General features: G+C 46.5%; 1 pseudogene; it reads left to right on the forward strand.

Annotated features, from left to right (window-relative positions):
- Positions 1-25,277: 25,277 nt before the first annotated feature.
- Positions 25,278-53,749, forward strand: LOC141191606 (vacuolar protein sorting-associated protein 37A-like; annotated as a pseudogene).
- Positions 53,750-72,089: the final 18,340 nt, after the last annotated feature.

A 72,089-nucleotide genomic window follows, 5' to 3' on the forward strand; every position in this document is an offset into this window, starting at 1 on the left:
CGACCAGAACTGCACGGCCAACTACAGACCTGTTTCCAATCTTCCCTTTATCTCTAAACTCCTGGAACGCCTGGTCCACTCCCGTCTAATCCGCTATCTCTCAGACAACTCTCTTCTTGACCCTTTACAATCTGGTTTCCGCTCTTTACATTCTACTGAAACTGCCCTCACTAAAGTCTCTAATGATCTACTAACAGCTAAATCTAATGGTCACTACTCCCTGCTGATTCTCCTGGATCTCTCTGCAGCATTTGACACTGTGGATCACCAGCTCCTCCTCACTATGCTCCGCACTATTGGCCTCAAGGACACGGTTCTCTCCTGGTTCTCCTCTTATCTCTCTGACCGCTCCTTCTCTGTGTCTTTTGCCGGCTCCTCCTCCTCCCTACTTCCTCTTACTGTCGGGGTTCCTCAAGGATCAGTCCTAGGCCCCCTTCTTTTCTCCTTATACACCGCTCCTATTGGACAAACAATCAGTAGATTCGGTTTTCAGTACCATCTCTATGCTGATGACACCCAATTATACACCTCTGCTCCGGACATCACCCCTGCATTACTACAAAAGACCAGTGATTGTCTTTCTGCTGTGTCTAACATTATGTCCTCCCTCTACCTAAAACTGAATCTGTCAAAAACTGAACTACTCGTCTTTCCTCCCTCCATTAATCTACCTGTGCCCGATATTGCCATCTCCGTTTGTGGCTCAACCATTACTCCCCAGCTACAAGCCCGCTGTCTTGGGGTCATTTTTGATTCAGATCTTTCTTTCACTCCTCACATCAAATCACTCGCTCGTTCATGTCATCTACACCTCAAAAACATCTCAAGAATCAGGACTTTTCTCACCTTTGACTCGGCAAAAACTCTTACTGTCGCTCTTATTCATTCTCGTCTTGACTATTGCAACGCTCTACTAATCGGTCTCCCTCTTACTAAACTCTCCCCTCTCCAATCCGTCCTGAACGCAGCAGCCAGGATCATATTCCTCGCCAACCGCTACTCAGATGCCTCTTCCCTGTGCCAGTCATTGCATTGGTTGCCCATCCAATATAGAGTTCGTTTTAAACTTATCACGCTTACCCACAAAGCGCTCCATGCTTCAGTACCCCCCTACATCTCCTCCCTTGTCTCAGTCTACCACCCTACACGTGCCCTCCGTTCTGCAAATGACTTGAAACTAAAATCCTCCATAATCCGAACTTCCCACTCCCGTCTCCAAGATTTCTCGCGTGCTGCGCCAATTCTCTGGAATGCACTACCCAGGACAGTTCGATTAATTCCCAATACCCACAGTTTCAAGCGAACCCTAAAAACACATTTCTTTAGACTGGCGTATCACCTAAACACACTCTGTCCATCCCAGCTTTCCCCCATATTAAAATCTTCTTCAACTTCGGGTTCAAACCAACCATGCACATAAAAGCCTCTGTCAGGACTGCACACATACTGGCTGGCGACCAGTCCATGTATTATTATTTATCCTATTCAGTATATCAAGGCTGCATTATACAATATATGTACTTTTTACCTTTTGTGTCTCCCCCACTTCCTCATAGACTGTAAGCTCGCGAGCAGGGCCCTCACTCCGTTCGATATGAGATATGCTTATTCTGTATTGTCTGTATAAGTCCCCCCTAAAATTTGTAAAGTGCTGCGGAATATGTTGGCGCTATAAAAATAAACTATTATTATATTATTATTATTGCACCACCCGATAGACTCCCTGTTTCTGGTGTGAGGGAGTGGAGTCAGTACCCAAATGTAGTTGCTGACACCAGTCCTCCATTGTTTTCTGGGAGCCGTTACCTTCCTCCGGGGAAGATGGAGGCAAGGGTTCTACGGACTGTATGGAATCTTGATTGATGGTATACAATTTGGCTAGCGTGGCATACCGGGGCAGGTACACTTCCCTCTTCCCGATATTTATTATGCGAACGGGCACCCTCCCATAGTGTACATTGACCACCCCCCGTGCTGTCAAAATGGTGGGCCTACTGTCTGAGTAAACTGGTTCTACCATTGCCTGGTAATCTCTACCTCTCAGACCAATAGCTGCCCGGCACCAAATCATCATTTCACTTTTCGGGGGCATGGCAATAGGGAAAGGGTCACACATTCGCACGCTACCAATCTCACCACCGGAGAGTTCTAGCTGTTGCCGTCGCATCAGTGCCCGGATCTCTTTCTGGAGCACTCGCTGCTGGCCGGAGCTGGCGTTCTTGGCAACCTGCTGTAAAAGGAAAATCACCTCTGCAAGACAATTTTCAATTACATTAGTTCCTAGAGTTATCTTTGGGTGACTCTCGTGTTTGTCAAAGTCTACAATGATCAGTCCCTGTGCTGCCAGTTCGACTCTACCGATTTTAATGGTCACCTCTTTAAATCCAATCTGTGGCACGGGCTGACCATTGCTGGCGATGATACTCAAGTCGTCGTCAGGGTAGCGGGTGATATCCGAGTCATTCCAGTACTGCTTGAAGAGCACGTACGGGATGGTGGTGACCTGTGACCCGGTGTCCAGTAGGGCACTCATAGGAATGCCATCCAGTACCACGGGTAAGACTGGACGTCCTCCCACATATTTGTCGCGCCAGTTCGATGGGCCTGGTGATCTTTTTCCTGGGGGTTGGCCCTCTACCCCAGGTTGTGCCAGTTTAAAGGACAGTACCTTGCCATATGTCCGGGTTGATTGCAGCGGTGGCAGATGGGTCGTCCGTCCTCGTTGTATCGGTCGCTGGGTCTTCCTCTGGCCGGTGGGGTCCTCCTTGGTCGACGCCACGGGATGTCCTCCGGTCCGGATGCCAGCTGGATCTTCCCTGGAGTGGAAACCTGTAAAGACTGCACAGTTCGGGTTAGCGCAGCAACGCTTTTAGCTAGCTCTTGGACCTGATGGTGCAGGTCTGGAGCCGGGTCATTGTTCAAAGCCTGCGCATCAGCTCCCACAGGCCCTGCCAACAAGGGCGCCGCCTCCTGGTGGTAAGTGGTAGTGGGGCGTCTGGGGGTCACAACGCCACCTGGTGCCGGTTCTCGAAGCACCCGGATGGCTCTGTCCTTGAACTGTGCAAATCCCAGATGAGGGTCCTGTAAGGCCATTGCCCGCAACTGGGTTCGGTGGGCATTGCAATATAAACCCTCTATAAATTGTTCAGTCAACAGCCTGTCCTCGTCTCCCACGCCGTCAGGGTCGGTCTGCTTAATGGCTCTCAGGGCCTCTTGTAGGTTCAGGGCATAGTCCCTTATACTCTCATGTGCCCGCTGTTTGCACCCGTAGAATCTAAGCTTGATCTCGGCTGAGGTGCGGGTATCAAAGGTGTCCCTCAGCCGGGTTAGTATCCCTGCGACAGTCCTCCCCCCAGGTGGCCAGGACTTTACCTCCCTTTGGGCTGCTCCGGTTAATTGGGCCACCAGGATGCTCACTTTTTGCTCCTCTGTGAGGGGGTACACCTGGAAGAGGCTATCCAGCTTTTCTCTAAAGTCATGCAGGGTATGTGACTCCCCTGAGTACTGGGGTAGCCAGGCTGCCCCCGGGATATAGGGCATGGTGAAAGGCATGACCGCAACAGCGGTGGCGCTGGCGGGGGTTGAAGCGGTGAAGCTCTCCTCCGTATCCGACATCCTTCTCCCCCCTAGTGGACCGTGGCCTACCTTGCGATGATCCTCTTCCGTAGGCCGCGGCTCCGCAGTGGATCGTCAGGGTTGAGGACCTTCCGTCGCGCTCCTGTGACGTCGGCGTCTGCTGGGCTCCTTCCAGGACCTTACGCAACGTCCGGACGTGAGGCGGGGCTTCAGTTCTCGCGCGCTTTCGGAGTCCACGCCCCTCTTCTTCCCACGCGGCATCCTCAAGATGGCGTCCAATGGCGGGAAAACTCCACGTATGGCGGGAAGAAGGCCGAAGATGGCGCCGGATGGCGGGAAAACTCCACCGATGGCGGGAAGGAAGCGGAAGATGGCGCCGGATGGCGGGAATCTTCACCACAGGTAAGTTTGAACAGTCTTTTTCAGGCACGCAGTACCCGGTGGTTGCGGGCACGAAATCCTGCCGACTACGCCAAAAATTGACGCGCCTCTGGGCCTGTGTCGCGCTGCGTTGCGCATGCGGGAGCTTACCCGGAGCCGGATCTCTTGAGGGTTGTAGTCTCGTGGCGGTGATCCGGTCCGTGCCCAGGGAGTCAGACTAAGTGGCGCTGTATTAGCGGTAGATGTTGGACGACTACGCCACCCGTTGAGTACAGCTAAGGAGCTGCTGCTGCAGGGCAGACCGCTGAGGCCGGTGGTAGGATTGTGCAGCGTGATAGTATAACCCCCAACGGGAGGAGTATGGCCTCAGGGCAGCCGACGTGGATGATGGGGGTAGCAGGAACCACTCAGAGACGGTACGGTGTAGTTCAGGGTCTTTACTGGTGACAACGATAGACCCTCCCGGAGTACTGGCTAGCGATTGGGGCCTGGTCAGTCCTTGAGCAGATGGGATCTCCCCTGGCCAGGCGGAGTTGTAGGCCTCCCAAACTAACGATACTCTTCTGGCTACCTTGCTAGAAGCGGGTATAAGTAGCCCACGTCCCTGAGTGTACCGTGTGGTGCTCACCCGTATGGCCGGTGACTCGGGGCCTTCTAGTAGCTTCCGCTCCACGACGGCGGTGCTGGTCCCACGCGTGTGACCGTGCCTTCGGGTTTCTGGGCCAGAGGACCTGCAATCCCCTGCCGGTCGGTTTCTGCTGCTGGATAGGAGTTAGTCCCCACAGCCTCGGACTCCGGGTCCGGTGATAACTTCTCAGTCAGGGCGAGCTCTGCAGCGGCCAGCCCCTGACTCCTTGTAGCACTGCTCCCACAGAGCTCCTGATGTTCTTTCCTATATCTGCTTCTCTTCTCTGTCTCTACTTCTTCTCTACTCACTAACCCTGCCTCAGCCCTAGGTTTATATAGGGGAAGTTCTTCCCCTCCCAGGACTGGGCAGGAGGTGTGGCATGCACAGGATCCCTGACCAAGAGACCTCCCACCTGCTCTCAGACATAACATTGCCGTTACTGTGGAAACCAGACCCCTGGGGTGCCACATGTGCAGACAGGAAGCGCCTGGAAAGCGCACGCTGGGCAGTCCCCGCCCCCCTCCTGCCTTCCTTCTCTTCGGCTCTGCAAACGGCCATTGCCTCACGGAGCTCAGCGCTGTCCTCTCCCTCCCCCCTGCTCTCCGCTCTCACACACAGGCTCCAGGAAGCTGGTGAGTCATCTGTTTGTCTCATCTCTACAGCACAGAGCGCTGCTGTCTTCTCTGCTGCATGCACACCTTAGTCCTTTTAAGGCAAGGTTCATTGCGTGTTCAGCAGCATTAACCCCTTCTGGCAATCATCAGAAAACCTTTTTTCTGCAGTGCTGGGGTAGCTTTTCTCCCTCTAAGGAGAAGCTTTAACCCTTCAGTGCTTGGTAAATTGTTTTGTGGGAACAGGCTGTGATAGCAGGATCTCACTTCCCCGGTTACTGTGCTCTTGTAAGGGGTTATTACTGCTCTTTCCGCGACGCTCGCTACTGAGTAGGGGGCATGTCGGATCAGGGTCCAGGCGGCGCGGACCTCTCTCCCGGCCCGCTTCAGGATCGGTCACGCGTATCTGATATGCTGGGGTTGACGGCGTCAGGTTCGTCTCTGGTCAGGGGCCTCAGTGATGTTAAAGCGCTCACTCGCTCCATTGACAGTCTATCTGACCTCCTGGGTCACTGGTATCAGCTAAGTCCCTACCGGCGCGGGGCAAGAAGTGTCACAGGCCTGTGGTGGCGCTGTCTCCTCCGCGCAGCGCATCAGAGGCTTCGGATTCACCGACAAGCTCTGCTGGTGAGATCTCCGATTCTGATGAAGAGGATCGGCAGGGTCGCTCGGCTTCGCTTTCAGGCCGCGTGGATGCTCTTATTGGAGCCATGCGGGAAGTGTTACAGCTGTCTGAAGAGGTGACGAGGCCGGGCAAGTCGGCCCGGCTGTATCAGGAGTCGCGTCGGGCTCGTTCGACACTGCCGGCACACGATGAACTTAACGAGGCGGTGGAGAAAGAATGCCTGTGTCCGGATAAACGCTTCCAAGGGATGCGGTTTTTGGATGCCCTGTATCCCTGCTCCACAGAGACGATCGCTAATTGGGTCCCCTCTCCTGAAGTGGACGTGCCATTGTCTCAGCTGAGCAAATCTTCTTTGCTTCCGGTTAAAGGGAAGGCGAGTCTACAGGATCCGCTGGACAGAAGGACGGAGTTAGCGGCGAAGTCCATCTACGAGGCCGCGGGTCATGGATTCCGAGCGGCCTTGGGGGCCATGTGGGGACAGCCTGTACATCTAGTGCACTAGTTAGGCGTTGGGCCAGATGGTGATGCTGAGCAGTGTCTGCCCTGGCTGGACCAGAATGGGAGACCACAGAATCCACAGATGATTCTGACCCAATTTCATGCCCAGCACATGCCTGACACCTAACATTATACTGGTGAGGCTTCCCTGAGATGGTTGGATCAGCTGCGGTCGGCATGGCAAGATGGGACTCCGCTGTCTGACGTGGAAAGGCTCTTCCAGCTGTTGGAAGAGGCGGCCCGATATAGCAGAGACACAGTGCTGTATACTACTTTGGTTCTGTCCAGGGCTCAAGCCTCGGCCGTCACAGTCAGGAGAGCACTGTGGCTCAAACAGTGGACTGGAGACGCAGTATCCAAACAAGGTTTGCTTACTCTGGCATACAAGGGCGGTCAGCTTTTTGGTTCGGACCTCACGGAGCTGATTGCTAAGGCCAAGGATGTGGCTTTGCCACAGCGGAAAGCAGCGGCTTCTACGTCTGACAGGTCAAGTGCCGGTAGTGGTCGTCGGTCCTTTCGACCCAGGGGACGATTCGATCAGCCCTCTTGGAGATCGGGTCGTCCCTCGTCTTCCGGTAAGAAGTCCACCCAGAAATCCCGTACTCCCTGGAAACAGCATTTCCGTCGGGACAAAAGGGAGGTTGACAAAAAGCCCGCTAAGGCGGACTGACACCAGGATCCTTCTCGAGGGCTCTCGGGTGGGAGGTCGGCTGCTACAATTCTGGTCGGTTTAGGCGTCCCACGTATCGGACGCCTGGGTGACGCGGGTTGTGTCAGCGGGCTATTTCATAGAGTTTCACTCTCTACCCCCGGACAGGTTTCGTCAGTCTCGCATCCCGTCCGTGCCCAAGCTGGCTGCCGCTCTGCTGCGGGAGGTCGACTCTCTTCTGCAGCGGGGTGTAGTGGTTCCAGTTCCGCCGGAGGACCGGGGAAGGGGGTTTTTACTCCAACCTTTTTGTGGTCCCCAAAAAAGGAGGACAAGTTTCGTCCCATTCTGGACCTCAAGGATTTGAATCTTCATGTCCGAATCCGGAAATTCCGTATGGAGTCTCTTCGCTCCGTTGTGGCGGCCTTGTCGCAGTACGATTTTTTGGTGTCGATCGACATCCGCGACGCCTATTTGCATGTCCCTGTCGGCAGGGCAGGCCGTAGGGCAGGCCCATTACCAATTTGTGGCCCTACCATTCGGGTTGGTCTCGGCGCCCAGGGTTTTTACAAAGGTTCTTGCGCCGCTCATGGCGCTCCTTCGAAAGCAAGGAGTTACGATTCTCCCCTATCTGGACGACATGTTAATTGTGGCGCCCACAGCGGAGGAGGCAGTGACAGCTCGCGATCTCTCCCTTCAGCACCTGGAGGACTTCGGGTTGCTGGTCAATTGGAAGAAGTCGTCATTGGAGCCGTCGCAGTCAATCCTGTTCTTGGGGATGCATTTCGACACCCTACGGGCAGTGGTGTCCCTCCCTCCGGACAAACAAGTGAACCTTCGTCACCACGTCCAGGCTATGAGGTCGGTGAGGGTGATGGGTCTGATGGTGGCGGCAATGGAAGCAGTGCCGCTTGCACAATTTCATTCCCGGGATCTCCAAGATCTTATTCTGACCCGTTGAGACCGATCGCCGACTTCGCTGGATCGCTGTGTCGTCATCTCCCGCAGGGTGCGAGAGTCTCTTGGATGGTGGTTACGTCTGGAGGCTCTATCCCTGGGGAAATCCCTTCTTCTCCCACGGTGGTCGGTGATGGTCGGTGGGGGGGGGGTTTGGATCGACCTCTGGGTTCAGAGGGTCTGGTCGTCAGAGGAGTCGTCTCTGCCAATCAACATTCTGGAATTGAGAGCAATATTTCTCTGCCTCCGACATTGGACGGTCCCTTTGAGCGGTCTGCCGGTCCGGATTCAGACGGACAATGCGACAGCTGTCGCGTATATCAACCATCAGGGCGGGACGAGGAGTTCCAGACTCATGATGGAGGTCTCTCAGATCCTGGTTTGGGCCGAGTCCAGGGTTCCAGTCATCTCCGCGTTTCACATCCCGGGTGTGCTGAATATCTCGGCGGACTTCCTCAGTCGCGAGAGGGTAGATCCCGGAGAATGGAGTCTTCATCCGGAGGTTTTTGCTCTGCTGTGCTCCCGTTGGGGAACTCCCCAAGTGGACTTGATGGCATCCAGGCTGAACGCCAGGATTCCGACATTCATGTCCAGGTACAGGGACCCGGAGGCTGTGGCGGTAGATGCTCTAGTGGCCCCGTGGGACCAGTTCGAGCTGATCTATGTGTTTCCGCCGGTATCCTTACTTCCTCTGGTGATCAGGCGGATCAATCTCGAACGAGTATCGGCGATTTTGGTGGCGCCGGATTGGCCGTGGAGGGTGTGGTATTCAACACTGGTGTCTCTTCTGGCGGCGCCTCCGTTTCCACTGCCTCTTCGCCCGGACCTGTTAACCCAAGGGCCCATTCGTCATCCGGACCTGAAGTCACTTCGTTTGATGGCGTGGCTCTTGAGACCAAAATCTTGACCCGTCGTGGGTTTTCGGCCGAGGTCATTGCCACCTTGCGGGCGGCCAGAGGTCCAGCTACAACTAGGATTTATCACAGAACTTGGGAGGCCTTCTATTCATGGTGTTCTGGATCATCAAGGAACCCTAGGGTTTTTTCCATTCCCAACTTCTTGGCCTTTCTGCAATGTGGTCTGGTCAAGGGTCTAGCAGTTAGTACCTTGCGGGGTCAGGTCGCTGCACTATCCGGGCTTTTTCGGAAGGCTATTGCCTCACGCAGGGATGTGCGTTCATTTTTTCGCGGGGTTGCACGTCAGTTTCCGCCTCGGAGGGCGGTTGTGGCTCCTTGGCGGCTCAATTTAGTTTTGGAGGCTCTTCAGCATGGGCCGTTTGAGCCTATGGATTCAGCTACGCTTTACTTGCTTTCTTGGAAGGTGGCCTTCCTGGTGGCGGTCACCTCTTTAAGAAGGGTTTCGGAGTTGGCGGCACTGTCTTGCTCGCCCCCTTTTCTGGAATTCCACCCGGATCATGTGGCGCTTCGTACCCGTGGAGATTTTTTACCTAAAGTGGTGTCGCGTTTTCCACCTCAATCAGGACATCATGTTGCCTTCCCTCTGTCCGAAACCAAAGAGTCCGAAGGAGCGGGCCTTGCACTCGTTGGATTTGGTGCGGGCATTGAAGTTCTATCTTTCAATCACGCAAGGGTTTCGGATTCTCTGTTTGTGATTCCTGCTGGTCGTCGACGTGGTCAGTGGGCTTCCAAGGACACTATAGCTCGGTGGATATGTTCGGCTATCCTGGAGGCGTACCGGCTCAAGGGCGAGCCTTGTCCGGTTAAGGTTCAAGCTCATTCCACGAGAGCTGTTCGTTCGTTGTGGGCTTTTCGTCAGGGGGCTTCGGCAGCGCAGCTGTGCCGGGCGGCTACCTGGTGCTCCGTTCACACTTTTACTAAATTTTATAAAGTGGACGTGAGTGCTTCCGCCAATGCGGCCTTGGGACGCAGGGTCCTGCAGGCGGCGGTGGTTTAGGTTATCTCTTTATTTTTTGTTCGGCGCTTGTTGCGCACTTGCCTAAGTTGTTGGGGTGTTGGCGATTCTGCCACTGTTTCCCACCCTTGAGTTCTGGACTGCTTTGGGACGTCCCACTAGTAATGGATCTGTGTCTCCCTTCCTTCCCTTCTGCTGCTGAAAGATGGATTTTGGTAAGACCTTACCTGTAAAATCCTTTTCAGCGAAGGAAGGAAGGGAGACATAGCACCCTCCCATGGCAGAAGTGTATGATGGTTTTTCTAGATGCGGCGCGACTCCCTCCTGATGGCGGTCATCTGGTCTGGGGTTGGCGCACTAGGGCTCTGTTCCAGCATTGCCAGCTCATCGCAGTTGTCAGGTCCAGTAAGTAGTGCCTGGGACTGTGTGTTTTCATGCTGTTATATACATAACCTGTTCTCTCACATTTCTGAATTTTCAGAAGTGGTTGTGTTGTTCCCCTGGTGTTGTCTGCTCTTCCTTAGCTTGTGTACGGACTGGAGAACATGGGAGTAGGAGGAGCCTAAGCTGGAGGGGCCGGTTGTCACTTTTTCTAAATCTGAGGTGAACTATCCTGTGGGGCTCCGCCTACCCCCACTAGTAATGGATCTGTGTCTCCCTTCCTTCCTTCGCTGAAAAGGATTTTACCAAAATCCGTCTTTTTCTCGTTTTACCCTATAGCCTATTTACACTCCACTTCTCAGCAGCTCTCGTTTATAATCTTTCAGTGTAAATGCATATTAAGTCTCAGCATTGGCTTACCCTGCCTGTTCTGTAGAGATTCTCAGCAGCCATCTTATTATCATCACAGACAGGATTAAAATAAAAGGTAACATCTTGTCATATAGATAATACAGGATCCACCATTCACAAAAGGTGATGGTCTCAGCTGACCTTCTCCCCCCTCTCTGCACAATGACCTCTGCACAGGTCAGAGAGCATGCCTAGAACCCAGTGAACATCCACAGTCTAAAGTGGTCCATATATCCACTGTAAGGCTTATCAGCTCAGGTAATATTGCCGCCTGATCATTTACAGAGAATACAATTAGAAAAATTTTGACAATCAGAAATTAAAAACCTATTGATAAAAAAGAATATAAATGTCTGGTTTTAATAATTACAGAAATTTCTAGCTGATATATTCCTTAACATAATCAACACTCGTATAAGACGTAGATAGCACTCGGACCTCACAAGTGACCGCGGTCAGATAGTATTTAATCTAAATCACAATTAGTCAGGAAGCAGGAAACCACTAGAATAAAATTCCGCAAGTACAACAAACGTGATTGTATATTATCATTAGGCTATATTTAGTAGCTTTACCCAGAATTCTATAATAAAGGCTCAGTGGTCAATGTTCTCGTGTATAAAACATTCACATAACATAAAAATAAGTAACAATGCAGAACACTGACGTGGTAAATCTAAAGCTTCCTCCTAAAAGGAAAACCCCACGCGGGGAGAGGACCACATCTGAAGACTCGACAATGACACATTATGATGGAATGATCATCTCGGAGCTTCTCCTGCTGAGCCTTCACCTCTTTCCAGGACATCGAGGAAAAAAAGAAAATACCTGACTATTCAAGGAACCATTCCTGAATAATTCTTAGTATTCTGGGATATTTGGCTGCATCCGTTCTTTATGGAAATAAGGATCTACAAAAGCCAAACTGTTGTAAAATGCAGCAAATGTTCTATTGTGTGGTATACTGGGATCTACGGGGGCTTCAAACTCTGGGGTGACCATTATAAAGCAGCACAGAGCCCATTGTATAAACTCTACTGGTATATTTAGCTGTATTAGAACCAAAATATCTAACTGAAGGCCCAACATACATATTAGACTAATGTTGACCTATCTCACCGATATTGACAGATTCAGCTGAAACTCAAATGTGTATGGGGGCCCAGACAACTGATTGTTGGGGAAGTTAAAGGGGTATTCCTATCTCCAAGATCCTATCCCAATATGTAGTAGGTGTAATAATAATATTAGCAAATACCTCCAATTAGAAATGTAGTATAGTCCTTCTGATTAGCAATGTTGCTTACCCCATGTGCAAGGCATTGCAGTAGCTTAGGCATCCATGGTTACGACCACACATAGTTACGCTTAGTGGTCGTAACAATGAATACCTAAGCTACTGCAATGCCCTGCACATGGGGTAAGTGACATAGCTAATCAGAAGAACTATCCTACATTTATAATTGTAGGTATTTGCTAATATTATTACACCTACTACATATTTGGATAGGATTTTGGAGATGAGAATACCTCTAAAGTGTCCGACATGTCCGATTTTGAACTATTGATACTTCTGTTTCCCTGGAGATAACTTATCACCAAAGATGTAGGACTGCGGTTCTCTTATAGAGAACACAGAGACACTCGGCTGAAGTACTCTTGTGTATGGGACAACGCTTTACTGTTGGAATTGCTGTGGCATATGAGAGGAGACTGACTATGAGCATCACTATCACGGTGAAAATATTTAGGATTTTTAAAGTCCTAATTTTAGGAGGTCCAAGTCCTAAAAAAATATTATTAACCAGGAACAATGTATTATTTAGAAAAAGACTCATCCATCGCCTGATTGGATTGTTTATAGTCATCTCATCTGCCCATGTAAACAGGACGTGCTGCCGACAATAAGCAACCATCTTGGTACACTTTGTATCGGCCCTTTTGAAAAGGCTTTATATGAGCACCGGTGGACTTGTTAGTGGGGCTGTGGCCTGACGCTGATGATTGGCCACACTATCTATCAGTATTCGGTCAGTATTTTTTCTCAGGAGTGGGAGCCAAAACCAGGTGAGGAACAATCAGAGAAACGGCCTAATAGAAACAAGTCACCAATTCTGCATTTATCACCCACTCCTGGTTTTGGCTCCCACTCCTGTGAAAAAATACTGACCGAATACTGATAGTGGGGCCATGGCCTCAGTCCACAAGTCCACAGTGCATGACCGTGCTCATTCATGTGTATTTGTACATGTGAGATCTGAAATGAACGTGAACGACTGTGACCTGTTTGGTGAGATAAAGGTTACTGACGCACTTGATCTAAACTTAGTCCCGCAGTCCGGCTTCACCCATTTTTTTCCTACAGATCATATTACCTGAACTTATCATGTGTCTTCCCAGGCTGTAAACAGAGAGGAGGCAGTACATTGTAAAGACGAGGCCTACAGCGTCCAAAGCCCAAACCCGAGAAGCCAACAACTAATCTGTCCGGTGTACAAATACATTCCAACCCTCTGTTATCCTGATCAGACAAGGAGCTCTCATGGCTCATTACAGGACGGGACGGAAGTTCTCTTAAAGTGATCTACACCTCCGACATTAAATGTGACGATACGTTTCTAATGTCTAGACGGAGTGAGCCGTCTTTCTTTTTGACGAAGAAGAAGCCTGCTCCCGCCGGGGAGGTAGATTTCCGGATAAATCCCCGGGCCAGATTCTCCTCAATATATTCAGACATGGACCGGGTCTCAGCAGCGGACAAAGGGTAAATACGCCCACGGGGAGGAGTAGCGCCGGGTATCAGGTCGATTGGGCAATCGTATGGTCTATGAGGGGGTAATGTCTCTGCTTCTCTTTTATTAAAGACATCCGCATAAGACCAATAGGGAACCTGTAGGCCAGGTAGATTGGCTGGGGTAGGAGAAGGACGGGCAGGAAGAACGGGAACTAAACAAGTCTTATGGCAGTCCTCTCCCCAGCGAAGGACTTCTCCGGTCTGCCAATCAAGCACGGGTGCATGTTTCTGGAGCCAAGGTAGGCCTTGCAAGAGGGCGTGAGAGAGTCCAGGCAGAACATGGAAGAAGATGCTCTCAGAGTGCAGCATTCCCACCTGCAGAGTTATGGATTCGGTGATGAGTTGAATGGGATGCCGTAAGAGACCCCCATCCACGGAGGCAACAGATAAGGGTACAGCCAGGGGTTTGGTGGGAATGTGGTATTTCTCTACAAGGGATAGAGAAATGAGATTTCCGGCAGCTCCAGAGTCAAGTTGAGCTAGTTCACAGAAACTGTTCTCCCCGCAGATGATAGAGACCGACAGCATCAGAGATGGAGAGGGTTTACTCTTGTCTAGGACGACCTCTCTGAGCGATCCTAGACACAGGCGTTTCCCGACCTCTCCGGGCAGGAACGGATCCGGTGCTCCTTACTGCCACAGTAGAAGCAGCTCCCCTCGGCACAGCGTAATTCTTGACGGGTTTTGACGATCTTGGTCTGGTCGACCTGCATAGGCTCGGGTGAGTGCGCCTGAGGAGTAACGGAGGAACGGAGGAAGTGACGGGTTTCTGAAAGGTAGGGGCAAGGCGTGGAAACCTCCTCTCATGGGTGACCTCTTTGGTGCGCTCCTGGAACCGGATGTCAATCCGGGTGGCGAGTGTTATTAAGTCGTCGAGAGTGGTAGGAATGTCCCGACCGGCGAGTTCATCTTTAATACGGCCGGACAGACCCTCCCAGAAGACGGAAACCAGGGAGTCGTTATCCCAGGCAAGCTCCGAAGCAAGGGTACGGAACCGTATGGCATATTGGCCCACGGTGAGACTTCCTTGACGGAGGCGTAGCAGAGATGAGGCGGATGAGGTCTTCCGTCCTGGTTCGTCGTAGACTTTCCGGAAAGCCGTGACAAAAGGCTGGCAGGTTGGACACCAGGGAATCTCCTCTCTCCCATAGAGGATTTAGCCAAGCCAGCGCCTCCCCCGTGAGATGGGACATGATGAAGGCTACTTTGGCTCGGTCGGTGGAAAACTGGTGTGCCAAAAGTTCGAAGTGCAGAGTGCACTGGTTAGTGAAGCCCCGTGCCTGACCGGGATCTCCGCCAAAACGAGGCGGGGCGGAGAGACGGGGACCGGGAAGGGATGCTATGGTATTGATGGGCAGCGGCGGTGCCAGGGTAGTAAGTGTGCGAGTGGAAGCAGCTCCCGATGAGACAGTCAGTGTGTCCAGGCGAGAGTTAACACTACGCAGGTGACTCAGGATGGACTCCTGTTGGGACCTCTGACGGGAAAGTTCATGACATAGGTCCGAGAGCGAGGGAGCTTGGGTGCCACCGGGTTCCATGGCCCGAGCAAAGTGTAACGGGTGTGGGAGGTGGAACCTCTGAGCTACTATACAAAGGGCAGTCCTTGTAAGGAAGCGGGTGGCTCCCAGGGAAGGCGGGTAGGTAGACACTGCAAGTGACAAGGACAGTCTCAGGGTAGAAGGGCAGGGCGGTCACAGCAAGTGACAGGGACAGTCTCTTGACAGGCGGGTGGTCACGGCAAGTGACGGGGACAGTCTCTTGACAGGCAGGGGTTCACGGCAAGTGACGGCAGAGCCTCCAGGTAGGCTAGCAGGCAGGTAGCAGGTGAGCGCTCCCAGGTGAGCGAGTAAGAGTCTCTGGACAGGCAGGTGGCCACAGCAAGTGATGGCTAAGCCTTCAGGTAGGCTAGCAGGCAGGTAGCAGGTGAGCGCTCCCAGGTGAGCGAGTAAGAGTCTCTGGACAGGCAGGTGGTCACAGCAAGTGACTGCTAAGCCTCCAGGTAGGCTAGCAGGCAGGTAGCAGGAGAGCGCTCCCAGGTGAGCGGGTGAGAGTCTCTGGACAGGCAGGTGGTCACAGCAAGTGACGGCTAAGCCTCCAGGTAGGCTAGCAGGCGGGTAGCAGGTAAGCGCTCCCAGGTGAGCGCTCCCAGGTGAGCGCTCCCAGGTGAGAGGGTAAGAGTCTCTGGACAGGCAGGCAGGTATCTGGCAGGTAGTTCCTGGTCCGCAGGCGGACTGATCCATAGACAGACTGGCAGGTGCTGGTAGGCAGACTGTCGGACCACAGGATTGCAAGCAGGTAGACAGAAATCAGGCAGATATCAGGCAGGTATCAGGCAACGGGACCTAAGGGCTGAAGCAGAGTTGAAAGGCTTTGCAACAACAGAGCTCGGGCACCTCCATTTTGGAGGAGGTGCCTTATATATGGTGAGGTCCTCCGGCCATTGGCCGGGGACTCCTTAGGACGGCGCGCGCGGCCCCTTCAAGAGAGAGGGAGCGCGCGCGCGCCCTAAGCACATTGACCGGGAAGCAGCGTGCGCTGCCAGCAGAGCGGGAGGAAGACGCCGGGCACGGAGTGGAGAGGTGAGGGGAACGGCGTCCCTGCCTAGCAGGAGGCAGGGACGCCGATGCTACAGTCGTCACGTGATTGTAGCAGCCGTCACGTGATTGTGGCAGCCGTCATGTGATTGTGGCAGCCGTCACGTGATTGTGGCAGCCGTCACGTGCTGGTATAACACGCTGCAATTAGAAATGGGAATCGGCACAGGAGTCACACTATAAAGTCAGTGCTGGTAGTAACACAAGAATCCAACAAGCCGAGCATCCACACGTCGTCCAACAGCCCAACATGGATGATGAGAAGCTGCGGGACGTCACATAATCCGCGATATTCAGGCAGAGAACACAAACCGCAATGTGCTGCCATCGACATCTTCATCAGCTCAGGAGGAGGCGACTGTGTAAGAACATCACTGTTTTGTTTTCCCCCCTGAATATCGTGGATTATTAGGTGACTGATGTTCTGCTACTTTTTCTTTTTGAAGTTGTCTACGCACATAATGGCTGCAGAGGACTGAGAGAAAGTCCACAGGGAACAAAACAGAAGTCGGGAACAGAAGGGGAGACGAGGGCTGAGCCACTTACACAGACAGAAAGCTGAGGAGGACATGTTATTACTCCAGGATCTGCTCCATTCATTCCCTATGTGGCATCCAAGCGCTGAGCTCGGCTTTTTCCAGAGCCCCATAGAGAATGAATGGAGCTGCAGTTGTTCCCTGACTTTCCGTTCCTTCCCGATCAGACGATGGTTCGCAGTGGTCACACCCCACGATCAGTAAGTGATCACTGACCCTGTGGATAAGTGATAACTAAAGTTGACAAATCCCCAGGCCCGGATGGGATATACCCGCGAGTACTGCAGGAATTAAGTAACGTCATAGATAGACCATTATTTTTAATCTTTAAAGATTCCATAATAACAGGGTCTGTACCACAGGACTGGCGTATAGCAAATGTGGTGCCAATATTCAAAAAGGGGACAAAAACCGAACTTGGAAATTATAGGCCGGTAAGCTTAACCTCTACTGTGGGTAAAATCCTGGAGGGTTTCCTAAGAGATGCTATAATAGAGTATCTGAAGAAGAATAACCTCATGACCCAATATCAACATGGGTTTACAAGGGACCGTTCCTGTCAGACTAATCTGATCAGTTTTTATGAGGAGGCAAGTTCTGGACTGGACCAAGGAAATGCAGTGGATGTTGTGTATATGGACTTTTCAAAAGCTTTTGATACGGTTCCACACAAAAGGTTGATACATAAAATGAGAACAATGGGGATAGGGGAAAATATATGTATGTGGGTTAAGAATTGGCTCAGTGATAGGAAACAAAGGATGGTTATTAATGGAAAACACTCAGACTGGGTCTCATTTAACAGTGGGGTACCACAAGGGTCAGTATTGGGCCCCCTTCTTTTTAACATATTTATTAATGACCTTGTAGGGGGCATACAGAGTAATATTTCAATATTTGCAGATGACACTAAACTCTGCAGGGTAATCAATACAGAGGTTTACAATTTTATATTACAGGAGGATCTATGTAAACTAGAAGCTTGGGCTGATAAATGGCAAATGAGCTTTAATGGGGATAAATGTAAGGTAATGCACTTGGGCAGAGGAAATAAAATGTATAATTATATGCTTAATTGTAAAACACTGGATAAATCTGTCACTGAAAAAGACCTGGGTGTATTGGTGGACGACAAGTTCACGTTTAGTGGCCAGTGTCAGGCAGCTGCTGCAAAGGCAAATAAAATAATGGGATGCGTTAAAAGAGGCATAGATGATCATGAAGAGAAGATAATTTTACCTCTATACAAGTCATTAGTGCGACCACACTTAGAATACTGTGTACAGTTCTGGTCTCCGGTGTATAAGAAAGACATAGCTGAACTAGAGCGGGTGCAGAGAAGAGCGACCAAGGTTATTAGAGGACTGGGGGGTCTGCAATACCAAGACAGGTTATTACACTTGGGGTTATTTACTGTGGAAAAATGAAGGCTTAGGGGTGATCTTATTACTATGTACAAGTATATGAGGGGACAGTACAAAGACCTGTCTACTGATCTTTCTACTCTGAGGCCTGAGACTTGGACAAGGGGGCATCTTCTACGTCTGGAGGAAAGAAGGTTTAATCATAATCACAGACAGGGATTCTTTACTGTAAGAGCAGTGAGACTATGGAGCTCTCTGCCGCATGATGTTGTAATGAGTGATTCACTGTTAAAATTTAAGAAGCGCATGGATGCCTTTCTTGAAAAGTATAATATTACAGGTTACAAAAACTAGATTCCATGATAGGGCGTTGATCCAGGGAACTAGTCTGATTGTCGTATGGAGTCGGGAAGGAATTTTTTTCCCCAATGTGGAGCTTAGTATATGCCACAGGGTTTTTTTTTGCCTTCCTCTGGATCAACATGTTAGGCTATGGGTTGAACTAGATGGACTTAGTCTTCCTTCAACCTTAAAAACTATGTTACTATGTATGTAACTTGTTATCTTCAGACATCCCCTCTAAGCAATGGCGCACGCCAGCAGTGAAGGCGGGAGGAGGCGCTGGGTACAGGGAAGACTTTACCTCTGGGGGCCACATATAGGGCATGTGAGGGGTGGACACTTCCCGTATTCACCATTACTGAGCCCCCTCTCTGTACCGCTCTTATCTGAGTGCAGGAGACACAGCAGTCACTAATCAGCCACTCTCCGGCACTTGCAGCTGTCCGAGCTCTGCTGTGCCTGTTAGGGGTGAAGTTCGGGTCCTAGGAGGCAGCGACTATGCAGCCTGCAAAGCAGATCACAGCCCGGGTACCGCGTCTCCGGATAAATCTCCACCTTGTGAGCTGCTTCTTGTGCAGCAGCCCCATGCAAGTCGCTCCGCTCTCCTCAGCCAGCTCCTGCTGAAGACTGAGCTCCTCTGCCCAATCTATGAGCCCAATAGCCCTGATCACACCAGTGGTAGCCCAGTGCTGCTGGGGGGGGGGGGCAGGGCTACATCCGATTTACAGATAGCAAGCTAATCATCCCTAGATATTTCTAATAGCTGCAGAGCAGGCGACATAACTCTGACCGGTGTCCTCATAGACCTCTCCTCAGCCGGAGTCTAATAAGAGCAGTAAGATGGCCGTCATGGGGTCCATTGTTAGATCTCGGCTGCCATAGAAACTCATCGGCACCATGATCGCGCCTCCCTCTCCGGTCTTAAGTGCCTAAATGCTGTGAAAGCCACTGACTGTGTCATATAAGGGGTTAAGCTGCCAGGATCAGGGTTGGCTCCACTGCTGGCGCCTGAGGCAGGAGCGGGACTGTGTTATACCGCCACACGACTGCCGCAGATCTTGTAAGACCCCTGACTGCACCTGCCTGATGATAATGTGTCCTATAACGCGGGTCCTGATACCAGACTGCCCTTTACATATTAATCACTAGCTGGGAACCAGTTACTTACAGGTTCTAGTTTCTGATGTGTTTCCAGGACCTGTAGTTATCAACATTTTACCCTTAAGGCCCAGTTATAATATTAATGCAACACTCTCACTACATATGAGCGTCCTGTACCTGTATACCTGCCCTGTGTGCGGCGCAAAAGTATATAACAAAATGTGTGTACACAAATACCTATCTCCTGAATGGTATTACTGCTAGATCTCCTGTACATAGAAATATGAGGTTCTTAGCGCACACTTTGAGCAAATTGTGCGAGCCCATTTGCCAACGTCAAGGCGACCTCTTCAGATGGGTCCCTACACTAACACTACACTAACTTACTAACTGGGACCACCATTTTTAATGTTTATTATTACTGTACTAATGCAATCAATTGTACCTGTTATAATTCATTTTTTTAATTAGTTTTATAATTTTTTATTACTCTTGTGTTTATGATAATGGTATTACTAAAATCCCTATACTTAGTGTTGATCCAGAAGAAGGCAAAAACCCCAGGACACCTTCAGCCAATTTGTGTCACAGGGGAAAAATTCCTTCTTGACCCCGAGAAAAGGCGATCAGTCCTAGGACCCTGGATCAAATCTAATAATGTTATTACTAGTTATTAATAATTCTTATTAATATTACACAACTAATTGTACTGCTACTGTAGTTATTAGTATTTTAATTTAGGTTTTTGTACTTTTTATAGATTATATATTATTTATGTCCTGCTATCTTATTACTTTGCTATTCTAACTTTTCTATAACTACTTAAAATAATCAAAACAACACTATAATTATTTTTATATTCTTACTATTATTAACATCCTGCTATCTTATTACAGTATTATTCTACTTTCCTATCACTACTAATACTACCCTATACCTGGAGTGTTGATCCAGAAGAAGGCAAAAACCCCAGGACACCTTCAGCCAATTTGTGTCACTGGGGAAAAATTCCTTCTTGACCCCGAGAAAAGGCGATCAGTCCTAGGACCCTGGATCAAACCTAATAATGTTATTATTAGTTGTATAATTAATATATTACTTATTGTGCTACTGGAGTTATTTTAATTTATGTTTTGGTTTTTATAAATATAGCTATTTAATATTCTTATTATTATTAATAACCTGCTATATTTTTACATTATTATTATTCTCTCCTATCACTACTAATACTACCCTATAACTACAGTGTTGATCCAGAAGAAGGCAAAAACCCCTGGACACCTTCAGCCAATTTGTGTCACAGGGGAAAAATTCCTTCTTGACCCCGAGAAAAGGCGATCAGTCCTAGGACCCTGGATCACACTGCTATTCTACCTAGTACTATTACTACTGTTATTTTATTACTATTTTATTTATTTCTTACTATTATCACTAGTATTATTACTCTTATTACACTAATACTGATGCACTACCACTATATTACACTATCCTGCTGTTATTTGGTGGTCTGATACTTACCAGCCGGTATTGCCGTATGTGATGTTATCGGCAGAGAGGTTCCAGCAGGATGGTCCACATGATGTTCCTCTTTCCTCTCAAATACCGGTTGATGTACTGGCGGAAGTTGGTCTGGTTCTCCTTCTTCCTTCTTGTTGTTGGGATCGGTTGTCTTCTTTTCTGGCCTTTGGTCGTCACTTCCCCCCTAGGGATCTTGATGTGGAGTTTCATCTTCTTTGCTTTCTCTTCTTTCTCTTCTTCCTCTTCTTCCTCTTCATCCAGGTAGGCGCACAGTTCTTTTAGTGTCTTCTGTCTTAAATCCATGATGTCCAGCTTTATCTTCTTTGCTGCTTTCTCCTCTTCTTCCTTCTCTTCTTCCTCGTCTTCCTCTTCATCCAGGTACTTGCGCCGTTCTTTTAGTTCCTTGCGCCTTTCTTCCCTCTTCCTTTTCTCCCTGGCTTTATACTCTTCGATGCATCTTCTTTGGGCAATGGGGTTGGTCGGCATAAGGTGCTGGAAGAGAAGAGATGAAGTTAGGAGGCTACAAGGAAGATCCGAATACACAGCTACCTTATAGAAGAGGCCGTAGCGTTGCCCTGAGTCGTCTCACTGACCTCCTTCTTGTAGAGGGGAGAAGGGAGAAACTTCACACAATATGCCAGTCTCCTCAGCTGTTCCTCAGGACTGATGTAATCTGCAGAAAACACAACCAGATATTAGGAGCAATCCTCACCGTACAAAGAGGACGTATGTATGTTAAGACTGTCAGAAGGAGCTCACTGATGGATTCTCAGTTAACTAGTTCTGCAGCCAGCAATAGACAGTACAGCACAGAGGGTACAGGAGGCAAACTGTGCACAATTTTCAATAAAACTCAGAAAAATATTTACCACCAAGTATATGCATTAAAGGAAAGAAAATGTCCCCCCAGATGAGTCTGTTTAATGAAAGCCCCAGAAAGCCATGTAACAAGAGTATAGAGAACGGTGAGTGAGTGATGGATACTACCTGCTCCAACGCTGGCAGAATACTCCATCCCCATGGTGTCCGCTGATATCTTCTCTTGTAGAAATGTATCCACAATCTATAAAACCTCAGGAGGCGTCAGCAGAGGGTTTGGGGATTGGCTGATATTTCTTTGGTCTTAGAAACATTGGCTATAAATAATTCGGGGGCTCTGCTGGGGAAAGGGCAAATTGGGAAATGTGTAGGATATTTACTGTTCTGTATCTGAGCTTCATTAAAGGGGAATTATCAGATGGAACAAGTCATCCCCTTATCCCTGGGCTCGGTGACGACTGATAGATCAGTGGGGTCCGACCGCGGGAAACTCCAGCAATCACCAAAAAAGGGCAGTGACCCCCATTAGAAGTGATGGCTGGATCCTTCCAGATGGGAGATGTGATGAGTGTGGCGCCCCCCACTGGTGTCTCAGCGTATCATGTGTTGGGGAATAATGACTTCTCCTCTGGTAAATGGGCTGATTCCTGTCAGTTGTGGTCGCTGAGTGCGTGTGATGGGATGTGGCTCCGTCCATTATATTATATCACGTCTTATACCTATAATCTCTCGCTGATCGCAGGTGTCTGTCTTCACACTCAGATCAGATGGAACAAACTGACCACATAGGAGTTTTTTTTTTTTCAAATTCAAACCGAGCAATCCTATTGGCTGAGTATGACTGTCGTTACCATGGTGACAGAATTTTAAAGGGACAGAACATTAATAATGTATAATAGTGTATTTTATTACATATTTCACATAATAGTGGCTGATATATGGACCTGTACAGATAATACACTTCTATAACTCCTCATATTTTTCATACAGCAATTTGGTGGTGCTGCAGAGATATTTTGGGCGTAATATAACTTGTGCGGGCAATTGATCATCTATAAAGTAGTCTGGTAATGTATGTAATGGTCCTAAGATTGTGCTTTTATGTTCAATACAAATCTAAATATTAATCAGACGTCACTCCCTGCTATTTGAAGGGTTTTTTGTCCCTTTCCCTATGTCAGAGTAGTATCACATATAGCTCGGATACGCTGCAGCCTTCAGAACAATGAGGTCCGTTGTGGCTTTTCCCTGCACATTCGGCCATTATATAAGTGACGGCAGCTGCGTTGTGTCCCTGCACGGCTGATAGCGTCGCTGTGCAGGGATTCAGTATGGTGGAGCTGCGGCTCTTTTCTTTTATGGGTCGATACAAGTCTTGTTCAGACATATAAATATGCCTTGATTACATTGTAGAAAAGAAGGGTGACATTACAGGAGTTCCATCCATTCTCAGTGTAAGATCAGTGGGGTCGGACCCCCGGCACCAGGGAGTATACAGAAGGAGCTTGTGAATGTCTTACTTTAGTGGTCTTGTAAGCTCCTCATCCCACACTTTTCCTGTATAGGACATATAGCTTTTCTGTATACATAACTGTTATGTAAAAACAACATCCTCCATGCACATTTCTGTAGGTTGCCTGATGGTTCAGGTGTATTTACATCATTTTTTTCTACTGCCCGACCTAACAGCGTTAGCTTGCTCTTTTAGCAATCCAATTGTATTGTTTCACATTTGGGGCGATTGTGTCAGCAGCAGGTTTCATTGTGGCTTTATATAATGGGCACTATTTTTATAGGCTTATTTGGATATTAATGCCTTTGTGAATAGATACTTTGCTGCTACCTTGCTCTTTATTATATTGTGGTGGGCAGTCTGTAGTCATATAGTCAGATTTTCTGTGACTAGTTGGGCATATATATGTGAGGATTAACCATATCAGTACCTTGCAATGGTTTTGTTATTCATTGGCGCAATTGTTGCTTTTTAGTGTTTTTTTTTAACATGTCTTGTATGTTTAGTCTTTAATAAAATTCTATATTTTTGCTATTCCTTGGTGATCGCTGTCATTGCATCCTTTCTTTCTCCTTGTTTCTTTGCATCTCTATTATGTAGCTGCAGGGTTAGGGACGGCCGGTTCCTTGCAGGAATAGTTATCAGGACGGGTGCGGTTTCTGCTGTAATAACTCATTCATGTGACCCATCAGTCATCACCCGATCAGCCGGGCAATGCTCAGCACAGGCCGCCGTCATCCCACTTCTCTACATCTATTATATAGACACTCCACAACTGCTCCTTCTCTTCACAATTCAGAAAGATTTTTTTTTTTCATTTATTTATTTTTTTATTTCCGCAGCCATGCAGTGACGCTAGGTAGGTGCAGACCTAAAGGGAAACCCACCTCAGAAGAAAATTCTAGGGTCCTGATCACTAGAGATGAGAGCTTAAAGGGAATCTGTCACTAGGTTTTTGCCATATATTCCGAGAGCAGCATGATGTAGAGACAGAGACCCTGATTCCAGCGATGTGTCACTTTCTGGGCTGCTTGCTGGTGTTTTGATAAAATCTTTGTTTTATCAGTAGGAGGTTGTGACTAGAAGACTAGTAAACCTGCAACCAGGTATCCCTCATTTTTCAGGAGTGGTCCAAATTAAATAAAAAAGCGGTCTATAGGGCGCTAAAAGAATGAACACTAGAAGTGAAAAAAATTTTAGGACTAAAAAATAAATTTAATGAGCCCTTTCCACAAAGCGTTTCGATAGTGAACTATCCTCCTCAGGTGGTACATGGCGCGCTTTTTCTCCCTTTCTCTTTTCTCATTTTTCACAAGGTCTGTATAGCAGCCTTCTGCCTATGCACAATGTACACAGAAAGCTGCCAATCAGTGGTGCAACCGGTTATACGGAGCTCAGCATTCAGAGCACTGCTAGATCTGCAGTAGATAAAACTAAAATTTATCAAAACTGCAGCGAAATAAGGGACACATATCTGGAATCAGGTTTCTGCCCTTACATCATGCAGATGGGATAGCAAAACCTGGTGGCAGATTCCATTTTAGAGCCATCGGATATTACCTTGTGACCTCTCAAAGGGGAACTTGATGTCTAGGATGGTTATTATTTTATGTCATGTGTCTCTTGATGCGGGATAACTTGTATGTAATGTGTTGTATGTTAGGTCTATGAACAGTACAAGTCCTTCAGTATAGGGTTACCTGAGAAGCGTACCCAGCATGAAGCAGGACTTGTATTATGTTTTGTCAGGGATGATTAATGTCTGAGTGCTTTATGCTGCGTTCTGCAGTCATCTCTCTGCCATCCTCCGTACACCCATCGCCGTCCTGTTCTCACACTTCTTTATTTGGCTTTTTTCTTGTGGTCGTAATATGGAGCATGTTGTATCCATAAAGCGGTCAGATTTGCCGGACCTCATGCTGTTCTGCCGAATCAGACCTAGATCATTATTGGGGGCTGGGGCACCTCCAATTCAAGACGGTAGACAAATCATGTCTTGTGAGACTGCACGCTCCAGCACCCACAATACTGGAGCATCGGTTAGGTTTACACATATCCACCTCTTGTGTTTTCTTTTGGGACACAGCAGTTTGTAGAATTGTCATCATTAATGTTTTCTTTTTTTTATCTTTCCAGTATTACTGAAATTCAGAAGGATGTGGAGTACAGACTGCCAATCACCTTTAAGAACTTCACCATCAGCATCAATATGTAAGTGACACGGGGTGCTATTGTCTTAGTTGAGAGATTACGTTGCATTTGTTGGGGTTATTAAATGTGAACCTAATGGGAATTAAAGGGATTGTCCTCTACTTTGATATTGATAACATCAGCATTGGGTATCAATATCAAATCGATGGGGTTCTGACAGCCCCCCAGAGAGGGAGCCGCATGCTCCTATTCACTTGTGAAGATGGCCCCCACTGATTCCATATTAATGACCTATCCAATGGGTAAGTGATTAATATCAAGGTAGTGGGCAACCCCTTAAAGAAAGTAGACCATATTAGGAACTTCTAGAATATCTTTGTCCCATGCTGTTGATAGACCCCACCGCGTGTAATCGGTACCCTACAATGACTTGTCATCCATAGTCATGTCTTGTAGCACTGGAGCCATTAAATGATGTTGCTTGGCGGCTCATGACGTCACTATAGATGATGTGTATTAATGCAAGTTGTTTAATTGCTACTAATAAGAAATCACTTTAAATCAATATGGAGGCTTATAGGGTCCTCTCAGCTTCCTTTTACATATGGAAGTAGTGGTAGAACAGTATCGTCGATTGTCCCTCCCCAGAAAAATGATCCTTTTTTTTTTTTGCAGAGCTCCGATGTGCCAGTCAAAAGGAAATGGAGTGTCTGCAGATTGGTGTGGGAGTGCAGAGGGGCGTGTCCGTGCACTTGAAAGGAGCTGTCTAAGTGCAGGGATACGCCCCAGTGCACTTCCAGCCGGATTTGCATATGTTTTCCACACTAGATTTGTCATGATGGACTCATCAGATCTCTTATAACACCATTACGATCATATGTCAAGGTGCTGACGTCCCTTTATGCCTTACGCTACGTGCCACCTAAATGGATTTTCCATTGAGATGAGATGAGGGTGTTGGGTATTTTCCCCGGACCTGTCACGTTTCTGTAGGCTGCAGTCATGTATCCCGCGTCTTGCTCTAATACTTTGTTTTTATTGCAGTTTACTTCCGCCACAATTTCCTCAAGACAAACCTCTCATCACAGTCTTTCCACCGATAAGACATCACCTGGTGGACAAGCAAGGCACCAATGTCACCTGTCCTTTACTACATAATGTAAGGAGACTTGGGAGATTTTGAGCGCTGGACTTAGGAATGTTGTAATTTAACCTTTCAATGACTGAGGTGTTTTTTTTTTATAAAGTGGATCTGTGTGGTCTCCTGACACATCTGTTTTAGTAATCTTATAAACCCTATAAAATCACAAATGTGCAGAATTTGTGTTTCAGACCACTGTGCAGTGCCTTTGAAGGCTATGTTCACACATCGCGTTTTTTTCAGCGTTTTTTTAATGCAAATTTTCAGCTGTGTTTTACAGTACAAGCAAAGTCTATGAGATTTCAGAAATCTCCTGCTCACACCCTGGTTTTTGTATGATCAGTATTTTGTGATTTGCATTGTTTTTTGCTGAATAGAGCACGTCACTTCTTTCAGTGTATTTCACCCATTGAAAGTAATGTGTAGTGAAAAAACGCCTAGTGTGAACATAGCCTTACATCTAATTGACAATGGGGTGTTACCTTACTCCTTGTCCATGTCTAATCAGTTTGGACAGTAGGCATAATCACTACGACCAGGGGCCTGGCAGTGGCCAGTTGTCAATGTATCCACACATTTCCAGAAGATTGGCACAACGCAGAGGACCTGGGAAGAAGAGATGCCACGGTATTGCTAGTTCATAGGGAATACACCTCTTTATTTTGGTAGATGAGGTCTTTGTCAAACACATCTTCAGCAAAGAAGAATGAAATGAAAGGATTAATGTATGTGTTAATGACCCAGTTCTGCGTGTGCTCTACGTAAAATGTGGCTGCAGATGGCTGTGCTGCATCGACACGTGAGGTTTGGGAGCCACCTTACATCTAATGGGTGGGGGTCTTACATTGAGGTCCCCACTTCAGACATTTCTGATATTTCCAGTGAATTTTCCAAGGAAGTTTCAGATAAAAATACCATAAGAAAATGTGGTCAACCTTGTTTTAGTTTTTTTTTTTAATATATAAGATTTTTAGTTATAGTCTTTGTTATGTTCACATAGAAGACCGGTGGGTTTTTTCTTTTTTAGTAACAAAGTATATACAGTGGGGAAAATAAGTATTGGATACACTGACAATTTTGCAAGTTTTCCCACCTACAAAGAATGGAGAGGGCTGTAATTTTTATCGTAGGTACACTTCACCTGTGAGAGACAGAATCTAAAAATAAAAAACAGAAAATAACATTTTATAATTTTTACATACTTATTTCATGCAATTATGCAAATTAATTATTTGATACAATAGAAAAACAGATCTTAATATTTGGTACGGAAACCTTTGTTTGCAATTACAGAGGTCAGACGTTTCCTGTAGTTCTTGACCAAGTTTGCAGACACTGCAGTAGGAATTTTGGACCACTCCTCCATACAGATCTTCTCCAGATCTTTCAAGTTTCGGGACTGTTGCTGGGTGCAGTTGTCCTGTCCCCTTTGCAGAAAAGCACCCCCAAAGTATAAGGTTTCCCCCAGCATGCTTCTCAGTTGGGACGGTGTTCTTGGGGTTGTACTCATCCTTCTTCTTTCTCCAAACACGGCAAGTGGAGTTGATACCAAAAAGTCCTATTTTGGTCTCATCTGACCACATGACCCTCTCCCATGCCTCCTCTGGATCACCCAGATGGTCATTGGCGAACTTCAAACGGGCCTGGACATGTGCTGGCGTGAGCAGGGGACCTTGCGTGCCCTGCAGAAGTTTAATCCATGACGGCATAGTGTGTTACTAATGGTAATGTTTAAGACTGTAGTCTCGGCTCTCTTCAGGTCATTGACCAGGTCCTCCTGTGTAGTTCTGGGCTGATTCCTGACCTTTCTCAGAATCATCCTTATCCCACGGGTCAAGATCTTGCATGGAGCCCCAGACCGAGGAAGATTGACAGTCATCTTGTGTTTCTTCCGTTTTCTAATAATTGTGCCAATGTGACGCCCTGCTGTGCATGGAGTCACAGACCAAAGGAGGGTGCATTTCAGGTTTTCTCCACAAGAGGCCCTCAGAGCATTCACACACCTCCACCCTACCTCAGAACCACCAGAGGGAGCCCTTTAGTGAATATATAAAGGAGGGTGGAGGCAGGAAGAGGGGAAGTTCAGTCAGTTGTCTAAGGAGTGAGTCCAGTCAGGAGTCTCTGCTGAGACACAGGTTAGTGACTCAGCAGGTTTCTGCTGAGAGGAGTTGTTTGGAGTCTGCTGCAAGCAGCTCAGAGACAGCTAGGAGCGTTGCCGACGCTCTAAAGAGCGGCAGAAGAGGCAGCCAGCTTACTGCCAGTGTGTATAGCCTAGTGAGGGCCCAGAGTAGGCCGAAGGCTAGTGGAACAGTAGCATTGGGGACCGAGGATCTTCATAAGCTCACCCCAGAAATATACCGGACACCGGCTCCGAGCCTGCAGAGCAGTATACCCTCTGTGGAAAACAACCGGATCTTTCATGTAAGACTTCAGGTCTCAGGATAGCCCAGGAGCTGACACGTAACAGGACCAGGAGGCACGGAGGCTCCGCCATACCAGGAGCGTGCTCTTCAGCAAAAGGCCCTAACACCAGGTCAGCCGGCGCAACACAAGGACTAAGTTAGGCCTAGTTTCAGACAGGCCATAAACTACACAAGCGGCAAGGATACAGGAGGCCCTATACCTGCTCACTGGGGAGAGACCTGCAGTGCACCCCTCACCCTACAGTGCTCCGGGCGGTACCGCAACTCCACCAGTAAAAAGGTACGGAAGCCTAACGTGAGTGTGTCTCCCATTTTTTCCTTGGACCCGACTGGATCACTGCCATATAGTGCACCTTACCGAACACCGCTGCCCTGAGGCCTAGCTCCACCTGTGGGGAGCTACCGCATCATAGCTGCCGTAACACCGGCCTCAGTGGACTGCCGCAGCGCTGGTGGTCCTCACCAGACACCACAGGTGGCGTCAGAAACTTTCATTTTCCATTTAACCCCTTTTTTTTTTTAAGAGAGACCCCAGGGTACGGGCCCGGGAGCCGACCACCGCGACATCCCCCAAGGCCAGGTATTAAGGCCCGGGCGCCGAGTAGTCCCCATCCCCTGGGTGCCACATCTCTCTAACTGGCGTCACGAACAGGATTGCGTGCCCGCGGCAACAGAAGGAGTTGTGCCCGTTGCCACCGGGTACTGTGCGCCTTAAGAAACTGTAAAAAACTCACAGTGGTGAAGCTTTTCCCGCCATGTTCTGGAGTTTCCCGCCATTGGCCGCCATCTTTCCGGTCGCCATGCGAGAAGAAGGGCGTAACCGCGGGAAAACTAGAGGGCGTAACCACTGAAAGCGCGCGAAGTCGAGGACACGCCCCACGCACTGACGCAACGTCAGGTCCTGGCAGGAAGCCCAAGCGAACGCTCTGACGTGGAATGTAAGCGACGCAAGGTCCTATCAGAAGACCTCCGCCTGCGGAGCTGCGGCCTACAGAAGCAAGGTAGGCCACGGTTCACTAGGGGGGCGCCAAGATGTTGCAGCAACAGCCCGACGTCGCTGACCAGGCTTACAGCCCCGATGATGCGCCCGCAGCCGCCGCCGCGCAAGACGGAGCAGCCGCCCCATTACCAGGGCCTGTAGCCCCTATTGCACCATTGACTTTACCGTACATGCCTGGAGCAAAGTGGCTCCCCCAGTACAACGGCAAGCCGGACACCCTGTCCGGATTGAAGCGCAAAATATGCAGCATCCTGGACATGTATTCTATGACCGGCAAACAAAGAGCTGCAGTAGTTGTGGGACAATTGACTGGTGCTGCGGAGAGAGAAGTAGAGACTTGGTCGGCCGCAGACCAGGAATCAGTGTCCACAATTTTCAAAAAGTTACAGACTGCCTTTGAGGACCGTACTGAAGCAGACCTCCGGATGAGGTTCTACCAATGCTCTCAGAAGCCGGAGGACAGCGTTCGGGACTATGCCTGCCGTTTACAGGTGGCCCTGCGAGCTCTAAAACAGGTTAGTCCAATTAGCATAACCAATGAGAGTAAAATGCTAAAAGAACAATTTGTCCGGAGGCTGAGGTCCCAAGCGGAGAGCAGGACTGTGCGTTGGTGGTCCTTGGACCATCCAGATGCTACCTTCGACACCCTTAAGGACATGGCTATCAAGGGACTGCAACCCCTGGAGACAGCAGATATGTCTATCCAGCGTTACCAGGGTGGGGCCACTCCAACTCCAGCAGCACCCACCTTTTCCCCGCTGGCTGCTGAAGCCAAAGTGCAGGCAGCGCCCCCTACTGAGCTGGACTGTCTGTGCTCAGAAGTGCGCCAGCTGACCAAAAACCTGGCCACTGTGATGAGTGCCCTGCAACTACGGACTGAGCCAGAGACGGAAGGAAAGATCCTGCTAGCCGACTGCCCTGAGGATGTCCCCTGGATAAACCGGAGGAGAATGAGGACGTCGCCACCCCGGAGGAGGACAACGCCACCCCCAGGAAGGACCAACAACCAGTGCCATCCTCACCAAGAGTTCGTCTGCCACCGCTGCCAGAAGGCAGGTCACACAGTGCACCAGTGTCCTTTAAACGAGCAAACCCCGGGTCCGAGGGCCAGCACCCAGGAATAGACTCAGCAGGCCCCTCAGACTGGCACCGCAGGTTCGTGGGAGGAAGACCTTTCCTATCCATCATACTTGACGGCATTGCGATACCTGCCCTGCTGGACACCGGATCCCAGGTAACAATCATACCTGATATCCTCTATAGCAAATACTGGTCCATGGACAGTCTCCAACCCCCAAACCCAGACTTTTCAGTATATGCCTCTAATGGCCTCCCTCTTGACCTACTCGGGGTTAAGAATGTAGCAGTAAATGTGGGGAGAGTGGAGTTAAAGGACCAGGGACTCATTGTAGTGAAGACTGTCAATGAGGAAAATGGACTGAATATGGTACTAGGCACTAACATTGTTGGTAACTGTTTGGAGGAGGTTGTGTTTTTACTCCAACACCTCGCTGACGTTGCCAGACCAGGGCAGAGGAGAGTGATCCAGAAGGAGATCCGAGCCCTGACGTACCAGCAGCAAGCGCAGCTGACCGGCGGTGAGATTGGTAACGTGCGGGTAACTGACCCGATACCCATTGTAATTCCCCCAATTAGTGAAATGCTTATCTGGTGTAGAGCAGCAATAGGTCTTAAAGGACAGAGCTACCAGGCGGTAGTAGAACCCCTTAGCTCAGAGCACAGACCTACACTCTTAACCGCCAGGGGGGTAGTAGATGTACGCAATGGGAGGGTGCCCGTCCGTCTTCTTAACTATGGGGAAGACGAGGTTAAATTACCACGTTATGCCACTATTGCCAAACTCTACACTGTAAATAATAACTCTATTCACACGACGGAGTCCTTAACCTCCCCAGACCAAGTGGAGGATAATGACCCTACAACACAGGAGGTGGATTGGTGTCAGCAGCTCCACGTTGGGACAGACACCACTCCTGCCCACCAGAAACAGGGAGTACACCGGGTGGTTCAGGAATACGAGCAGGTATTCAGCAAACACCCGCTTGACTTTGGGAGGATTAAGGGGGTACAACATCACATCCCCACAGGCAACCATCCCCCCATCAAGGGACGGTACAGGCCTATACCTCCAGCACACTATCAGAAAGCCAAGGAGATGTTGCATGACATGAAGAAGGCAGGGGTAGTAAGGGATAGTTGTAGTCCCTGGGCAGCTCTCCTAGTTCTAGTCAGGAAGAAGGATGGAAGCATGAGAATGTGCGTAGATTACCGTCAAGTAAATCGCATTACACATAAAGATGCATACCCTTTACCACGTATTGAGGAATCCCTGGCTGCCTTGAAGTCTGCAAATTACTTTTCCACCCTTGACCTCACTAGTGGGTACTGGCAAGTAGCTGTGGCTGAGGAGGATCGGGAGAAGACGGCCTTCACCACCCCGATGGGAGTGTGCGAGTTCAACAGTATGCCGTTTGGACTCTGCAATGCCCCCGGAACGTTCCAGAGATTGATGGAGTGCTGCCTGGGACACCGCAACTTCGAGACTGTGTTATTATACCTGAATGACGTGATTGTGTACTCCAAGACGTATGAGGACCACTTGAAGCACCTGGCGGAGGTATTTGAGTCACTGTCCCAGTATGGGATGAAGTTGAAGCCCTCCAAGTGCCACCTGCTCAAGAAGAAGGTACAGTACCTGGGACACATTGTCAGTCCAGAAGGGGTAGCACCAGACCCGGAGAAGGTCACTGCCATCCAGAAATGGCCGGAGCCGAAGAACCTCAAGGAGGTGCGTCAGTTCCTGGGACTGATAGGATACTACCGGAGGTTTGTAAAAGATTACACCAAGAGAGCAGCACCTCTGCAAGACCTCCTGGTAGGACAGTCCCCCAAGGGCAGAAATCCCCCGTTCCACTGGGGTAAAGAACAGGCTGAATCATTTCAAGAAATGAAGGAGATCCTGACAGGTGATGAGATCCTAGCCTACCCTGACTACAGCCAACCGTTCCTGCTGTATACCGATGCCAGCAATGAAGGATTGGGAGCTGTCCTAAGTCAGAAGCAGAATGGCCAGGAGAAAGTCATCGCGTATGCAAGCAGGAAGCTCCGCCCGACTGAGAGGAACCCAGAGAACTATAGCAGCTTCAAGTTGAAGTTCCTGGCCTTAGTCTGGGCCATTACAGAAAGGTTCAAGCACTACCTAGCCACCAGCAAGTTCACTGCCTACACTGACAATAACCCCTTAGCTCATCTTGAAACAGCCAAGCTGGGAGCCATGGAACAACGATGGATGGCTCGGCTGTCAAACTACCAATTCACCATAAAGTACCGGGCGGGCCGCAAGAACGCCAACGCCGATGCCCTGTCCAGGATACCTCACCAGTCAGACATAGAAGAAGAAGTGGATGACCTGGAAGAGGTTGAACTACCTGCCTTCCACCGGAATGGGATGACCCATGAGCTACGAGCCTCCAGGAGGCAACGCGGTAAGACGTTAAACCCCTTGCCTCACCACAGCTGGAAAGAGACCCAGGACAGCGACCCGGTTGTCAGCCATATCAAGGAACTGATAACCCAAGAAGGTTCCTCCCTGGAGAAGGATGCGTCTCTCCAAGCAAAGCAGTTGTGGAATGAGAGAAGCCGGCTGTTTATCTACTGTGAGAAGTTGTGCCGGAGGTACGTCAATCCCAAAACCCACAAGATGGTGTGGCAGATAGTGGTCCCCAAGACGGACATCCAGATGGTGTTGGAGGCCTACCACGATCAAGCGGGGCACTTTGGCTGGAAAAAGCTAGAGACCCTGTTGAAGTGCCGATTCTACTGGGTGGGGATGCGCAGCTCCATTGAGAGGTGGTGCAGAGACTGTGGACCCTGTGGCCTTAGAAGAAGAGACTACAGCAACCAGAAGGCTCCTCTGCAACCCATCAAGACGACTCGCCCTTTGGAGATCGTGGCCCTGGACCTTGTCAAGTTGTCACCTAGTCGGTCAGGATACTCCTATGCCCTGACCATTGTGGATCACTACTCCAGGTTCCTGGTCGTCGCCCCTGTCAAAGACCTGACAGCAGAGACAGCAGCCAAGACGTTTCAAGCTTACTTCTGCAGACCCCATGGATACCCTGAGCAGGTACTGACTGACCAAGGCCCGGCCTTTGAGGCTGAATTATTCAAAGAGTTCTGCCATCTGTACGGGTGTAAAAAGATCAGGACTACACCGTACCACCCCCAAACTAACGGTCTCTGTGAAAAGATGAACAACATCATCATCGATCTACTGAAGACCATACCACTAGAAGAGAGAAACCAGTGGTCAGACCTACTACCTGACTTAGTGGATCTGTATAATCACATACCAGTAAGCTCCACCAATTGCACTCCGGCATATCTAATGCGGGCAAGACCTGGGAAGTTGCCCATGGACCTGGAGCTTGGTGTGGTAGAACCTGAAGCTGATGCGACCACTGAGGACTGGGACACAGCCAGACAGGAGCAGTACAGAAGAGTACAAGCCTGTGTCGAAGACAGTCTCACTCGGGTGAGGGATAAACAAGAGGCGCAATACAACAGAAGTGCACCAGCAGAACCCTTCACACCAGGAGAAGTGGTATTGAAAAGGAAGCGGAGGAACCACAAGCTTGATGACCAGTGGGAGAGAGAACCCTACACTGTGTTGAATTCAAGGTTTGACAACAGGAAGACGTGTTTAATCAGCAAAGATGGGGGGAGAACCACTGCAACAGTATCTCGGGACCATCTAAAGTTGTGTCCGGATCTGCTAAAACCCCAAGAAGAAGTGCCCCTCATCATCCAGGAGGAACCTGAAGAAGCAGTAATCCATACTGACTTAGGTGACTTCCCAGCAGATTGGCCTCAAATAGGAGGAGCGGTGATCGTCCCAGTACTCCACTTCTTCCAGCAACCAGAAAACTCTCTACAGCAAGTTGGACCTGTAAGTGCTGCTGAAGAGCCAGCTCAAGAAGGATCTCCGGCTGGAGCAGAGCAAGAAGGCCCAGCCAATGGTACACTTGCCAGTCTCATAGAGAGGTTAAGGCAATTTTACAACTTACCCACACGAAGGGCAGACAGGGTAACTGATGATACAGACATTGATACCCCACAGACCACTGCATTACGCAGATCAGTACGCAGCACGAGAGGTAAACCCCCTGCTAGGTACATTGAATAAAATAGTACATTTTCTGAGAATGTAGATAGTTACCCCTGAGGTATTATGTATTATACTACGTATTGTATTAATGTGTGTAACTTATATTTCTTCCCTTTGAATGGACAATTCAAGTGATATGGACACTTTAACCCTAACCTGTTTATTCCTTATATATGAAATCTGAGGCTGAGGACTTTGTGCAGCCCAAAGATTTTCTTTGTAAATATTTGCGCTCCCTGGAGTGCCCCTTTGAGCAACCTCTCCGGAATAGACTTGGACTTTCTGGTTGCTCACTGCCTACTGCTTTTGCAATGTATATATATATTTTTATTCATGTTTTGTTATGCAACGTTCAAGTGTTCTAACCTCCCATAAAGGGAAGCTTGTTATTTCTATTGTTTACAAAAAGGGCTTCAGCCCGGGAGTGCTGACTTTAACTAGGGGGGAATGTGACGCCCTGCTGTGCATGGAGTCACAGACCAAAGGGGGGTGCATTTCAGGTTTTCTCCACAAGAGGCCCTCAGAGCATTCACACACCTCCACCCTACCTCAGAACCACCAGAGGGAGCCCTTTAGTGAATATATAAAGGAGGGTGGAGGCAGGAAGAGGGGAAGTTCAGTCAGTTGTCTAAGGAATGAGTCCAGTCAGGAGTCTCTGCTGAGACACAGAAGGATAGTGACTCAGCAGGTTTCTGCTGAGAGGAGTTGTTTGGAGTCTGCTGCAAGCAGCTCAGAGAGAGACAGCTAGGAGCGTTGCCGACGCTCTAAAGAGCGGCAGAAGAGGCAGCCAGCTTACTGCCAGTGTGTATAGCCTAGTGAGGGCACAGAGTAGGCCGAAGGCTAGTGGAACAGTAGCATTGGGGACCGAGGATCTTCATAAGCTCACCCCAGAAATATACCGGACACCGGCTCCGAGCCTGCAGAGCAGTATACCCTCTGTGGAAAACAACCGGATCTTTCCTGTAAGACTTCAGGTCTCAGGATAGCCCAGGAGCTGACACGTAACAGGACCAGGAGGCACGGAGGCTCCGCCATACCAGGAGCGTGCTCTTCAGCAAAAGGCCCTAACACCAGGTCAGCCGGCGCAACACAAGGACTAAGTTAGGCCTAGTTTCAGACAGGCCATAAACTACACAAGTGGCAAGGATACAGGAGGCCCTATACCTGCTCACTGGGGAGAGACCTGCAGTGCACCCCTCACCCTACAGTGCTCCGGGCGGTACCGCAACTCCACCAGTAAAAAGGTACTGAAGCCAAACGTGAGTGTGTCTCCCATTTTTTCCTTGGACCCGACTGGGTCACTGCCATATAGTGCACCTTACCGAACACCGCTGCCCTGAGGCCTAGCTCCACCTGTGGGGAGCTACCCCATCATAGCTGCCGTAACACCGGCCTCAGTGGACTGACGCAGCGCTGGTGGTCCTCACCAGACACCACAGGTGGCGTCAGGAACTTTCATTTTCCATTTAACCCCTTTTTTTTTTAAGAGAGACCCCAGGGTACGGGCCCGGGAGCCGACCACCGCGACATCCCCCAAGGCCAGGCATTAAGGCCCGGGCGCCGAGTAGTTCCCATCCCCTGGGTGCCACACCAACAGTTGTTGCCTTCTCACCAAGCTGCTTGCATATTGTCCTGTAGCCAATCCCAGCCTGGAGCAGGTCTACAATTTTGTCCCTGGTGTCCTTAGATAGCTCTTTGGTCTTAACCATGGTGGATAGGTTGGAGTGTGATTGATTGAGTGTGTGGACTGGTGTCTTTTATACAGGTAACGAGTTCAAACAGGTACAATAAATACAGGTGAGGAGCGCAGAGTAGGAGGGCTTCTGAAAGAAAATCTAACAGGTCTGTGAGAGCAAGATTTCTTGCTGGTTGGTAGGTGATCAAATACTTATTTCATGCAATGAAATGCGATTTAATTATTTAAAAATAATACAATGTGATTTTTTTTGGATTTTATTTTTAGATTCTGTCTCTCACAGTTGAAGTGTACGTATGATAAAAATGACAGACCTCTCCATTCTTTGTAGGTGGGAAAACTTGCAAAATTGGCAGTGTATCAAATACTTATTTTCCCTACTGCGTGCGTGTATGTATATATATATATGTGTGTGTGTGTGTGTGTGTGTGTGTATGTACAGTACAGACCAAAAGTTTGGACACACCTTCTCATTTAAAGACTTTTTATGTATTTTCATGACTATGAAAATTGTACATTCACACTGAAGGCATCAAAACTATGAATTAACACATGTGGAATTATATACTTAACAAAAAAGTGTGAAACAACTGAAAATATGTCTTATATTCTAGGTTCTTCAAAGTAGCCACCTTTTGCTTTGATGACTGCTTTGCACACTCTTGGCATTCTCTTGATGCGCTTCAAGTGGTAGTCACCGGAAATGGTCTTCCAACAATCTTGAAGGAGTTCCCGGAGATGCTTAGCACTTGTTGGCCCTTTTACCTTCACTCGGCGGTCCAGCTCACCCCAAACCATCTCGATTGGGTTCAGGTTTGGTGACTGTGGAGGCCAGGTCATCTGGCGTAGCACCCCATCACTCGCCTTCTTGGTCAAATAGCCCTTACACAGCCTGGAGGTGTGTTTAGGGTCATTGTCCTTTTGAAAAATAAATGATGGTCCAACTAAACGCAAACCGGATGGAATAGCATGCCGCTGCAAGATGCTGTGGTAGCCATGCTGGTTCAGTATGCCTTCAATTTTGAATAAATCTCCAACAGTGTCACCAGCAAGCACCCCCACAACATCACACCTCCTCCTCCATGCTTCACGGTGGGAACCAGGCATGTAAAGTTCATCCGTTCAACTTTTCTGCGTCGCACAAAGACACGGTGGTTGGAACCAAAGATCTCAAATTTGGACTCATCAGACCAAAGCACAGATTTCCACTGGTCTAATGTCCATTCCTTGTGTTCTTTAGCCCAAACAAGTCTCTTCTGCTTGTTGCCTGTCCTTAGCAGTGGTTTCCTAGCAGCTATTTTACCATGAAGGCCTGCTGCACAAAGTCTCCTCTTAACAGTTGTTGAAGAGATGTTTCTGCTCCTAGAACTCTGTGTGGCATTGACCTGGTCTCTAATCTGAGCTGCTGTTAACCGGCGATTTCTGAGGCTGTTGACTCGGATAAACTTATCCTCAGAAGCAGAGGTGACTCTTGGTCTTCCTTTCCTGGGGCAGTCCTCATGTGAGCCAGTTTCTTTGTAGCGCTTGATGGTTTTAGCAACTGCACTTGGGGACACTTTCAAAGTTTTCAAAATTTTTCGGACTGACTGACCTTCATTTCTTAAAGTAATGATGGCCACTCGTTTTTCTTTACTTAGCTGCTTTTTTCTTGCCATAATACAAATTCTAACAGTCTATTCAGTAGGACTATCAGCTGTGTATCCACCAGACTTCTGCACAACACAACTGATGGTCCCAACCCCATTTATAAGGCAAGAAATCCCACGTATTAAACCTGACTGGGCACACCTGTGAAGTGAAAACCATTTCCGGTGACTACCTCTTGAAGCTCATCAAGAGAATGCCAAGAGTGTGCAAAGCAGTCATCAAAGCAAAAGGTGGCTACTTTGAAGAACCTAGAATATAAGACATATTTTCAGTTGTTTCACACTTTTTTGTTAAGTATATAATTCCACATGTGTTAATTCATAGTTTTGATGCCTTCAGTGTGAATGTACAATTTTCTTAGTCATGAAAATACAGATAAATCTTTAAATGAGAAGGTGTGTCCACCTTTTGGTCTGTACTGTATATATACACTGCTCAAAAAAATAAAGGGAACACTTAAACAACAGAATATAACTCCAAGTGGGTCAAACTGTCCACTTAGGAAACGACACTGATTGACAATCAGTTTCACATGCTGTTGTGCAAATGGAATAGACAATAGATGGAAATTATTTGCAATTATCAAGACACCCTCAAAGGAGTGATTCTGCAGGTGGGGACCACAGACCACATCTCAGTACCAATGCTTTCTGGCAGATGTTTTGGTCACTTTTGAATGTTGGTTATGCTTTCACACTCGTGGTAGCATGAGACGGACTCTACAACCCACAGAAGTTGCTCAGGTAGTGCAGCTCATCCAGGATGGCACATCAGTGCGAGCAGTGGCAAGAAGGTTTGCTGTGTCTGTCAGCGTAGTGTCCAGAGGCTGGAGGTGCTACCAGGAGATAGGCCAGTACACCAGGAGACAAGGAGGGGGCCGTAGGAGGGCAACAACCCAGCAGCAGTACCGCTACCTCCGCCTTTGTGCAAGGAGGAACAGGAGGCGCACTGACAGAGCCCTGCAAAATGTCCTCCAGCAGGCCACAAATGTTCATGTGTCTGCACAAACGGTTAGAAACCGACTCCATGAGGGTGGTATAAAGGCCCGACGTCCACAGATGGGGGTTGTGATCACATCCCAACATTGTGCAGGACGCTTGGCATTTGCCACAGAACACCAGGATTGGCAAAGTCGCCACTGGCGCCCTGTGCTCTTCACAGATGACAGCAGGTTCACACTGAGCACATGTGACAGACATGACAGAGTCTGGAGACGCCGCGGAGAGCGATCTGCTGCCTGCAACATCCTTCAGCATGACCGGTTTGGCAATGGGTCAGTAATGGTGTGGAGTGGCATTTCTTTGGAGGGCTGCACAGCCCTCCATGTGCTCGCCAGAAGTAGCCTGACTGCCATTAGATACCGAGATGAGATCCTCAGACCCCTTGTGAGACCATATGCTGGTGCGGTTGGCCCTGGCTTCCTCCTAATGCAGGACAATGCCAGACCTCATGTGGCTGGAGTGTGTCAGCAGTTCCTGCAAGATGAAGGCATTGAAGCTATGGACTGTCCCGCCCGTTCCCCAGACCTGAATCCGATTGAGCACATCTGGGACATCATGTCTCGCTCCATCCACCAACGTCACGTTGCACCACAGACTGTCCAGAAGTTGGCGGATGCTTTAGTCCAGGTCTGGGAGGAGATCGCACAGGAGACCATCCGGAACCTCATCAGGAGCATGCCCAGGCGTTGTAGGGAGGTCATACAGGCACGTGGAGGCCACACACAATGCTGAGCCTCATTTTGACTTGTTTTAAGGACATTACATCAAAGTTGGATCAGCCTGTAGTGTGTTTTACCACTTTAATTTTGGGGGTGGCTCCAAATCCAGGCCTCCATTAGTTAATAAATTTGATTTCCATTGATGATTTTTATGTGATTTTGTTCTCAGCACATTCAGCTTTGTACAGAACAAAGTATTCAATGAGAATATTTCATTCATTCAGATCTAGGATGTGTTATTTGAGTGTTCCCTTTATTTTTTTGAGCAGTGTATGTATATGTGTGTGTATATATATTATTTTTTTAAATTTTTTTCAATACATATTTCATTTTGGAGCTGACATAAGTCATGGACATGGGCTCTGTATCATGATATGTCTCCAATTTAGCAAATCTAGATCATGAAAGTAACTCTGTGACCTGCCATGTTGTCACCCTGAGTAATATGCTATAGGTATCATTACTGAGTCATATAGTGATGAAGTGATTGACAGTTGCTCCAGCTTTCTATCGAGCGTCTCTCCTGCTCTCTCTCTCGAGCGTCTCTCCTGCTCTCTCTCTCGAGTATCTCTCCTGCTCTCTCTCTCGAGCGTCTCTCCTGCTCTCTCTCTCGAGCGTCTCTCCTGCTCTCTCTCTCTAGCTTCTCTCCTGCTCTTTCCCTCGAGCGTCTCTCCTGCTCTCTCTCTCGAGAGAGTCTCTCCTGCTCTCTCTCTCGAGCGTCTCTCCTGTTCTCTCTCTCTCGAGCGTCTCTCCTGCTCTCTCTCTCGAGCGTCTCTCCTGCTCTCTCTCTCGAGCGTCTCTCCTGCTCTCTCTCTCAAGCGTCTCTCCTGCTCTCTCTCGAGCGTCTCTCCTGCTCTCTCTCTCTAGCGTCTCTCCTGCTCTCTTTCGAGCATCTCTCCTGCTCTCTCTCTCGAGCGTCTCTCTCTCTCTAGCGTCTCTCTCTCTCGAGCGTCTCTCCTGCTCTCTCTCTCGAGCGTCTCTCCTGCTCTCTCTCTCGAGCGTCTCTCCTGCTCTCTCTCTCGAGCTTCTCTCCTGCTCTCTCTCTCGAGCTTCTCTCCTGCTCTCTATCTCGAGCTTCTCTCTCTCTCTAGTGTCTCTCCTGCTCTCTCTCTCGAGCGTCTCTCCTGCTCTCTCTCTCGAGTGTCTCTCCTGCTCTCTCTCTCGAGCGTCTCTCCTGCTCTCTCTCTCTCGAGCGTCTCTCCTGCTCTCTCTCGAGCGTCTCTCCTGCTCTCTCTCTCTCGAGCCTCTCTCCTGCTCTCTCTCTCTCGAGCGTCTCTCCTGCTCTCTCTCTCGAGCGTCTCTCCTGCTCTCTCTCTCTCGAGCATCTCTCCTGCTCTCTCTCTCTCTAGCGTCTCTCCTGCTCTCTCTCAATCGAGCGTCTCTCCCGCTGTCTCTCTCGAGCGTCTCACCTGCTCTCTCTCTCGAGCGTCTCTCCTGCTCTCTCTCTCTCGAGCGTCTCTCCTGCTCTCTCTCTCTCGAGCGTCTCTCCTGCTCTCTCTCTCGAGCGTCTCTCCTGCTCTCTCTCTCTCGAGCGTCTCTCCTGCTCTCTCTCTCTCGAGCATGTCTCCTGCTCTCTCTCTCGAGCGTCTCTCCTGCTCTCTCTCTCTCGAGCGTCTCTCCTGCTCTCTCTCTCGAGCGTCTCTCCTGCTCTCTCTCTCTCGAGCGTCTCTCCTGATCTTGAGCGTCTCTCCTGCTCTCTCTCTCTCTCGAGCGTCTCTCCTGCTCTCTCTCTCTCGAGCATGTCTCCTGCTCTCTCTCTCGAGCGTCTCTCCTGCTCTCTCTCTCTCAAGCATCTCTCCTGCTCTCTCTCTCTCGAGCGTCTCTCCTGCTCTCTCTCTCTCTCTCGAGCATCTCTCCTGCTCTCTCTCTCTCTAGCGTCTCTCCTGCTCTCTCTCGAGCGTCTCTCCCGCTCTCTCTCTCGAGCGTCTCTCCTGCTCTCTCTCTCGAGCGTCTCTCCTGCTCTCTCTCTCGAGCGTCTCTCTTGCTCTCTCTCTCTCGAGCGTCTCTCCTGCTCTCTCTCTCTCTCGAGCGTCTCTCCTGCTCTCTCTCGAGCCTCTCTCCTGCTCTCTCTCTCGAGCCTCTCTCCTGCTCTCTCTCTCTCGAGCGTCTCTCCTGCTCTCTCTCTCTCGAGCGTCTCTCCTGCTCTCTCTCTCGAGCGTCTCTCCTGCTCTCTCTCTCTCAAGAGTCTCTCCTGCTCTCTCTCTCTCGAGCGTCTCTACTGCTCTCTCTCTCGAGCGTCTCTCCTGCTCTCTCTCTCTCGAGCGTCTCTCCTGCTCTCTCTCTCGAGCGTCTCTCCTGCTCTCTCTCGAGCGTCTCTCCTGCTCTCTCTCTCTCGCGTCTCTCCTGCTCTCTCTCTCGCGTCTCTCTTGCTCTCTCTCTCTCTCGAGCGTCTCTCCTGCTCTCTCTCTCTCTCGAGCGTCTCTCCTGCTCTCTCTCTCGAGCGTCTCTCCTGCTCTCTCTCTCTCGAGCGTCTCTCCTGCTCTCTCTCTCTCTCTCGAGCGTCTTTCTAGCGTCTCTCCTGCTCTCTCCAGCCCTTGTCTGCTTGATCGCTGATACTGCCATACTTTGTGGTCTGTATACACTGTGTTCCAAATTATTATGCAAATAATATATTCTCAGATTTTCCCAAATTACCTATATGAATTGCAGTCATTGTAATTTTCCAGTCAAATAACTATTAGAGTACAATTGAAAGGTTTTTGTACAAACTGCCTATGATAACAGTATATTTAAAAAAAAATAAAAAACTCAAACTGCACTCAAATTGCATGTTCCAAATTATTATGCACAGCAGAGTTTTCAACCTTTTCGCTTTAATAAAGAACAAAAAAATGGTCATTTTTGAAATTATAAGCATTAGCAGGTTATTACACACTGAAATCAAACAGTTTTCAACTCAAAACTTTATTCTAGGTGATGTTACATTTGAACATAGGACCGCTTGTTCGAAAGGAGCTTCTGAACTCTCTCGTCCATTGAATTTGTCAGGTTTTGGATGGTTTCTGCTTCAATTGTTTTGCATGAGGACAGAATACCCTCCCAGAGCTGTTGCTTAGATGTGAGCTGCCTCCCGCCATCATAGACACTCCTTTTGATGAAGCTCCAGAGGTTCTCAATGGGGTTGAGGTCAGGGGAGCATGGGGGCCACACCATAAGTTTGTCCCCTTTTATGCCCATAGCAGCCAGAGATGCAGATGTGTTATGTGCAGCATGAGACGGGGCATTATCATGCATGAAAATGATCTTGCTGCGGAATGCACGGTTCTTCTTCTTGAACCATGGAAGGAAGTGCTGTTTGAGAAACTCAACATACATTATGGAGTTCATCTTTACCCCTTCAGGGATCCTAAAAGGGCCGACAATCCCTCTCCCCATGATTCCAGCCCAAAACATTACTCCACCTCCTCCTTGTTAGCGCCGTAGCCGTGTTTGCATGGGGTGTCCATCAACCAGCCATCCTCCACTCCATCCATCTGGACCATCGAGATCATTTCATGCATGATAATGCCCCGTCTCATGCTGCACATAACACATCTGCATCTCTTCACAAGTCTGCAGTCAGTGTCATGTCGGATCAGAAAACCCCTTTAAGAGCTTGTCTAATCTTGTTTCATCAGGAGCACACTGCTCCTCTGTCTTGCTGGCTACCTCCTTGCTGGGGGCAGTGCTCTCCTGAAGATGGACAGTTTCAACCAGCGGCATGGTCGCGCCGCTGGTCTGAACTATGCACTTTCCTCTGCTGTCGGCAGAGACCGCTTTGACTTTGCAGCGTCGGAGGAGCACAGAGGTACTGAATCCAGGGATCCGGCCAACTTCAGAGCTGCACTTGCAAGCTGTATAGCAAACTGCTTTCCTTGCCTAGGAGACTGGCCACCACTGATAGACAGCAGCAGTGGCCGGTAACCTAGGCACCGAACATTTCTGTTTCTGTAGTCTCTCACCAGTACCTGTATATATTTCTTAGGTGGGTGTGAACGGCTTTACATATAAGATGCCTGATCTCCCTGAAACGTTTCCTGAGCTGTCAGATTTGAGGTTTGTATTTTTACAACTAAAATAAAAAAAAAAAAAAGTTTAATTTTTATTTGTCAAAAAAAAATTTCTGAATTCTATATTAGTTCTAATGATAAAATGACATCCATCCTAGTATTCCCCAGGGCCACCCCTATAGATAAGTCTGTGCGTGCTTATTCTGCACACTAGCTTCTCTGTACCCTGTTGTAACATTTCCATGAAAGTCTTGGACGCACGTTTCTCTTTTTTTCTACTTCAGCGTGTCACAGCTCACCGATATGATGGAGCAAGAGGATGTTCTTCTGGAGCAGTTTGTAAATCTTCCACAACTAAAACAGATTATATCTGATAAAGAGGAGCTAGTGAAAAATATCGAGGAGCTGGTAAGTAAGATTTGGTGGATGGTAGTTGAATACGGTTTTCATAGTGTTAATTCATAGTTTTGATGCCTTCAGTGTGAATGTACAATTTTCAAAGTCATGAAAATACAGAAAAATCTTTAAATGAGAAGGTGTGTCCAAACTTTTGGTCTGTACTGTATATATATATATATATATATATATATATATATATATATATATATATATATATGTGCGTCTCATAAAATTAGAATATCATCCAAAAGTTAATTAATTTGAGTTCTTCAATACAAAAAGTGAAACTCATATATTATATAGAGTCATTACAAACAGAGTGATCTATTTCATGTGGTTGTTTCTGCTAATGTTGATGATTGTGACTTACAGCCAATGAAAACACAACAGTCATTGTCTCAGTAAATTAGAATAATTAAGAAAAAAACACCTGCAAAGGCTTCCTACGTGTTTAAAAAGGCCCCTTAATCTGTTTCAGTAGGCTCCACAGTCATGGGGAAGACTGCTGACTTGACAGATGTCCAGAAGGCAGTCATTGACACACTCCACAAGGTCCCAAAGTTCCAATTTTAATTTGGGAATCAAGGTCCCAGAGTCTGGAGGAAGAGTGCAGAGGCACATAATCCAAGCTGCTTGAGGTCTAGTGTGAAGTTTCCACAATCAGTGATGGTTTGGGGGGGCCTTGTCATCTGCTGGTGTAGGTCCACTGTGTTTTATCAAGGCCAAAGTCAGCGCAGCCGTCTACCAGGAAATTTTAGAGCACTTCATGCTTCCCTCTGCCCACAAGCTTTTTGGAGATGGAAATGTCATTCTCCAGCAGGACTTGGCACCTGTCCACACTGCCAAAAGTACCAATACCTGGTTTAAAAACAACAGTATCACTGTGCTTGATTGGTCAGCAAACTCGCCTGACCTTAACCTCATAGAGAATCTATGGGGTATTGTCAAGAGGAAGATGAGAGACACCAGACCTAACAATGCAGAGGAGCTGAAGGCTGCTATCAAAGCAACCTGGGCTTCCATAACACCTCAGCAGTGCCACAGTCTGATCGCCTCCATGCCACATTGCCGCATTGATGCAGTAATTGATGCAAAAGGAGCCCGAACAAGTATTGAGTGCATTTACTGAACATACATTTCAGTAGCCCAACATTTCAGATTTTAAAATCATTTTTTAAGCTGTTATAAAATATTCTAATTTACTGAGATAATGACTTTTGTGTTTTCATTGGCTGTAAGCCATAATCATCAACATTAACAGAAATAAACACTTGAAATAGATCACTGTGTTTGTAATGACTCTATATAATATATGTGTTTCACTTTTTGTATTGAAGAACTGAAAAAAATTAACTTTTTGATGATATTCTAATTTTGTGAGAAGCACCTGTATATCTACACTGACCACAAAAAGTTAGGGATATGTGGCTTTCTGGTGAAATGTATGGAAAATGTAAAAAGTTCCTTCTACAGTAATATATTATAATGCAAGTAGGGGGGCGTTTAAGTAGAAGCATGTAACGGTGATTTCCTCATCTCAAACCATTTATTGAAACAAATGCCAACAACAGTGGTGGGTATACCCCAACAAAAAATGTCAATGTCTCAATAACTTGTCATCTGGCCTTGAGCAGCATCAATTACAGCTCGACAATGAATTCTCCTGCTGTTCACAAGTGGCGTTATTGTCTGCTGAGGCATGGCATCCCACTCTTCTTGGAGGGTGCAGGGCTGTGGAGTCTGAGTCGGTGTCTATTTTGGTGGAGTCGGTATAAAATGGACCCACTCCGACTCCTAAAATACATAATAAATTGGGTACAGCAGTACAATACAGGATGTGCTGTAAATGTTTCCATAAGAATTTGTGAAAGTTCTGAAATGTCCTATAAATGTCTGTTCTGTTCCTGATCTAAGGATCTCGGCTTTTAGTTCAGATGAATCTGTGCTGCACTTTATGTACACGCTCAGTAGTGACCAGGGCTGTGGAGTCAGAGTCGGGAGTCGGAAGTTTGGCTTACTGACACCACAGCCCTGGAAAGGGCGGTTCTCAGGTCATTGAGGTTCTGGGGTACAGAGTTACGAGCCTCTACACAGCGACTCAGCTGATCCCATAGGTTTTCTATGGGATTCAGGTCTGGAGAAAATGCAGGCCACTCCATTTGAGGTTCCCCTGTCTCCAGCAGCCATTCCCTAATGATGCAACCTCAATGAGCTGGAGCCTTGTGATCCATGAAGATGAAATTAGGCCTGTGTTGTGAATGCACAGGGACAATGACAGGATTAATGTTGTTATTCAAGTAGTAGGGGCTGTTTAATACCAATTCTAATTGAACCCCAAATTTTATTGGGCGATACATGGATCAAACACCTGATGTGAATTTTGCCATTAAGCTCCTTGTTAGAGAACAGCAAGTTGTGCAAAAAGTACTGAAACATTGAACAGTTGGACATTTGCATTCAAAAGTTTAGAGAAGGTCACATTAAGTTCACCTGAAAAGGTTAGAGGGCATTTTAGGTTCATCCTGAAATTTCACCCAAAAGCCAAATATTCCTAACTTTTTGTGGGTAGTGTATATACACACACATACATATACATGGTGGTAAAAATAGTATTTGATACACTGACGATTTTGCAAGTTTTCCCACCTACATAGAATGGAGAGGTCTGTAATTTTTGTCGTATATCCACTTCAACTGTGAGATACAGAATCTAAAAATAAAAACCAGAAAACCACATTGTTTGATTTTCAAATCATTAAATTGCATTTTATTGCATGGAATTAGTATTTGATTTCCTACCAACCAGCAAGAATTCTGGCTCTTACAGACCTGTTAGTGTTTCTTTAAGAAGCCCTCCTACTCTGCACTCATTACCTTTTATTAATTGCACCATATAAACCTGTATAAAAGACACCTGTCCACATGCTCAATCAATCACACTCCAACCTCTCCACCATGGCCAAGATCAAAGAGCTGTCTAAGGACACCAGGGACAAAATTGTAGACCTGCACAAGGCTGGCATGGGCTACAAGGCAGTAGACAAGGAGCTTGGTGAGAAGTCAACAACTGTTGGCACAATTATTAGAAAATGGAAGAAACACAAGATGACTGTCAATTCTCCTCGGTGTAAGGCTCCATGCAAGATCTCGCCTTGTGGGGTAAGCATGATTCTGAGAAAGGTCAGGAATCAGCCCATCACTACACAGGAAGACCTGGTCAATAACCTGAAGAGAGCTGGGACCACAGTCTCAAACAACAGCACATGTCCAGCCCCATTTCAAGTTTGCCAATGATCATCTGGCATGGGAGAAGGTCTTGTGGTCAGATGAGACCAAAATAGAACTTTTTGGTATCAACTCCACTCGCCGTGAGAAAGAAGGAGGATGAGTACAACCCCAAGAACACTGTCCCAACCGTGAAGCATGGTGGGGAAAATGTCATACTTTGGGGGTGCTTTTCTGCAAAGGGGACAGGATGACTGCACCATATTGAAGGGAGGATGGATGGGGTCATGTATCGCGAGATTTTGTCCAACAACTTCTATCCCTCAGTAAGAGTATTGAAGATGGGACGTGCCTGGGTCTTCCACCATGACAATGACCTGAAACACATAGCCAAGGAAACTAAGGAGTGTCTCTATTAGAAGCATTTCAAGGTCCTGGAGTAGCCTAACCAGTCTCCAGACCTGAACCCAGTAGAAAATCTTTAGAGGGAGCTGAAACTCCAATGTTGCCCAGCGACAGCCCCGAAACCTGAAAGATCTGGAGAAGATCTGTATGGAGGAGTGGGCCAAAGTCCCTGCTGCGGTGTGTGCAAACTTGGTCAAGAACTACAGGAAACTTCTGACCTCTGTAATTGCACACAAAGGTTTCTGTACCAAATATTACGTTCTGTTTTTCTATTGTATCACATACTTATTTCAATCAATAAAATGCTAATTAATTATGTAAAAATCATACAATGTGATTTTCTGGATTCTTCTTCTGTCTCTCACAGTTGAAGTATACCTACGATAAAAAAAAAATACAGACCTCTCCATTCTTTGTAGGTGGGAAAACTTGCAAAATCGGCAGTGTATCAAATATTTATTTTCCCCACTGGATATACACAGCGGGTGAAATACTCACACTTCACCAATTTTCTAAGTAACTATGTTACTAAAGGTGCTATAGGCATGAAATTCTCCCCAGATATCAGTAACAGACCATCCAATCCACATAGGCAAAGAAATCAAACAATAGATGTCCATAAATTAAGTTATGTGTAATAATGAGAAATTACACGGGGAAAAAGTATTGACTATGCTTACTGAAATGTATTTAATACTTCGTACACAAGCCTTTGTTGGTGATGACAGCTTCAAGATTCATCCTGTATGGAGAAACTAGTCGCATGCATTGCTCAGGTGTGATTTTGTCCCATTCTTCCACACAAACACGCTACAAATCCTGAAGATCCCTTGGGCTCCTTCTATGAACTCTGAGCTTCAGTTCCTTCTATAAATATTCTGTTGGATTCAGGTCAGGTGATTGGGTGGGCCATTTTAGCAGCTTTAATTATCTCTCTCTGAAAACAATTGAGCGTTTCCTTGGCTGTGTGTTTGGGATCATTGTCTTGCTGAAATGTCCACCCTTGTTTCATCATCATCCTGGTAGATTGCAGCCGATTTTTAACAAGAATGTCTCGTACATTTATCCATTCCTCCTTCCTTCATTAATATGAAGATTGCCGTATGCTGAAAAACAGCCCAACACCATGATGTTCCCACCTCCAAACTTCACTGTTAGTATGGCGTTTTGGGGGTGATATGCAGTGTCTTTTGGCCTCCAAACATGGTGTGTATTATGACATCCAAAGAGTTCAATTTTGGTCTCATCTGACTAGACTATATTCTCCCAGTATTTCACAGGCTTGTCTAAATATTGTTGAGCAAACGTTAAACACGCGTCAACATGCTTTTTGTTCAGCAATGGAGTCTTGCGTGCTAAGCGTGCATACAGACCATGGAGGTTGAGTGCATCACTTATAGTTTTCTTTGAAACAATTGCTGATTCCTGGTCTTTCTGTAACTCTCCATAGGTGGTCCTTGGTCATGGACAACTCTTTTGATAATTAATTTCACTCCTCTGTTTGAAATCTTGCGGGGAGCACCTGGTCGTGGCCGGTTTATTATGAAATTATGTTCTTTACATTTCTGGATTATGGCCCCAGCAGTGCTCACTGGAGCCTTCAGTAATTTAGAAATTCTTCTGTAACCAATACCATCAGTATGTTTTGCAACAATTAGGTTGCGGAGGTCTTGAGACCGCTCACTGGTTTTACCCATCATGAGATGTTTCTTGTGTGGCATCTTGCTAACGAGACACCTTTTTATAGGCCATCAGTTGAACCACCTAATATTATTTTTCACTAAGTGGCAGGATGGGTTTCTAATTACTGATAGATTTCAGCTGGTGTCATGACTTTCCATGGCTTTTTGCCTCTCTCTCTCTTCATGTGTTCAGTACCTTTTTCCTGTGTCATTTCTCATTATTACACATAATTCATGGACATCTATGATTTGATTTCTTTGCCTGTGTGGACTGGATGGGTTGTTACCGACATCTGGTGAGAATTTCATGTCAATAGCACCTTTAGTAATATATTTACTTAGACAATTGGTGACATGTTCAATACTTATTTCATCCTCTGTATGTGTATATTAATATAGATTTTTTTTTTATTTTTTTTGATCCAGAAAAGAATCTTCAAATTGAGCCAATTCTGGAGTAAAAGCGACAAGCATTATTAGATAAGGTAAGCCACTGTGGATGGGGCTGACATGGCAGGCGCAGTCTTTACGGCAGGTTTGGTTCATTTGTGGATTGTGCTGAGGAATTCTGACGATCTCACCCTTGCTATATTGAAGTTGGTGAAATTCACATTGATAATCTGCTGTATTTTCACCCCACAATGACATGCCGGGATTTGGAACATCTTTGGCGTTCTCATTTTTCTATATGGGCAATCTTTACAGTTTGCGGATGAGATTTGTAAAGTCTCATCCACTTACCTTATAAACCTGCTCTGATCTTGCCGTAAAAGCTGCAGCAAATGCGGCAGGCGTGAATTCATCCTCATTTCCTTGTGTTTTTCTTCTCTTCCAGTATGAGCTTCTGACTCAAAGGAAAACCAGCAAAGACAGCATGAGCTGAGCGAGGTAATGTGGCGGATACGGGGCTGGAGAAGATGGCGCCTGCGGGACAGTGATATCACCTCTTGTGAATGGTGGATTCTATTCTATATTGATTGTTACCTTTCATTATTATCCTGTCTGTGATGATCATGAGACTGATGCAAAGCCTTGTGAACAGAATAAGAAGTTTGAGTCTAGTATTAGGATTAATGGCCAGTTTGCATTTTTTTTTTATCTAGATTGTGTTATGGAAAATCGAAAAAAAACTCCGTAGTTAAAAATAACATGTAAAGAGAAGCTGTCAGCTTTCTCATGCCTCCCGAAGCGCCACCATGTATTTATTCATCTTTTTGTACCCTGTGTAAAGAGCCCATTAATAGCGGCTTACTGATTTCTAACATTTTTATAACTGCGGCCGTGATAATAAGTAGGTGAATATTTGTGGGGGCATTGCAACGCGCCCCACCACTAGTCACCCTCTAATTAGCAAATTGCCACCACAATTATAAAATAGATTTTCGCCAAATGCAGAAATCAGAAAGCCACTAAAAGGGGTTTGTTAGGACGGGTATAAAGTGAGAAATAAATACATGGTGACGGTTTGTGATCTCGGGGGAGCTGACAGGTTACCTTTAACATAAAGTCCTGGTCATTTTCTGATGACACATTCCCTTTAATTGCAGAACTGTGCTGTCAGTAGATCTCTTTGATAAGTTACAGGGTAATAAAAGCCCTTTATGTGTCCTGTGGAAACTGGACTTCTAATCTGCAGAAAGCCGCTGAAGCCACAAATGACATTATTGTTCAGTAGAACAAAGGGAACGTTCTGAAAGGTTTACAGTGCGGGGGGATATGGACGGCGTGCACTGTAAGGGGGCCATGCAAGAATTGGCTGAATATTGAAATATTACTATATGTATGATGTCGCTACTAGTGATGAGCGAGCGTGCTCGTTTAACCCTTAAACGAGCACGCTCGGGTACTCGCCAAGTAGTTTCGGCGTGCTGTGCATATCGGTTGCAGCCGCAGCAGCTGCATGTATCGCGGCTGTTACACAGCTGTGACACATGCAGAGACTGGCTAACAAACAGGCAATCCCTGCATGTGTCACAGCTGTGTAACAGCCGCGATACATGCAGCCGCCCCAGCTGCAACGGAAATGCTGAACACGACGAAACTACTCAGCGAGTACCCGAGTGTGCTCGTTTAAAGGGTTAAACGAGCACGCTCGCTCATCACTAGTCGCTACATGTTCCCAGATTGCCACTATAGTCCTATACAATGTTTTCAGCATCATCTCGCCCAGTTTTCCATATAATACACATTTTTATATCAGCTGATCTTTTCTACTAGACAGACGATAGGTCCAATTGTCCAGACTTGTATTTAATCCTGATGATTAGTACTGTGAGGTTATAGCATGTGAATGGTACATGACCAGATGCTTTCACAGCAGCCAACCAGAGCTTGGCTTTCATTTTTTAGGAACAGTTTGAGGAATGAAAGCTGCATTATGATTGGCTGCAATGGACGATCTGTAAATGAGCCCCATTTGCTGGGGAAACCTACTGCCGCTAGTAAAATAGGTGAGTCCCTGTGCCATATGGGATGAGGTGTAACGTCCTGCTCCTTCCCCCCTCGCAGAGCTGCAGTCTCAGCGCACTACAGGCCAGGTTAAAGGTCGCTGCCCACCAAGCTGAAGAGGAGTCTGACAATTTTGCCAAAAATTTCCTTGAGGGAAAAACAGAAATAGATGATTTTTTAACTCTGTTCATGGAAAAGAGAAGAGTAAGTGCTGTGGTATTGGTTTAATAGTGGTGCACCTTATACTGGGGAATTGCATGAATAGCAGTTCCCTAAGATATGTCTGTATACAGGGAATTGCTGCCATTAATGCTTCAGTATCTGGGCTGGTCAGCCTTGGATCCATAGAGCGAATGTTATCTGCGGTCTGGATCTGGTGGAGCAGCGGACACGGCTTGTACCGATGAGCGGGAAGCCATGGACTCCACATTGTATGTCCTCCTAGAGAGGAAAGAAGAGGTTAATCCAGCTCCCCTGCTGATTGTGCATACTCCCTCCAGCAGGGCAAAATGGCTACAAGAGGGGTGCACCCAGCACCAGGTCCGAAGAAAATCATTGTAAAAACCATTTATTTAAAAAAATGTTACAAAGAATTCATCTAATAAAAAAAGCATTTCTCCGAGGCATGCACGACTGCCGCGCTTCACACCATGTGTTCTCCTAGTATGTTCTAGCTCTCCAGCGCTAGGTGGGGGGAAATAATGAAGGTATAGGGTATCCGGTGCCTCTCCACATCAGCACAATGGTGATGTCAGAAGCCTCGGGGTTAATGCGGCTGAGAAAGTTCCTCCACCCAAGAGAGGAGGCGAGGGATCACGTAGTAGAAAACATAGAGGCTTCATGGCTCCTCACATTAAAGATCAGAGAACCAGATGGCATGCATGCTGGAACTGATTTAATGGATATTAACTAAATAAATCATTGATTGGAGAAACAAATGTCTATATATTCAGTTCAGAGAACTAATGATCTGTCTACATCATATCCTATACCTCCATTATTTAACCACGACCTAGCGCTGGAGAACTGCGCCATACTAGGATTAAGAGCGCAGAGTCTGAAGTGCGGCAGTTTTAAAAACTTTTCAATAAATGGTTGTTTTTACAATGATTTTCTTCCGATCTGGTGCTGGATACAGCCCTCTTGTATTGTATGTCCTCCTGTGTTATCTCAGTATGACTGGCAGTCACTGATGCACCTATAGTGCACCTATACAACGACTGCACGAAGAAGCCTAGGAAAGACAAAGATAGTGACTGACACTGGCTACATGGCCCAAGGTGGCATTGTAATTGCTCTCTAGATCATATTGTGCATCTGTGCAGAGCCGAGTCCTGTCATGTTTCACTTATGTCTCTAGAAGCCATTCACATCACTGACGATTTGTCTCCTATCTCTCAGTGCTGCCACAGTAGAGAAGCTGCAACAGTCCATATCCCTGCACAGCCAGAACCATGCACCGCTATAGGTACGATAATATACCGCCATGTTGTCTGCATGTTCATATACACCATCCATACTGTGCACCGCTATAGGTACGATAATATACCGCCATGTTGTCTGCATGTTTATATACACCATCCATAGTATGCACCGCTATAGGTACGATAATATACCGCCATGTTGTCTGCATGTTCATATACACCATCCATACTATGCACCACTATAGGTACGATAATATACCGCCATGTTGTCTGCATGTTCATATACACCATCCATACTATGCACCACTATAGGTACGATAATATACCGCCATGTTGTCTGCATGTTCATATACACCATCCATACTATGCACCGCTATAGGTACAATAATATACCGCCATGTTGTCTGCATGTTCATATACACCATCCATACTATGCACCGCTATAGGTACGATAATATACCGCCATGTTGTCTGCATGTTCATATACACCAGGGGTCTCAAACACGCGGCCCGCGGGCCGCATGCGGCCCCTGAGGCTGCTTTATGCGGCCCGCAGGCACAGACCCCTTGATGATCCCGACCAGGTCCAGGAGGAGCCGCCGACAGCAGCGCTGCATTGCCGCACAGAGACTGTTTCCCAGCACTGCATTTCCAATGCCAGCCGCCGGCCAATCAGAGGCCAGCAGCTAATATCTGCGTGTCGGCGCAGCGACTATGACGTCATTGCCATATGCAGATGTCAGCTGCTGGCCTCTGATTGGCCGGCGGCTGACATTGAAAATGCTATGCTGGGAGACAGTCTCTGTGCGGCAATGCAGCGCTGCTGTCGGCGGCTCCTCCTGGACCAGGTCGGGATCGTCAAGGGGTCTGACTCTGTGGTGCCTGCGGGCCACATCTGCAGGAAGGACGCCGAGGGAACGGAGGACAGGTGAGAATCATCTTTTTTTTTTTATGTGTGTGAAGAACAGCACAGGGAAAACATAGCCACAGGATGGGGACCTGGATGGGGCACATAGCCACAAGAGGGGACCTGGATGGGGCACATAGCCACAAGAGGGGACCTGGATGGGGCACATAGCCACAAGAGGGGACCTGGATGGGGTACATAGCCACAAGAGGGGACCTGGATGGGGCACATAGCCACAAGATGGGACCTGGATGGAGCACATAGCCACAAGAGGGGACCTGGATGGAGCACATAGCCACAAGAGGGGACCTGGATGGGGTACATAGCCACAGGATGGGGACCTGGATGGAGCACATAGCCACAAGAGGGGACCTGGATGGAGCACATAGCCACAAGAGGGGACCTGGATGGGGCACATAGCCACAAGATGGGGACCTGGATGGGGCACATAGCCACAAGATGGGGACCTGGATGGGGTACATAGCCACAAGAGGGGACCTGGATGGGGTACATAGCCACAAGAGGGGACCTGGATGGGGTACATAGCCACAGGATGGGGACCTGGATGGGGCACATAGCCACAAGAGGGGACCTGGATGGGGCACAGAGCCACAAGAGGGGACCTGGATGGGGTACATAGCCACAAGAGGGGACCTGGATGGGGTACATAGCCACAAGAGGGGACCTGGATGGGGTACATAGCCACAAGAGGGGACCTGGATGGGGTACATAGCCACAGGATGGGGACCTGGATGGGGCACATAGCCACAAGAGGGGACCTGGATGGGGCACAGAGCCACAAGAGGGGACCTGGATGGGGTACATAGCCACAAGAGGGGACCTGGATGGGGTACATAGCCACAGGATGGGGACCTGGATGGGGCACATAGCCACAAGAGGGGACCTGGATGGAGCACATAGCCACAAGAGGGGACCTGGATGGGGTACATAGCCACAAGAGGGGACCTGGATGGGGTACATAGCCACAGGATGGGGACCTGGATAGGGCACATAGCCACAAGAGGGGACCTGGATGGGGCACATAGCCACAAGATGGGGACCTGGATGGGGCACATAGCCACAAGATGGGGACCTGGATGGGACACATAGCCACAGGATGGGGACCTGGATGGGGCACATAGCCACAAGATGGGGACCTGGATGGGGCACATAGCCACAAGATGGGGACCTGGATGGGACACATAGCCACAGGATGGGGACCTGGATGGGGCACATAGCCACAAGATGGGGACCTGGATGGGGCACATAGCCACAGGATGGGGACCTGGATGGGGCACATAGTCACAGGATGGGGACCTGGATGGGGCACATAGCCACAAGATGGGGACCTGGATGAGGCACATAGCCACAGGATGGGGACCTGGATGGGGCACATTAGTACAAGATGGGGACTTGGATGGGGAACATTACTACAAGATGTTTGCCATTATTACTATATGATGCTAATTGTAAGACAATATTACTGAATGTGGCCAATTGGGGGAAACAAAATTGTAAAAATCAAAAAAATAAAAATAAAGCATGAAAAAATATTGGGCGCTAAAAATGCTGTTTTATATGTAAACTAAAGTAAACACAAAAAAGTGCACGTTTATTATCGCCACATCCATAACGACCCAAGCCATAAAAAATAAACACGGAAAAAATGTTCAAAAGGTGTATACAAAAAAAATGGTATCACTAAAAATGTCACATTGAACAAAGAATGCGGCCCCCCAAATTCAAATTTTTTCCATGTGCGGCCCATATACCCAGCCGAGTTTGAGACCCCTGATATACACCATCCATACCATGCACCACTATAGGTATGATAATATACCGCCATGTTGTCTGCATGTTCATATACACCATCCATACTATGCACCGCTATAGGTACGATAATATACCGCCATGTTGTCTGCATGTTCATATACACCATCCATACTGTGCACCGCTATAGGTATAATAATATACCGTCATGTTGTATTCATGTTCATATACACCATCCATACTATGCACCGCTATAGGTACGATAATATACCGCCATGTTGTCTGCATGTTCATATACACCATCCAAACTATGCACTGCTATAGGTACGATAATATACCGCCATGTTGTCTGCATTTTCATATACACCATCCATACCATGCACCGCTATAGGTACGATAATATACCGCCATGTTGTCTGCATGTTCATATACACCATCCATACCATGCACCGCTATAGGTACGATAATATACCGCCATGTTGTCTGCATGTTCATATACACCATCCATACCATGCACCGCTATAGGTACGATAATATACCGCCATGTTGTCTGCATGTTCATATACACCATCCATACTATGCACCGCTATAGGTACGATAATATACCGCCATGTTGTCTGCATGTTCATATACACCATCCATACTGTGCACCGCTATAGGTACGATAATATACCGTCATGTTGTCTGCATGTTCATATACACCATCCATACTATGCACCGCTATAGGTACGATAATATACCGCCATGTTGTCTGCATGTTCATATACACCATCCATACTATGCACCGCTATAGGTACGATAATATACCGCCATGTTGTCTGCATGTTCATATACACCATCCATACTATGCACCGCTATAGGTAGGATAATATACCGCCATGTTGTCTGCATGTTCATATTCACCATCCATACTATGCACCGCTATAGGTACAATAATATACCGCCATGTTGTCTGCATGTTCATATACACCATCCATACTATGCACCGCTATAGGTACGATAATATACCGCCATGTTGTCTGCATGTTCATATACACCATCCATACCATGCACCACTATAGGTACGATAATATACCGCCATGTTGTCTGCATGTTCATATACACCATCCATACTATGCACCGCTATAGGTACGATAATATACCGCCATGTTGTCTGCATGTTCATATACACCATCCATACCATGCACCACTATAGGTACAATAATATACCGCCATGTTGTCTGCATGTTCATATACACCATCCATACTATGCACCGCTATAGGTACGATAATATACCGCCATGTTGTTTGCATGTTCATATACACCATCCATACTGTGCACCGCTATAGGTACGATAATATACCGCCATGTTGTCTGCATGTTCATATACACCATCCATACTATGCACCGCTATAGGTACGATAATATACCGTCATGTTGTCTGCATGTTTATATACACCATCCATACTATACCATGCACCGCTATAGGTAGGATAATATACCGCCATCTTGTCTGCATGTTCATATACACCATCCATACTGTGCACCGCTATAGGTACGATAATATACCGCCATGTTGTCTGCATGTTCATATACACCATCCATACCATGCACCGCTATAGGTACGATAATATACCGCCATGTTGTCTGCATGTTCATATACACCATCCATACTGTGCACCGCTATAGGTACGATAATATACCGTCATGTTGTCTGCATGTTTATATACACCATCCATACTATACCATGCACCGCTATAGGTACGATAATATACCGCCATGTTGTCTGCATGTTCATATACACCATCCATACTGTGCACCGCTATAGGTACGATAATATACCGCCATGTTGTGTGCATGTTCATATACACCATCCATACTATGCACCGCTATAGGTAGGATAATATACCGTCATGTTTTCTGCATGTTCATATACACCATCCATACTATGCACCGCTATAGGTACGATAATATACCGCCATGTTGTCTGCATGTTCATATACACCATCCATACTATGCACCACTATAGGTACGATAATATACCGCCATGTTGTCTGCATGTTCATATACACCATCCATACTATGCACTGCTATAGGTACGATAATATACCGCCATGTTGTCTGCATTTTCATATACACCATCCATACCATGCACCACTATAGGTACGATAATATACCGCCATGTTGTCTGCATGTTCATATACACCATCCATACTATGCACTGCTATAGGTACGATAATATACCGCCATGTTGTCTGCATTTTCATATACACCATCCATACCATGCACCACTATAGGTACGATAATATACCGCCATGTTGTCTGCATGTTCATATACACCATCCATACTATGCACCACTATAGGTACGATAATATACCGCCATGTTGTCTGCATGTTCATATACACCATCCATACTATGCACTGCTATAGGTACGATAATATACCGCCATGTTGTCTGCATGTTCATATACACCATCCATACTATGCACCGCTATAGGTACGATAATATACCGCCATGTTGTCTGCATGTTCATATACACCATCCATACTGTGCACCGCTATAGGTACGATAATATACCGTAATGTTGTCTGCATGTTCATATACACCATCCATACTATGCACCGCTATAGGTAGGATAATATACCGCCATGTTGTCTGCATGTTCATATACACCATCCATACTATGCACCGCTATAGGTACGATAATATACCGCCATGTTGTCTGCATGTTCATATACACCATCCATACTATGCACCGCTATAGGTAGGATAATATACCGCCATGTTGTCTGCATGTTCATATACACCATCCATACTGTGCACCGCTATAGGTACGATAATATACCGCCATGTTGTCTGCATGTTCATATACACCATCCATACCATGCACCGCTATAGGTACGATAATATACCGCCATGTTGTCTGCATGTTCATATACACCATCCATACTGTGCACCGCTATAGGTACGATAATATACCGCCATGTTGTCTGCATGTTCATATACACCATCCATACTGTGCACCGCTATAGGTACGATAATATACCGCCATGTTGTCTGCATGTTCATATACACCATCCATACTATGCACCGCTATAGGTACGATAATATACCGCCATGTTGTCTGCATGTTCATATACACCATCCATACTGTGCACCGCTATAGGTACGATAATATACCGCCATGTTGTCTGCATGTTCATATACACCATCCATACTGTGCACCGCTATAGGTACGATAATATACCGCCATGTTGTCTGCATGTTCATATACACCATCCATACTGTGCACCGCTATAGGTACGATAATATACCGCCATGTTGTCTGCATGTTCATATACACCATCCATACTATGCACCGCTATAGGTACGATAATATACCGCCATGTTGTCTGCATGTTCATATACACCATCCATACTATGCACCGCTATAGGTACGATAATATACCGCCATGTTGTCTGCATGTTTATATACACCATCCATACTATGCACCGCTATACGTACGATAATATACCGCCATGTTGTCTGCATGTTCATATACACCATCCATACTATGCACCGCTATAGGTACGATAATATACCGCCATGTTGTCTGCATGTTTATATACACCATCCATACCATGCACCGCTATAGGTACGATAATATACCACCATGTTGTCTGCATGTTCATATACACCATCCATACTATGCACCGCTATAGGTACGATAATATACCGCCATGTTGTCTGCATGTTCATATACACCATCCATACTATGCACCGCTATAGGTACAATAATATACCGCCATGTTGTCTGCATGTTCATGTACACCATCCATACTATGCACCGCTATAGGTATAATAATATACCGCCATGTTGTCTGCATGTTTATATACACCATCCATACCATGCACCGCTATAGGTACGATAATATACCGCCATGTTGTCTGCATGTTCATATACACCATCCATACTATGCACCGCTATAGGTACGATAATATACCGCCATGTTGTCTGCATGTTCATATACACCATCCATACTATGCACCGCTATAGGTACGATAATATACCGCCATGTTGTCTGCATGTTCATATACACCATCCATACCATGCACCGCTATAGGTACGATAATATACCGCCATGTTGTCTGCATGTTCATATACACCATCCATACTGTGCACCGCTATAGGTACGATAATATACCGTCATGTTGTCTGCATGTTCATATACACCATCCATACTATGCACCGCTATAGGTACGATAATATACCGCCATGTTGTCTGCATGTTCATATACACCATCCATACTATGCACCGCTATAGGTACAATAATATACCGCCATGTTGTCTGCATGTTCATATGCACCATCCATACTATGCACCGCTATAGGTACGATAATATACCGCCATGTTGTCTGCATGTTCATATACACCATCCATACTATGCACCGCTATAGGTACGATAATATACCGCCATGTTGTCTGCATGTTCATATACACCATCCATACCATGCACCACTATAGGTACGATAATATACCGCCATGTTGTCTGCATGTTCATATACACCATCCATACTATGCACCGCTATAGGTACGATAATATACCGCCATGTTGTCTGCATGTTCATATACACCATCCATACTATGCACTGCTATAGGTACGATAATATACCGCCATGTTGTCTGCATTTTCATATACACCATCCATACTATGCACCGCTATAGGTACGATAATATACCGCCATGTTGTCTGCATGTTCATATACACCATCCATACTATGCACCGCTATAGGTAGGATAATATACCGCCATGTTGTCTGCATGTTCATATACACCATCCATACTGTGCACCGCTATAGGTACGATAATATACCGCCATGTTGTCTGCATGTTCATATACACCATCCATACTATGCACCGCTATAGGTACGATAATATACCGCCATGTTGTCTGCATGTTCATATACACCATCCATACTGTGCACCGCTATAGGTACGATAATATACCGCCATGTTGTCTGCATGTTCATATACACCATCCATACTATGCACCGCTATAGGTAGGATAATATACCGCCATGTTGTCTGCTTGTTCATATACACCATCCATACTGTGCACCGCTATAGGTACGATAATATACCGCCATGTTGTCTGCATGTTCATATACACCATCCATACCATGCACCGCTATAGGTACGATAATATACCGCCATGTTGTCTGCATGTTCATATACACCATCCATACTATGCACCGCTATAGGTACGATAATATACCGCCATGTTGTCTGCATGTTCATATACACCATCCATACTGTGCACCGCTATAGGTACGATAATATACCGCCATGTTGTCTGCATGTTCATATACACCATCCATACCATGCACCGCTATAGGTACGATAATATACCGCCATGTTGTCTGCATGTTCATATACACCATCCATACTATGCACCGCTATAGGTACGATAATATACCGCCATGTTGTCTGCATGTTCATATACACCATCCATACTGTGCACTGCTATAGGTACGAAAATATACCGCCATGTTGTCTGCATGTTCATATACACCATCTATACCATACCATGCACCGCTATAGGTACGATAATATACCGCCATGTTGTCTGCATGTTCATATACACCATCCATACTATGCACCGCTATAGGTACGATAATATACCGCCATGTTGTCTGCATGTTTATATACACCATCTATACCATGCACCGCTATAGGTACGATAATATACCGCCATTTTGTCTGCATGTTTATATACACCATCCATACTATGCACCGCTATAGATATGATAATATACCGCCATCTTGTCTGCATGTTTATATACACCATCCATACCATACCATGCACCGCTATAGGTACGATAATATACCGCCATGTTGTCTGCATGTTTATATACACCATCCATACCATGCACCGCTATAGGTGCGATAATATACCGCCATCTTGTCTGCATGTTTATATACACCATCCATACCATGCACCGCTATAGGTACGATAATATACCGCCATCTTGTCTGCATGTTTATATACACCATCCATACCATGCACCGCTATAGGTACGATAATATACCGCCATCTTGTCTGCATGTTTATATACACCATCCATACCATGCACCGCTATAGGTACGATAATATACCGCCATCTTGTCTGCATGTTTATATACACCATCCATACCATGCACCGCTATAGGTACGATAATATACCGCCATCTTGTCTGCATGTTTATATACACCATCCATACCATGCACCGCTATAGGTACGATAATATACCGCCATCTTGTCTGCATGTTTATATACACCATCCATACTATGCACCGCTATAGGTATGATAATATACCGCCATCTTGTCTGCATGTTTATATACACCATCCATACCATGCACCGCTATAGGTACGATAATATACCGCCATCTTGTCTGCATGTTTATATACACCATCCATATTGTGCACCGCTATAGTTACGATAATATACCGCCATCTTGTCTGCATGTTTATATAAACCATCCATACTATGCACCGCTATAGGCATGATAATATACCGCCATCTTGTCTGCATGTTTATATACACCATCCATACCATGCACCGCTATAGGTACGATAATATACCGCCATCTTGTCTGCATGTTTATATACACCATCCATATTGTGCACCGCTATAGGTACGATAATATACTGCCATCTTGTCTGCATGTTTATATACACCATCCATACCATGCACCGCTATAGGTACGATAATATACCGCCATCTTGTCTGCATGTTTATATACACCATCCATATTGTGCACCGCTATAGGTACGATAATATACCGCCATCTTGTCTGCATGTTTATATACACCATCCATACTATGCACCGCTATAGGTATGATAATATACCGCCATCTTGTCTGCATGTTTATATACACCATCCATACCATGCACCGCTATAGGTACGATAATATACCGCCATCTTGTCTGCATGTTTATATCCACCATCCATATTGAGCACCGCTAGAGGTACGATAATATACCGCCATCTTGTCTGCATGTTTATATACACCATCCATACTATGCACCGCAATAGGTACGATAATATACCGCCATGTTGTCTGCATGTTCATATACACCATCCATACTGTGCACCGCTATAGGTACGATAATATACCGCCATGTTGTCTGCATGTTCATATACACCATCCATACTGTGCACCGCTATAGGTACGATAATATACCGCCATGTTGTCTGCATGTTCATATACACCATCCATACTATGCACCGCTATAGGTACGATAATATACCGCCATGTTGTCTGCATGTTCATATACACCATCCATACTATGCACCGCTATAGGTACGATAATATACCGCCATGTTGTCTGCATGTTTATATACACCATCCATACTATGCACCGCTATAGGTACAATAATATACCGCCATGTTGTCTGCATGTTCATATACACCATCCATACTATGCACCGCTATAGGTACGATAATATACCGCCATGTTGTCTGCATATTCATATACACCATCCATACCATGCACCACTATACGTACGATAATATACCGCCATGTTGTCTGCATGTTCATATACACCATCCATACTATGCACCGCTATAGGTACGATAATATACCGCCATGTTGTCTGCATGTTCATATACACCATCCATACTATGCACCGCTATAGGTACGATAATATACCGCCATGTTGTCTGCATGTTCATATACACCATCCATACTATGCACCGCTATAGGTACGATAATATACCGCCATGTTGTCTGCATGTTCATATACACCATCCATACTATGCACCGCTATAGGTACAATAATATACCGCCATGTTGTCTGCATGTTCATATACACCATCCATACTATGCACCGCTATAGGTACGATAATATACCGCCATGTTGTCTGCATGTTCATATACACCATCCATACTATGCACCGCTATAGGTACGATAATATACCGCCATGTTGTCTGCATGTTCATATACACCATCCATACCATGCACCACTATAGGTACGATAATATACCGCCATGTTGTCTGCATGTTCATATACACCATCCATACTATGCACCGCTATAGGTACGATAATATACCGCCATGTTGTCTGCATGTTCATATACACCATCCATACTGTGCACCGCTATAGGTATAATAATATACCGCCATGTTGTCTGCATGTTCATATACACCATCCATACTATGCACCGCTATAGGTACGATAATATACCGCCATGTTGTCTGCATGTTCATATACACCATCCATACTGTGCACCGCTATAGGTACGATAATATACCGTCATGTTGTCTGCATGTTCATATACACCATCCATACTATGCACCGCTATAGGTACGATAATATACCGCCATGTTGTCTGCATGTTCATATACACCATCCATACTATGCACTGCTATAGGTACGATAATATACCGCCATGTTGTCTGCATTTTCATATACACCATCCATACTATGCACCGCTATAGGTACGATAATATACCGCCATGTTGTCTGCATGTTCATATACACCATCCATACTATGCACCGCTATAGGTAGGATAATATACCGCCATGTTGTCTGCATGTTCATATACACCATCCATACTGTGCACCGCTATAGGTACGATAATATACCGCCATGTTGTCTGCATGTTCATATACACCATCCATACTATGCACCGCTATAGGTACGATAATATACCGCCATGTTGTCTGCATGTTCATATACACCATCCATACTATGCACCACTATAGGTACGATAATATACCGCCATGTTGTCTGCATGTTCATATACACCATCCATACTATGCACCGCTATAGGTAGGATAATATACCGCCATGTTGTCTGCTTGTTCATATACACCATCCATACTGTGCACCGCTATAGGTACGATAATATACCGCCATGTTGTCTGCATGTTCATATACACCATCCATACCATGCACCGCTATAGGTACGATAATATACCGCCATGTTGTCTGCATGTTCATATACACCATCCATACTATGCACCGCTATAGGTACGATAATATACCGCCATGTTGTCTGCATGTTCATATACACCATCCATACTGTGCACCGCTATAGGTACGATAATATACCGCCATGTTGTCTGCATGTTTATATACACCATCTATACCATGCACCGCTATAGGTACGATAATATACCGCCATTTTGTCTGCATGTTTATATACACCATCCATACTATGCACCGCTATAGATATGATAATATACCGCCATCTTGTCTGCATGTTTATATACACCATCCATACCATACCATGCACCGCTATAGGTGCGATAATATACCGCCATCTTGTCTGCATGTTTATATACACCATCCATACCATGCACCGCTATAGGTACGATAATATACCGCCATCTTGTCTGCATGTTTATATACACCATCCATACCATGCACCGCTATAGGTACGATAATATACCGCCATCTTGTCTGCATGTTTATATACACCATCCATACCATGCACCGCTATAGGTACGATAATATACCGCCATCTTGTCTGCATGTTTATATACACCATCCATACCATGCACCGCTATAGGTACGATAATATACCGCCATCTTGTCTGCATGTTTATATACACCATCCATACTATGCACCGCTATAGGTATGATAATATACCGCCATCTTGTCTGCATGTTTATATACACCATCCATACCATGCACCGCTATAGGTACGATAATATACCGCCATCTTGTCTGCATGTTTATATACACCATCCATATTGTGCACCGCTATAGGTACGATAATATACCGCCATCTTGTCTGCATGTTTATATACACCATCCATACCATGCACCGCTATAGGTACGATAATATACCGCCATCTTGTCTGCATGTTTATATACACCATCCATATTGTGCACCGCTATAGGTACGATAATATACCGCCATCTTGTCTGCATGTTTATATACACCATCCATACTATGCACCGCTATAGGTATGATAATATACCGCCATCTTGTCTGCATGTTTATATACACCATCCATACCATGCACCGCTATAGGTACGATAATATACCGCCATCTTGTCTGCATGTTTATATCCACCATCCATATTGAGCACCGCTATAGGTACGATAATATACCGCCATCTTGTCTGCATGTTTATATACACCATCTATACCATGCACCGCTATAGGTACGATAATATACCGCCATCTTGTCTGCATGTTTATATACACCATCCATATTGTGCACCGCTATAGGTACGATAATATACCGCCATCTTGTCTGCATGTTTATATACACCATCCATACTATGCACCGCTATAGGTACGATAATATACCGCCATGTTGTCTGCATGTTTATATACACCATCCATACCATGCACCGCTATAGGTACGATAATATACCGCCATCTTGTCTGCATGTTTATATACACCATCCATATTGTGCACCGCTATAGTTACGATAATATACCGCCATCTTGTCTGCATGTTTATATACACCATCCATACTATGCACCGCTATAGGCATGATAATATACCGCCATCTTGTCTGCAGGTTTATATACACCATCCATACCATGCACCGCTATAGGTACGATAATATACCGCCATCTTGTCTGCATGTTTATATACACCATCCATACCATGCACCGCTATAGGTACGATAATATACCGCCATCTTGTCTGCATGTTTATATCCACCATCCATATTGAGCACCGCTATAGGTACGATAATATACCGCCATCTTGTCTGCATGTTTATATACACCATCTATACCATGCACCGCTATAGGTACGATAATATACCGCCATCTTGTCTGCATGTTTATATACACCATCCATATTGTGCACCGCTATAGGTACGATAATATACCGCCATCTTGTCTGCATGTTTATATACACCATCCATACTATGCACCGCTATAGGTATAATAATATACCGCCATGTTGTCTGCATGTTCATATACACCATCCATACTATGCACCGCTATAGGTACGATAATATACCGCCATCTTGTCTGCATGTTTATATACACCATCCATACCATGCACCGCTATAGGTATGATAATATACCGCCATCTTGTCTGCATGTTTATATACAACATACATACTATGCACCGCTATAGGTACGATAATATACCGCCATCTTGTCTGCATGTTTATATACACCATCCATACCATGCACCGCTATAGGTACGATAATATACCGCCATCTTGTCTGCATGTTTATATACACCATCCATACCATGCACCGCTATAGGTACGATAATATACCGCCATCTTGTCTGCATGTTTATATACACCATCCATACCATACCATGCACCGCTATAGGTAGGATAATATACCGCCATCTTGTCTGCATGTTTATATACACCATCGATACCATACCATGCACCGCTATAGGTACGATAATATACCGCCATGTTGTCTGCATGTTTATATACACCATCCATACCATGCACCGCTATAGGTACGATAATATACTGCCATCTTGTCTGCATGTTTATATACACCATCCATACCATGCACCGCTATAGGTAAGATAATATACCGCCATCTTGTCTGCATGTTTATATACACCATCCATACCATGCACCGCTATAGGTACGATAATATACCGCCATCTTGTCTGCATGTTTATATACACCATCCATACCATACCATGCACCGCTATAGGTATGATAATATACCGCCATCTTGTCTGCATGTTTATATACACCATCCATATCATACCATGCACCGCTATAGGTATAATAATATACCGCCATCTTCTCAGCTTGTTTATATACACCATCCATACCATACCATGCACCGCTATAGGTATGATAATATACCGCCATCTTGTCTACATGTTTATATACACCATCCATACCATACCATGCACCTCTATAGGTATGATAATATACTGCCATCTTGCCTGCATGTTTATATACACCATCCACACCATACCATGCACCGCTATAGGTATGATAATATACCGCCATCTTGTCTGCATGTTTATATACACCATCCATACCATGCACCGCTATAGGTATGATAATATACCGCCATCTTGTCTGCATGTTTATATACACCATCCATACCATGCACCGCTATAGGTATGATAATATACCGCCATCTTGTCTGCATGTTTATATACACCATCCATACCATGCACCGCTATAGGTATGATAATATACCGCCATCTTGTCTGCATGTTTATATACACCATCCATACCATGCACCGCTATAGGTATGATAATATACCGCCATCTTGTCTGCATGTTTATATACACCATCCATACCATGCACCGCTATAGGTACGATAATATACCGCCATGTTGTCTGCATGTTTATATACACCATCCATACCATGCACCGCTATAGGTATGATAATATACCGCCATCTTGTCTGCATGTTTATATACACCATCCATACCATGCACCGCTATAGGTATGATAATATACCGCCATCTTGTCTGCATGTTCATATACACCATCCATACCATGCACCGCTATAGGTACGATAATATACCGCCATGTTGTCTGCATGTTTATATACACCATCCATACCATGCACCGCTATAGGTACGATAATATACCGCCATCTTGTCTGCATGTTTATATACACCATCCATACCATGCACCGCTATAGGTACGATAATATACCGCCATGTTGTCTGCATGTTTATATACACCATCCATACCATGCACCGCTATAGGTATGATAATATACCGCCATGTTGTCTGCATGTTTATATACACCATCCATACCATGCACCGCTATAGGTACGATAATATACCGCCATGTTGTCTGCATGTTTATATACACCATCCATACTATGCACCGCTATAGGTACGATAATATACCGCCATGTTGTCTGCATGTTTATATACACCATCCATACCATGCACCGCTATAGGTATGATAATATACCGCCATCTTGTCTGCATGTTTATATACACCATCCATACCATGCACCGCTATAGGTTCGATAATATACCGCCATCTTGTCTGCATGTTTATATACACCATCCATACCATACCATGCACTGCTATAGGTATGATAATATACCGCCATCTTGTCTGCATGTTTATATACACCATCCATACCATGCACCGCTATAGGTACGATAATATACCGCCATCTTGTCTGCATGTTTATATACACCATCCATACCATGCACCGCTATAGGTACGATAATATACCGCCATGTTGTCTGCATGTTTATATACACCATCCATACCATGCACCGCTATAGGTATGATAATATACCGCCATGTTGTCTGCATGTTTATATACACCATCCATACCATGCACCGCTATAGGTACGATAATATACCGCCATGTTGTCTGCATGTTTATATACACCATCCATACTATGCACCGCTATAGGTACGATAATATACCGCCATGTTGTCTGCATGTTTATATACACCATCCATACCATGCACCGCTATAGGTATGATAATATACCGCCATCTTGTCTGCATGTTTATATACACCATCCATACCATGCACCGCTATAGGTTCGATAATATACCGCCATGTTGTCTGCATGTTTATATACACCATCCATACCATACCATGCACTGCTATAGGTATGATAATATACCGCCATCTTGTCTGCATGTTTATATACACCATCCATACCATGCACCGCTATAGGTACGATAATATACCGCCATCTTGTCTGCATGTTTATATACACCATCCATACCATGCACCGCTATAATTCCATTAATGTATTTGCTGAAATATAAAGTAGGTTGTATTGAGCTGTGATGCGACTCCCATTTTAAGTCCCTTTTTATAACTAAAGGTATCAATCCCTCTATAATAATAAACTTTGGGCACAATCCATGTTTTCATTTGCACATTTTTGTGTGGTTTTCTGTGTTTTTGGCTGTTTTTCATTTCGGCCTTATACGGTTTTAATTTGCCCCTTTTGTAAAGTCTATTTTATGTCTTCTCCTGGGTTTATTTAAAATGTTACAAAGTCTTTACAGAAATGTAAAAAAAAGGAGCATGGAGCGCACCTCCAAAAACTCATCCATTTTAATGATCAGACTGTATGAAGCCCACTGCCACGTCACGGCAAACCTCATAGTGGGTCCTAACATTTCCTGCCTGAACGGGAGCGGAGCCGTGCGCCACCCACCGCCGCAGCGACACTGCACCAGCAGGGCGGGCGGCCCGGTGCCTCACAGCACCCATGCTGCCAGACCGAGTCCCCATGACTCCAGGCCACGCCGCCCCACAAGCACAAAACCACAGCAACAATGGCCGACACACTGCACCAACACCACATGAAAGGAGCAAAAACACTCACCTTCCTCAAGCTCTCAAGTGAGAGCAAAAATAGCCTAGACCCTTCTGCAGAAATGTACTAGGCCCCCACCCCAAATTATTCTATAGACGGCTGTCATTTTTACTCCGTTTTTTTTGGCGACATTGCAGTTGAACATATGAGACTTGTGCTAAATCCACCCAAATTCATGAAACCACACGCACAATTTATAAGAATCAGGCGCAAAAATATGTAGGAATACTAAAAGACATCAAAAGAAAAGTGACTTAAAAACACATCACAAATCGGGCCCTTTTTTCCCCTTTTTTGGCTCTGATCCCCATACAACCAGCGAGGTTCAGGTACATGGACATGGTGCTTTCTACAAAGTGATGTGAATGCTCAGTAACTTCACAGAGGTGACATGGAATACTTGTATACTCGTACATCGAGTGTATTCTACAGAAGAAAACCACATGCAGGACACCAGAAAGAAAAGGGCAGAAAACTTATTTTCTAAGGTTTATTTTTTATTAACATAACCCAGATTTTCCAGCTTTCGGCTCTAGTAAAGCATTGGATCAGACATTCTGGATGGATCTACACCCCTTACCAATCACTCCATAGAACTTGATGGACAGGTCTTTTTCTCAATCATACTAAGGCTGTGAGTACAAGGAGTCTTTTTGACGCTTTCAAAGCAGAAACTGAACCTCCAAGTTTTTGAGAAGTTTTACATTTTTGAGGTGAGTTTCCACTCCGTTTCTGCTCCAAAGACTCATCAAAAACTCAGTGTGAACAAACCCCAACTATGTACTGTAATTTCTGAAAGGTTTTAAAGACTTACTAATATGACAAACTGCCGGATACATGCAATAAACCTGCTAAGGGGCCAATCACAATGGGCCAGTAAAACTGCTAGCCGCACAGGCCCTGCGCAGACATTCGGCAGAGACAAGTGGTCTCATGCCATACCTCCATCTCACCTAAAGAAGCCCCCCCATGAGGATTCTTTATACTAAAGCTGCTTATATGTGTATGTAGTGTGGTGTGTGTTACTATACTGATCTACTGCCACATTCTTCAGGATCCAGCGCCAGAGAAGGAGGTAGATGACTATATTAATACACTCACACTACACTACACTACACTACATTACACTACACTACACTACACTCACACTACACTACATTACACTACACTACACTACACTCACACTACACTACACTACACTACAATACATTACACACACACATACACACACACACACACACACACACATACACACACACACATACACATACATACATACACATATACACGCACACATACACACACACACATACACACACACATACACACACACATACATACACACACACATACACACACACATACACACACACATACAGTACAGACCAAAAGTTTGGACACACCTTCTCATTTAAAGATTTTTCTGTATTTTCATGACTATGAAAATTGTACATTCACA

The sequence above is a fragment of the Phyllobates terribilis genome, unplaced genomic scaffold (assembly GCF_046119375.1).
Source record: "Phyllobates terribilis strain yellow unplaced genomic scaffold, ASM4611937v1 Scaffold_47__1_contigs__length_9908305, whole genome shotgun sequence".
Lineage (NCBI taxonomy): Eukaryota > Metazoa > Chordata > Amphibia > Anura > Dendrobatidae > Phyllobates > Phyllobates terribilis.